At 38.8% G+C, this 60,948-nt stretch overlaps 1 protein-coding gene across 1 annotated transcript; it reads right to left on the bottom strand.

The window, feature by feature from the left end:
• Nucleotides 1-2,236: 2,236 nt before the first annotated feature.
• Nucleotides 2,237-41,762, bottom strand: LOC134658303 (guanine nucleotide-binding protein G(I)/G(S)/G(T) subunit beta-1). The gene is made up of 8 exons (XM_063513931.1): nucleotides 41,523-41,762; nucleotides 17,196-17,319; nucleotides 14,592-14,737; nucleotides 9,855-10,025; nucleotides 8,314-8,436; nucleotides 7,165-7,366; nucleotides 4,487-4,703; nucleotides 2,237-2,379 (listed from the first exon to the last, which is right to left on the bottom strand). The coding sequence occupies exons 2-8, from the start codon at nucleotides 17,250-17,252 to the stop codon at nucleotides 2,273-2,275; spliced, it is 1,023 nt and encodes a 340-aa protein (XP_063370001.1). The 5' UTR covers nucleotides 17,253-17,319; nucleotides 41,523-41,762; the 3' UTR covers nucleotides 2,237-2,272.
• Between the last annotated feature and the right edge of the window lie 19,186 nt (nucleotides 41,763-60,948).

Raw genomic sequence — 60,948 nt, 5'->3', positions numbered from 1 at the left:
CGTCAACTGAAAAGTGCGGCTACAACCCAATATCAACCTTCGTGCATTGCGACAAGGTACACTATAACGCGCCGTACAGATGTAGTGAAGAATCCTTTTCCATCGTATTTTCTCGGAAACGTTGGTATTTATCATGCTATTTCAGTCAACCTGTCCTTTTTCTACTGGGACTGACTGAAACAGCATAACACGTTCGTGCGTTTCCGTGAAAATACGATGGTAAAGGATTATTCACTACATCTGTAGGTACACGATGGCGTTCAAAGGATTAAAGAGTCAGGTATTTTAGCTTGCTTTTGGCAGTGACAGACAAATTTAGTTATTAAACATCTGTCAAATGCAGTATGTAGTATGAAATGTGACCAAACTGACATTTTTCCCATGCATTTTAAGCAAGAAAAACAAAAAATAAATGTACATCTGGTACCATAGCCATGACGGTCGTTCACCGATAAACACCAATCGAAATATAAACGTCGGCATGTCACGAAAAGACACGATCATTTCCAAGCATTAACTTTCGATTGGCGTGTTCTGTATGGGTCAATATCACGGACATTTCAACCTAATTCCATTGGACATATTAGTGTCTGTATTTTAATAATATTTCTGGTAATTTTGCAGTAGTCAGGAACCTCTGCAACCAAAACATTAAAAGTCAATAAAACCACTGATTGCGTAATTAAAGTCTAACACAAAGTCGTGCCGCGAATTTGACAAGTTATGTGGTAATAAAGGTACGTTAAGATAAAATAGGTTTGGCTGTCACTATCTATTTGATGTCAACTATACAGCACTATCTTTATCGACTGTCAAACTAACACTTTTTTCTTAGATTTATTACAAGCAATCATCGATATAGTCGGTTAAAAGTCGCAAACCTGCATTCTCCAAATATAATTGTTTTGCAACTTTAGATCCTGTTGGCTAAAGTAGTAAATCGTCTGTTAGCAAACTTCATACAGATGTAGGGCATAATCCTTTACCATCGTATTTTCACGGAAACGCACGAACGTGCGTGACATAGCAATGTCAGTCAGTCTCAGTACAAAAAGTTCTGAGATTGACTGAATTAGCATGAAACATACGAACGTATCCAAGAAAATAAGATGGCAAAATGACCACTACATCTGTGATTCCATTTAAAATATTTTAAACGAAACTAAGGATTTACAACTTTAGCCAAATATACCTAAAGTTGCAAATCTTTATTCTTTACTTTCCGAAAAACACATTTGTACATTTCAACAGCATTCTAATAAGTCTTAATTAGGTATAGGCTCATTGGACTGAGCCGAAATTAAAGATACGGCTTCGGTATCAAACTTAAACATTGTAAAAAATTTAAAATCTGCATTGGATTTGATTTCTTAATTAAATTATGTCATTAAATAACACTGCACCCATGTTAGGTGTTAGCCTTCGACATGTCCAAAAAAATTAGGAAATTACGCTGATATTGACCGCGGTCGGCTAGGGACACTCGTCACTATGGCCATAGAGAAAAAAATATATAGAGTGCTCACTCCATACATCAGTTCAGACTATTAATTTCAGTGTCTACATCTAGCATCGAGTAGCGGAACTATCAGTACTACTACTTGACAATAGATGTAGCACCGACCGGAAAGTCTTATCTCAACAGCATAAGACTTTCCGGTCGGTGCTACATCTATTGTCAAGTAGTAGTACTGATAGTTCCGCTACTCGATGCTAGATGCTAATAGTCTTTTTGGTACTAAAACTGATGTATGGAGCAGGGATGTTGCGAACATCCGCATCCGCATCCGCAACCGCGGAACTTCCGCATTATTTTCAACATCCGCATCTGCATCCGCATCCGCATAAAATCGATGCGGAGCTTATGCGGATGCGGATGTCGAACAAGTCGGCACAGGAACGTCTTAGCGGCGGCGTAAGTGCTAGGTAATTTCGTCATTACCTATAACGAAATCGTCTAGATCCAGAAAAGTCGGCCAAGTTACTGTTTATTAAATATAACGCACCTATATTCTTGCTCAAATACTAAACGTTTCGTTTTTTTTTTTAAATAAAAAATACTAAAAATGTAATATTTGACGTTTTCTAAGTACCTAATCTTGACATCCGCATCCGCGGATGTGAGCCTTTAAATATCCGCATCCGCATCCGCGGATGTCAAAAAATCTGCATCCGCAACATCCCTGGTATGGAGTGAGCACTCTGTATTTTTTTCTCTATGCTACGGCTAGGGCTGTCTATATAAAATTAGAAACGTGCTGGTGCGCAGGGTTTAGTTCCAGATGCGCAGGAACGAGTCCCAGGAGCCGGTGGCGACCGCCATCCCGTTCTCGGTCACGCCGAGGCAGGACACGCGGTTGTCGTGGCCGGCCAGGATGCCTGCAAGTTAATGTAAGTGGACATGGGTAACTCAGGAGTAGCGATGGGCGAGTCGAGTTATCTGATTCGAATAATTCGAATCAGCCTACAGATGAGTTAATTCGAATCAAGACTATGGGCAATTCGAATCAACTCGACCACTAGCTAACTCGGCGAACAACTCGCCGAGCCGAGTCAACGCTATCACACTGCTACTAAGGCCATTCAAAAATAAACCTTAATACTGTAGCCCGAAGGCTCTTTTTACAACAACTGCCGCTCGATTCGCCGTCTCAACTCGAGTTGGTACTATGACCATTCAAAAATAAACCTTAATTCCGTGACCCGAAGGTTCATTTTACAACAACTGCCGCTTGATTCGCCATTCCAAGTATCCCAACTCGAGTTCACTGCTAGTATGGCCATTCAAAAATAAACCTTAATTCCGTGCCCTGAAGGTTCTTTTTACAACAACTGCCGCGTAACTCGCCGTCTCAACTCACTTCGCGCCTGTGCCTGTAACCTTATCGCGAACCACGCGAATCGTCGAGTCGAGTCAACTCGATTTTGAATTCGAATCAGCGGCCGAATCAATTCGAATGATTCGAATTGAAAAAAAGTGGACTCGTCACATCGCTACTCAGGAGTGATAGATAAAAAAGATATAGTGCGTCAAGCAAATCTTGTCAGTAGCAATGTACTGCAAATTAAAGTAGGGTAACACCATGTAACACCCAATGAGCAGAATTGCGCTAAGAAAAGCAGCAATGTACATCGAACCATAACGTGTTTATTTTTCCGCCCTTCATACGTCAGTTCGAATGAATTATCATAACCTCAAATTTTAGTAATGTTTACCGTCAACGAGCATGATTGTACATTGTAGGCACCTTAGCTTTGCTTGAGGTCATGCATAATCTTGGTATTTAATGGTGACAGCAGAAATTTCGCTTGAAATAGAAACGATTCAGAATGTAAACAATAAGATGATGGCTGTCATTCACGATCCACATTCCACAGATAACACACAGATGACACGCGATTTTGGAATTATTCGAACACAATGTTGCTAAAGCTTTGGATTCCTCCGAAAACGGTGCCGTCATATGACGGCCGTCATATAGCGGCCGCAAAAGATGGCCGTCTTTACGGTGGCGACATGTGGAAAGTACCACGGCGTCATAACACACCGTCATCCACCAAGGTCAAAGCGGCAAATTTGAAAAATGTAGGCGCGATGGGATAACGTCCCATAGAAAATTTGAATTTCGCGCCTTTTTCTACTGACTAGATTTGCTTGACCATATATATAGTAAGTTTGAATATATAGTTTGTCAAAGGACTGTCTCATTTCAAACATAGACAGAGAGAATCATATTATCTTTGTCTCACACTAGTACTAGCACCCAGAAGAAAAGCATGAGTATAGTTTTTTTTGTTCTTATTTAGGTACTGACAATTTGGTTTGACCAACTATATAAGAATATTGTAAAAATTCAATATTTGTGTTAGTAAATAAAGAGTTAAGTTTAATTAATAAAAGTTTAAGTTATAGGTCGTGTTACAGATTTTTAAATTTTAGCTTTATGCACATGAAAACTAGCTATTTATCACCGCTCACCGCGAAACGTAAACTTGGACTAGCTTGACGACTGTCATAGGCACAACAGTAAGATGAAATCATAATAGAAGCTCGCTGTATCACACAAGCTCAGAGTACCACAGGGTTCAACTTCCGGACCTTTCCTCTTCCTCATACAAATACCAAACATTCATTAGTGTTCTCATGCAAATTTCCACTTAGAAAGTAGGTACCCGTTCAGATTAGAGATTACTACTCAATGTTCTTAACTGTAATGTAGACTACTGTTTCATTCGGGGTTTTTGGTACGGGAATGATTTTATGGTTTTAAAAAGCTCGGAGTACCACAGGGTTCAATCCTCGGGTCTTCTGTGTTCCTTAACATCGTCGTCGCCAATTAGTCTCCAAAGTAAAAAATAGAGTATTTTCTGTTTAACTCACCGGCACCGGCATGTAACACCTCTGGAGTTGCAGGCGTCCATAGGCTACGGTGACTGCTTACCATCAGGCGGCCCGTATGCTTGTTTGTTATAAAAAAAAACTCACCGGCACGCTCGCTCTTCATGGAGTCCCAAACGTTGCAGTTGAAATCGTCGTATCCGGCGAGCAGCAGGCGGCCCGACTTGGAGAAGGCGACCGACGTGATGCCGCAGATGATGTTGTCGTGCGAGTACATGGCCAGCTCCTGGTCGGCGCGGATGTCGAACATGCGGCACGTCGCGTCGTCGGAGCCCGTCGCGAACGCGAACCCGGACGGGAAGAACTGGAACAGAGATGGAGATGCTTGAAGATATGGAATGTACTGAGATGCTGTAGTCTGCGATTTCTCTAAAGCGTTTGATTGCGTTGAGCATGATACACTACACTCACAGCACTACGATCTATCGGCTGAAGCTGACGTAGCTGTATTGTCGATGCCTTTTATACCAATAAACATAGGAATTTGTTGTTAACGTAACCGGGTCAAGCGAACACGATTGTAGACGGACCTCGGAGTACCACAGGAATATTATCGGGCCCATTATCTTCCTAATGTAGAATATTGACCATGATCGAGTTGATGTCAGTCTCGTGCCCCGGGAAAGTCTGTTAAAGCTTGGGGTACCACAAGGTTCAATTATTGGACCCTTCCTATTCCTCATAAACCTTAAAGTTTGGAGTACCATATGGTTCAACTCTCGGGCACCTTAATGCAGTATACTGACCGTAACGGCGTTGATGTCGCTCTCGTGTCCCGGGAAGGTCTGCTTGCACTGGCAGTCGCGGATGTCCAACAGCAATTGTAAAGTGGGGTACCGCAAGGTTTAATTCTTGGACCCTTCCTATTCCTCATAAACCTTAAAGTTTGGAGTACCACAGGGTTCAACTCTCGGGCCCTGTCTCTTCCTGTACACAACCAACCTTAATGCAGTCACTGACAATCCAACCTCTAGACTGAGCTTAGGCCAATTCTTTCATGAAACCGATGCTGCCAAAAATACGGGGGTGCGGGGGGACGAGGTGAGCGAATCCCGTGCCGTGATTGGTCCGTTCAAAGACACGGACCAATCACGGCACGGGATTGACTCGAAGATGGAGTAACGCTACCGTATGTGTGGCAGAGGGGGTAGCGCGACTATGCTATGTCTAGAGGTTGGATTGTCTGTGAATGCAGTATACTGACCGTGACGGCGTTGATGTCGCTCTCGTGTCCCGGGAAGGTCTGCTTGCACTGGCAGTCGCGGATGTCCAACAGCAATTGTAAAGTGGGGTACCGCAAGGTTTAATTCTTGGACCCTTCCTATTCCTCATAAACCTTAAAGTTTGGAGTACCACAGGGTTCAACTCTCGGGCCCTGTCTCTTCCTGTACACAACCAACCTTAATGCAGTCACTGACAATCCAACCTCTAGACTGAGCTTAGGCCAATTCTTTCATGAAACCGATGCTGCCAAAAATACGGGGGTGCGGGGGGACGAGGTGAGCGAATCCCGTGCCGTGATTGGTCCGTTCAAAGACACGGACCAATCACGGCACGGGATTGACTCGAAGATGGAGTAACGCTACCGTATGTGTGGCAGAGGGGGTAGCGCGACTATGCTATGTCTAGAGGTTGGATTGTCTGTGAATGCAGTATACTGACCGTGACGGCGTTGATGTCGCTCTCGTGTCCCGGGAAGGTCTGCTTGCACTGGCAGTCGCGGATGTCCAACAGCAATTGTAAAGTGGGGTACCGCAAGGTTTAATTCTTGGACCCTTCCTATTCCTCATAAACCTTAAAGTTTGGAGTACCACAGGGTTCAACTCTCGGGCCCTGTCTCTTCCTGTACACAACCAACCTTAATGCAGTCACTGACAATCCAACCTCTAGACTGAGCTTAGGCCAATTCTTTCATGAAACTGATGCTGCCAAAAATACGGGGGTGCGGGGGGACGAGGTGAGCGAATCCCGTGCCGTGATTGGTCCGTTCAAAGACACGGACCAATCACGGCACGGGATTGACTCGAAGATGGAGTAACGCTACCGTATGTGTGGCAGAGGGGGTAGCGCGACTATGCTATGTCTAGAGGTTGGATTGTCTGTGAATGCAGTATACTGACCGTGACGGCGTTGATGTCGCTCTCGTGTCCCGGGAAGGTCTGCTTGCACTGGCAGTCGCGGATGTCCAACAGCAATTGTAAAGTGGGGTACCGCAAGGTTTAATTCTTGGACCCTTCCTATTCCTCATAAACCTTAAAGTTTGGAGTACCACAGGGTTCAACTCTCGGGCCCTGTCTCTTCCTGTACACAACCAACCTTAATGCAGTATACTGACCGTGACGGCGTTGATGTCGCTCTCGTGTCCCGGGAAGGTCTGCTTGCACTGGCAGTCGCGGATGTCCAACAGCAATTGTAAAGTGGGGTACCGCAAGGTTTAATTCTTGGACCCTTCCTATTCCTCATAAACCTTAAAGTTTGGAGTACCACAGGGTTCAACTCTCGGGCCCTGTCTCTTCCTGTACACAACCAACCTTAATGCAGTATACTGACCGTGACGGCGTTGATGTCGCTCTCGTGTCCCGGGAAGGTCTGCTTGCACTGGCAGTCGCGGATGTCCAACAGCAATTGTAAAGTGGGGTACCGCAAGGTTTAATTCTTGGACCCTTCCTATTCCTCATAAACCTTAAAGTTTGGAGTACCACAGGGTTCAACTCTCGGGCCCTGTCTCTTCCTATACCCAACCAACTTTAATGCAGTATACTGACCGTAACGGCGTTGATGTCGCTCTCGTGTCCCGGGAAGGTCTGCTTGCACTGGCAGTCGCGGATGTCCCACAGCTTGGCGGAGGCGTCGCAGGCGCCGGACACGAACGTGCGCTGGTCGGGCGCGAGCGACAGCGACATCACGTCGCCGGTGTGCCCGGTGAACTGTCCGCACTGCTGGCCGGTCTCGATGTCCCACAGGGCGCTGTGAAAAATAAAGTCACGTAGAAGCAACAAAGGATTGCAAAAATTACTCATGGCGTATTATTCTCCTAAGGCCCGCCATACCAAGCGCCCTGTAGCCCGGGCGTAAGAATACGGCTACGGCATCCCCTGCCTGTCGTAAAAGGCGACTAAAAGGGGTCCTTGGGGGTCGGAGACGGTCGCAGCTAGGGACTGCGACTGCAAAAAGAGGGGACCCATAAAGGGGCACAACGCTAGGACGGCACTGGCGCGTTCATTGGAGATCCCAGAGCCGTCCGAAATGCGCCGAGGAGGACAACTGGGAGGTTTTTAGTCGGTAAAAGTCCGACATAACCTCCGCGCTGTCACTGCGGTGCGGAGGTATCCATAACGGATTTTCCTCCCAAAACATTGGGAGTTTAATTTGAAATCAATATAAATAAAATATAAAGCAATGCAATGTCCTAAGGGCGCAATAAAAATTTACAGTTGAATTTGAAATTAAAAGTTTGATATAAATGAAAATTATCATATGACATCCATACGATGACGCGTAGTCTTATGAAAGACACGCCTGCAACTATCATTATTTCTAACTAGCTTTTGCCTGCGACTTCGTCTGCGTGAGATTTTTTATCCAACCTGATTTTTATCGATTTCCCGTACAAACTTCCACCCCCCCCTTTTCACCCCAAAGGAAGACTTCTGGGATAAAAACTACCCTGTGTCCTTCCCCAGGACTCGAACAATCTCTATACCAAATTTCAACTTTTTGGTTCAGCGGTTTAAGCGTGAAGAGGTAACAGACAGACAGACAGACACACTTTCGCATTTATATTAATATGGATTCTGGATACGAATAGAACGAGGACAAGTGATAGATGAGGTTTGGTTTTGCGAGACGTATTTTGCGAGTATGGTCCTGCGCCCTGTCCGAGTGAATTAAGGTAAGTTATTGTATTATGTTACCAGGTCATATCGCCCGAGCTGGTGAGGATCTGGTTGTCGTCGAGGAACCGGCAGCATGACAGGTAGCCGGAGTGGCCGGGCAGCTCGCGAGACACGCGCACGTTGCCTTCGCGGGTCTTCAGGCTGTAACAACAAATAATCATTAATATAGTTGGTCAAACCAATTTGTCAGTAAATAGGAACAAAAAAAAATACTCATCCTTTTCTTTTGGGTGCTAGTATTAGTGTAAGACAAAGATAGTATGATGCTCTCTTTCTATGTTTGAAATGAGACAGTCCTTTGACAAAGTATATGTAAAAAAAATCCTGGTCACGGCACCAAAATGAAACAGCGCTAAATCCTGACAGTGGAGTCGGAAAAGTATTTTCTTAATTTATACAAAGATTCATTGATTGTAAAGTTCAAGATAAATACGTGTTCCGAATTCGAAAATAGCGCGCCATCTATTTCAAATCAAATTAGGGGGTACCAATTTTAAGTTTAGATACAAGAAAAAGAAAAGTAGATGGACGCAGACATATTCAGTTCAAACAAAAGACCCATACGAATGACGAGTCTAACAAAAACAATCAACAAATAAGTCACGCGTCAGTGACTCAACGGCATCGGTGGTTCCAACAGGAATGTGTCGTCTTTCCTGTTCTAAGACCATATACGTAGTAAAATGTGAATACGATTTCAAATTTTAATAACAATGTGAATTCATTGGTATTGCGATTATAGTAAGGCGCATAGATGTTGGTTCAAGTCCTTGTCGGATTGATTATTTTTAACCGAATTAAAAACGGAGAAAGTTCTTTTTCCTTTATATTTTTGTTTTTGTGCATTTTCCTCGACTTCTCGAAGTCTTCACCGGTAATGCAAAACCCTTTTTTATTCTGATATTTGGCATCCTCAGGAATAAATATCAATAAATAGTTATGTATTGGCAACAAGGGACATGGATCTATGACGATGTAAATAGAGTCTGAGCCCTTATGCCTTATTAGAGCAGCAAATAGAGCGTGACACACTAGTATGAGCCCTGTCATTGTTAACTATACAGGGATTAGAGAGCAAGAACTAGTGCTAACTATGTCACCCTTAACTTAGACCTCAAAAAAATTGGCTAGCTTGAGAAAATTGGGCCCCATTTTGGATTTCTGCTTCTTTTATCCAGCTGTGTTGAAATGATAAAATGTTAAGTCAGCGCCATCTTGAATGCGTCCGCAGTAGCCAGAATGCTAAGCGCTGGTGGGCTGGCGGTAAGAGCGTGCGACTTGCAATCCGGAGGTCGTGGTTTCTAACCCCGGCTTGTACCAACGAGTTTTTCGTAACTTATGTACGAAATATAATTTCATATTTACCAGTCGCTTTTCGTTGAAGGAAAACATCGTGAGGAAACCGGACTAATCCCAATAAGGCCTAGTTGACCCTCTGGGTCGAAAGGTCAGATGGCAATCGCTTTAGACTAGTGCCTATGCCAATTCCCGGGATTACTTCCCAAGCGGACCCCAGGCTCCCATGAGCCGTGATGATGATGATGGAACAGGGTCCTCACCTGTAGATGGAGCAGATGTTGTCGAGCCCGCCGCATGCCACGTACGAGCCGGAGGGTGCGTACGCGCAGGTCATCACCCAGGACGAGCGCAGCGGGATCGCGTGCACCTTGTTTGTGGTGTGGCTGTCCCACACTATCAGCTTGCCGTCCTGGGAGGCGGACACCAGGTTCCTGTGGACAATATTCATGTTAAAAAAAACCGGCCAAGTGCGAGTCGGACTCGCGCACGGAGGGTTCCGCACCATCAACAAAAAATAGAGCAAAACAAGCAAAAAAACCGGTCACCCATCCAAGTACTGACCCCGCCCGACGTTGCTTAAGTTCGGTCAAAAATCACGTTTGTTGTATGGGAGCCCCACTTAAATCTTTATTTTATTCTGTTTTTAGAATTTGTTGTTATAGCGGCAACAGAAATACATCATCTGTGAAAATTTCAACTGTCTAGCTATCACGGTTCGTGAGATACAGCCTGGTGACAGACGGACGGACGGACGTACAGCGGAGTCTTAGTAATAGGGTTCCGTTTTTACCGTTTGGGTACGGAACCCTAAAAAGGGTGTAAAATAGGGTTGAAAGTGTTTAACAACTTTTACGTAGACGAAAGCTAGTTAATTAATAAAATACTTAACCCCTATTACCCTTTTTAATAATTTTTAAAATGAAGCAAGCCAATAACTGTAAAAGATAAAGCAAAGTGCCCCATTACCCATTACGCCTCAACGGTCGCCCTTATTACATTAAGTAATTGCAAGCTACCCCATACCTTTAGTTTAGTTTTAGGTACTGGAGTTGGTATTCTGATCGCTTGCCGAATATATTTAAATTGAAATCGTTGATTCATTCGAATCATTGATTGTGCAAGATGTGTAAAGCAAAGAGAATAGATAGTATAGAGGGGTCCTGTCATGGTAAATTTTGCAGTCACAGTAAAATTAAACGTAAACGTATAAAACTATCAAAAAAATGATTTTATTATTTTTATATATGTAATTTTGACCCGTGTTCTTTCACTATGTGAATAGTTAAATATCAAGCGGTGTCGTCAACTCCATCTAGCCGAGAATAGGCCAAAGGTGTTGGGGCCATCTACTTTTTCTTGATTTCCGAGGCACGTTTTTTCCTTAGACTTTATTCATCTTATAAGGAGTTACATATGTCTTTGCTTTAAGTTAGCCTTTATACAAAAAAATATTTAGCATATTTTTACGGACTAGAAGTCACTTTACACTGGTGTCCAAGCACTCAACTCGCTCGCACACGCGTAATCAGAATATCTACATGGTTTGATAAAATCATTTCATTCAATGTCGGGCTGTCACGAGTTTCATGCTGTGCTGGCTTGTGTTCGCATGTCTAAGTGCATTTACTGTACTTTCTCTTCGCTTGCCTTATTGTAATATTTGTAATTGAGGGAAAGGGATAGGGGCAGCTGGGCTATAACTGCGAAACGCTTCGTTCGTTCTATTTGCCTGTCTATGGCATATAAAAAAAAACCATATACGTCAGCCATCTTCAGGCGCACGAGCGTTTCGGCGGCTTGGGACCACAAATGAAAATTACCACTTTTAGTAAAGTACACTACTCAAAATTCCCGCTTCGCAAAATGTCCACTTTACAAAATGTCTTGTACGTAGAATGTCTCTATTTAATATTACCCAATCCTAGCATCACACACTTTGTAAAACGACTATTTCTTTAATTGGCTGCTTTTTTATAATGACTATTTCTTAAAATGGCTTTTTTCTAAATTACATGCTTCTTATAATCACCACTTCTGAAAAAAACCAGAAGTATTATTGATTTGACTTCGTCGATAATTATTATTCCAAAGCGTTGGGTTGTCTGTCATGAGAATCACCAGTTGGGATCACGTTTTCTTTTTATCATACAAATTTACTAGTCCCACCGGTAATGCTCAAAGCGTAGCCCTACGTACCCACTGAGGTGCCATGGGTATTATCGGTAGAATCCGGTTTGGAGCATGGGAATAATACGAGTACAATACTGTAAGGCACGAGTCCGAGTATATGTAGATACCACATGAATGAAAAAGACGCATGTATAAATCGCTAATTGCTGGCTGTTCAGGCTGTCGACGAATACTTTATCTAAGAGAAGTCACCCGCCCGCGAAGAAAAGACTCGCTGATCGCTACTTGCTGCTCGCCGACTGACCGCTGGTGGGAAAAGTGCCTAACTTGCTTGCTTGCTGCCACTTGTCCCACCGCGAGCTAGTTAGCTATGAGCTATCGGCTATAAAACGAACAAAAAAGATTAACACTCCCGTGTAAATAAAAGAGACACGGCGATATAAAAAATGTAAACATATTTTTTAGGGTTCCGTACCTCAAAAGGAACCCTTATAGGATCACTTTGTTGTCCGTCTGTCTGTCTGTCTGTCTGTCAAGACCATTTTTCTCAGAAACGCGTGGACATATAAAGCTGAGAGTTATATTGAAAACTTGAACTCATTGTCCCTATAAATATTTTTCTGATTCTGATTCTGATTCCTATAAGCTGTGAAAAAATCAAACCTAAAACCCAACGCAATCAAAAGATACAGTCGTTTAAGCTGTAAAATTCAGACATTTTGAAACACGCAAAACCTATCGGGTACTTCCCGTGGTTGCATGGCTTCTGCCAGATGTGGTTCATTCTACAACTGGGCATTTCTAAAAGTAATCTTTTAAAGAAACGGTAATTTTGGAAACAACTCAATTTAAAAAGTATACATTTTAAAATGTGGTCATTTTCAGAATTGGTGTTTTTTCAAGATGGGTATTAATAGAACTAGGTATTGTTAAAAGTAGGCATGATGATTTTGGACAATTTTACTTGTGGACAATACTAAAAGTGGTAATTTTCATTTGTGGTCCCAAGCCGCCGAAACGCGCACGAGCGCCGAGCAAACTACGAGTCGAAGTGGTCGCCATGGCCGAAATCGGTTGGAAGGATCATCATCATCATGGCATATAAAAAGTGCTAAATGGACAAAATTAAGATTTACAATGTTTGCGGTAGGCCTCCCCCTGGCTTGTTAACGATTGAACAAAACATGTTTAGCCGTTTTTACACGAAATGAGTACGTAACTACCACAACATAAGGTCTTTCAATTTTAATATATTTTAATATATTCACATAAGTTTATCGCTTAAGGAAAAAAGCATTACCATTTACTAATGATACATAACATTAGGTACAGCGACGTGCTCTGAATGTACAATCAGCATAAAATAGTAGATCAAACTACGCGTCAAAAGTCTCTGCCATTCTCTAACAGCTTAACAAAAAGGGAAATGTCTCTGTAGAACAATTCGACTATAGCAGACACTTGAACGCGAACTGTAGAGATCTAGGGATGTATTCCAGGATAGCAGATCCACTACTGATGATGCTGACTGTACCTGTACAGTCTCTAGGCGAGATAACGCCTCCATAGAGCGACTGGTCGTACAAAGAAGAGTGGAGGGAACCAGATCGCGCGGCAGATCACCTATGCGCTGGACTGGCCAAATAAGATCCGCAGTGGGTAACCGCGTATCTGACAGTGCCAGACGTCTGCCAACAGGGAGAAATGGCGGGAGATCGTGCGAAGAGCTGTGTCCGCCTCTACTACCGTTGCGGACGCCTCAACGTGACCATGACCGCTCTGTCAAGAGCGATACGACAGAGAAGAAGTACCTGTACAGTGTGTATAACTGGAGTATCTGACTGTGCCAGATGTCTGCCAACAGGGAGAGATGGCGGGAGATCGCGCGAAGAGCTGTGTCCGCATCTACTATCGATGCGGACGCCTCAACGTGACCACGACCGCTCTGTCAAGAGCGATACGACAGAGAAGAAGTACCTATACAGTGTGTATAACTGGAGTATCTGACTGTGCCAGATGTCTGCCAACAGGGAGAAATGGCGGGAGATCGCGCGAAGAGCTGTGTCCGCATCTACTATCGATGCGGACGCCTCAACGTGACCACGACCGCTCTGTCAAGAGCGATACGACAGAGAAGAAGAAGTACCTGTACAGTGTGTATAACTGGAGTTGTACACACTGTACAGGTACTTCAGTGCATGGCGCAGATACCGCTGAAGTGATGACACCCTAACCTAAACAATCCGGCGGGAAGTAGCAGAACAGGGAAAAGTGGCGTTCTTGGCGCTCTAAGAACGCCACGCTACCCACTGGGGTGGGGCTTGTACTGGCAAGGCGTAGGAGATATAGATGAGTTGGAGGGATGAAGCCCTAAAAGACCTGACAGGCCACTCATTCCCTGCCACTGCACAGAGCAGGGAAAAAGTGGCGTTTTCTCGTGTCAGAGGCCAAGTTTCTCTTTGTGTCACTAAATACATACTAGGAGTCGCTGCCCTAGTGCATAGCGTAGGCCGTAGACTGGCGTAGATACCGCTGGAGTGATGAATTCCTAGAAGATCTAGTGGGAGGTGTCGCTGGACAGGGAAAATGAGAGATGTGTCAAAGGCCAAGAGCCTCTTTCGAGTCAGTGAGCATGTGCCGGTCCAAGGAGGCTAAAAGATCATAGAAAGAAAGTCCAAAGAGATACATACCTGGAGTCGCTGCCTTGGCGCAGATATCGCTGGAGTGATGAAGCCCTAAAAGATCTAGCGGGAGGTGTCGCTGAACAGGGAAAATGAGAGAGAGTAAGCATTTGCCGGTCCAAGGAGGAGGCTAAAAGAGGAAGAGAGAAGAGGAGACCAAGAAAGAAAGTCCAAAGAGATATATACCTGGAGTCGCTGCCCCAGTGCATGGCGTAGATCTTGGCGAGGTGGCCGCGCAGCGTGCGCCGCGTGCGCATCTGGATGCGCCCGATGGGCTCGAGGTTGGCGGTAGCCTGCGACAGCGACGTGTCGCATGCCGCCTTGCGCGCGTCCTGCAACACAAAACGCAAAATTATCATCTATTACGACCCTTATTAACCTAGCAGTAAAGTCCAAGCCCTGCCAAACAATCTGCAACGTGCGCGGGCCCAATTAGTAATCTATTCATTTCTTTTATCTTGAACAAATACGGTACCCTGTTTTAAAAGCTAGGTAATTGTTCTATAACGATAGAATAATGTTTTCAATGCAGGCGTCAAACGTAGGTTATTTTGATATGGTATCAATTTGTATGCGGTTTAAACGTAAAATTAATGGTCTTTAAAAGGGGGTTATTTCTAAAAATCGAATGTACTTAACAAAGTAATGACAACGCGGTCTTATGACGCGTTCGTTTATATATCGGCTCTTTAATTATTATGATAATACCGCTGTGTAGAAAAACGACGCCATCACTCGGAACTCTATGCGGCTCTAATTTAAATAGCGTTTTTTTTAACAACTACTCGTTAAAGTTGACCTTTTAGCAGATCTGTAAAGATAAACCTAACCTTCGTATTTAACTAAATTGGCAATGATTCACTTGCTGCAAAGATTTCCTAATCTTTTCCGTTTCAAAATAATGTGTGGAAAAATATGCGTCAATAACAGCACGTGCGCAATGCCAGGCACCCACTTCGCATAAAAAAAACTTTTACGGCGATTACACGTAAGGATATATACGTTCAAGGAAAATCAGGAAAACTTTGCAGAAGGAAGCAATAAAAACGCCTCTGCTCGTACCAAATGTTTTGTTATGATGCTTCGTATTTAATCTAAGTATTCACGAAGCATTCTATAAATGACTGTGAACTCATCAGACTCATCACCAATATAGATAGATCCCTGAGTGCATACCAACTATGCGGGTAACTTATACTGGTTATTAGTAGCGGAAAGCTAGGTGAGCTTTGTGAATACTTGCCAGAGTTACGCAACAGTTTCGCAAGCAAAAATAGTTATAACTTATTTTCTCTTTATTAACTACAGGATTGTTTGTGGGATGTTGTATAAATAATCTAAGCAATATGTCATGTGATATCAAAGGGAAAAGATTTAGGTTACGGCGATATCTGAGAAGGTTATCGTTTCTCAGAGAAGGTACCAAGGTCAATGTGGATATCTACGTGACTCGTTACATGGCGTAGCTTTATATGAATATAAGGCTGTGATGGAGTGATTTTATTTGGCAAAAGTATATCATTTAGCCACCTGCAAGATCTTTTGAATTTTTATACAAATGACCCTGCAGCAACTCAATTTTTCAGTCTAGCTAGCCCATGGTTGACTGATAGACTGCATCGGTCATATCTTTCATGTATTGTGCAAAATAAATAAGATGCACAGAAAAATACAAAACTAGATAAGCGAGCGTCAAAATGATGTGCACATGGTGCAGATTATGTCCAGGCACAGAATAAATAATAGTACTAGGTACAGAAGGTTCACTCTCTACCAAAACGCGTCTATTGCTAGACACCAAAAATGGTGTGGGCCGCATGTACTTGTAGCGACGCGACTAGAGCGCGGAGTGAGCCACGCCTGGTTCAGGTCATTTTTAACAAGTCACCTGCTAAGCGACTTCTGCTGCTGACTGTACAGAAGAGTTGACAAACATATTTACAAACCAATATAAGATAAATTACACGCCTCTAAGACACTGGCAATAAGGTCGTGTATATATTTTTGGAACGTTGGCTTGTAAAGATGTTTGTGAACTGTACTGAACGATACAATCGTGGTTCTAAAATTATCACTTAGGTAACTTTGTTACAAATTAGCAACAATTCGAGTATGGACACAGGACGGTGTCAAATTAATGGTAAGGTTAGATACCTTGTTGAAAGTGAACGCCTTTTAACGTAGACTCATTGAAAACACAACAGAACAGAAAAATAGCACTTTGGTCCCTCCTATAGAAGGGAAAAAAAGGCCCTTTTTCGAATAGGTGATGTGAAAATATAAAAATATAATTTCAGTATAAAGGCCGTGCGCGTTGAAGGGTCTTCCCTGCCATCTTGTGGCCTGAATCAGAAACATAAATTGTACATTGACACTTCAAGCTAAAGTGCTGCCCTCTACAGTTTACATTATGCGTTGTAGGTTCTGCCATCGTGTGGGCTACATTGGAAGCTTAAACTTGACATTTACACTTTAAGTTGCTAAACGGGCGAAGTGTTCAAAATTAGACACGCTCTTATTCTCTTAACATTAAAGTCGCGTCAAGATCATTTTGAACATCTGGCCCGCTTGGCAACTTCTGCTGCTGACTGTACGTTGCCTAGTATGAGTAGGGCAGGGCTTATTTAGACGGCGCGCGAACTCGTATAAGATTTTAGTTACATTGCGGACCATTGAGGTTACATCAATTCAGCCGACCGATCAAACGACGCAATGTAATCAAATCGCATGCGAGTTCTCGCCCCGTCTAAAAGAGCCCTTACGAAAGTTTGAATTCGAAAAGATACTCACCCTAATGGCATTTTTGAGGGTCTCCGCCTCCTGGCGTAAACTGTCAAGTTCATTCATGGCTGTGTATCCGTTGGTTCTGCTTTCTGGACCTACTCCCGACGCCTAAACCGCGCTCTGCACCGACCTGGAACAAAAACAAACATTAATTAACCTTTTGGACGCCAATGACCGATATATCCGCACCGTAGGTTCAACGCCAAAGACCGATTAATCGGTCACAGACCACAGTGCAACATAGACATACGTGCATATGCTTAAAGTTCAATTTCAGTTTTGACACTGCGGTGACGTGGCGTCAGCGTGACAGCTTTTGTGTTTGACACGACGTCGAAAAGGTTAACAATAACAGTTTTGAATGATTCACGGTTAGTTTCACTAGACTTATATAGACCGGGGTATGAACCGTGATTACCTTTAGTATTGTTTGTACACAAACACAACTTTTACGCCCAGACGCTATCATCAGTAACCGGTGAACAAGATACGAGGGGCGTTCAAAATATTCTCGGTATTGATATCTTACGACCTCTTCTAAAATTTCTTTCGTTACTGGCCGCTAAGGTTTATTCATTGACATTAAAAAAAAGTATAATTCGAACCGAGATGGTCTTTTGTTTTTCTGCAATTGCTGAACAAACATGAACATCATGTGCGAATTGACAATGTTAACTAAATTAGAACATCGATGCGTGATAAAATTCTTGACAAAACAGGGTAAAAATCAAAAAACCATAAAAGAGGAAATGGATTGTGTTTACCGTGAGTCTGCTCCTTCTTTATCTACCATTCAAAAGTGGTCAAGCGAGTTTAAACGCGGAAGGGAGAGTATTGAAGATGACCCTAGACCTGGCCGGCCTGTAGTAGCTACTTCACAAGAAAATATTGATAAAGTGGAAAAACTTATATTGGAAGATGGTCGAGTGAAGGTAAAATCTATAGCACAAGTAACCAATCTCTCTATTGGTACCGTACATGATATTATACATGACCATCTTAATATGTCAAAAGTAAGTGCAAGATGGGTTCCGCGAATGCTGACTCGGCTTCAAAAAGACATGCGTGTAGCTTGTTGTTCCGATTTTATTGACCTGTGCGGTGAAAATCCTGATGAGGTGCTGCAAAGAATAGTTACTGGAGATGAAACCTGGGTTCATCATTATGACCCAGAGAGTAAACAAGAGTCCATGCAGTGGCACATTAAGGGTTCAGCTCATCCCAAGAAGTTCAAGGTCATCCCTTCAGCTGGCAAGGTCATGGCCACGATATTTTGGGATTGTGAAGGAGTATTACTAATCGATTATAAAGAAAAAGGTGTAAATATCACAGGACAGTACTACGCTAACATTCTACGTCAATTAAAGGATGTAATTAAAGAAAAGAGGCGAGGAAAGTTAACCAAAGGTATTCTGCTTCTGCATGACAACGCCCCCGTCCATACTGCTCATATTGCCAAGGCAGCTATTGTTGAATGTGGGTTTAAAACTGTTACTCACCCACCGTATAGTCCGGACTTAGCCCTCAGCGACTTCTTTTTGCTCCCCAATCTTAAAAAGGATCTGCGTGGAAATAAATTTTCTGACGATGAAGCATTGAAGGCGGCAGTGGAGGAGCATTTTTACACGAAAGATAAAAAATATTTTTACGAGGGATTAAAAAAAATAATTGATCGATCTTTTAAGTGTATGAACATAGGGGGGGAGTATATTGAAAAATAAAAATATCAAACTTTTCGTACTTGTTTGTTTTCATTCTCATACCGAGAATATTTTGAATACCCCTCGTACATGTAATTGCGTCGAAATATCGGGAGCTCGAAAACAAGAAGGAAGGAAGTCTAGAAGAAGGAAGGAAGGAAGTCTAGTGATTAATTAACAAGTTGCCAACAAACGAAGACGCCGGGTTCAAAAACGGTCTCAGATTGGTGGGCAACTTACTAATATTCAGAGATGCGATTTATTTGAAATACTTCTATTTAAAATGCAAATACAAAATGCAAAATACCTATTTTGTATTTTGCATTTAAATGCCTTTTAGTAAAAACCATTTTGTATTTTATTTGAAATACTTTTCGAGACGTATTTTGCATTTTTAATATTCATTTCAAAATGCAAAATACTTTGTGATTAAGTTTAGCCAACATTACCAGTCAAACAAAATGAAATGAACGAATGACGCTTGTATTGCCGAATTTGACCGATAGAGGCGCCTGCTAGCGCCTGGCGCCAGCGCCAGGAGGCCGATTTTTGAAATTCGACCGCTCGATTTCGTGTATTTCGTTCAGTAATATCTCCACTACTAGGCATGTAAATTCTACTAATAGAATCAAAAACTAGTGGTCAATACCACTAAATTCACAATTTATATCGCTCGTATTTCAAAAATCAGCATCTCGCCGTTTTCCACCGATTTTCGAGTGACGAAATCGAGCGATCGAAATTCAAAAATCGGCCCCCTGGTATTGTTTAAAAGCGTAATAAATAAAAACTGATGTTTTTTTCACTTTTTAACAATACCAGTCCAGTTGTTATTAATAAAAGAAAAGTGTAATAATAATAAAATAAGAACTAGATGCACAATCAACCGAAATAAATGGCCACACAAGTCACAAAATGGAGCCATGGCTCTCTTTTCGTTAGTCTAGTTTTTTACATTATTTTAAGTGAGTATTATTTCCTTTATTTATTTCTCTTCTTAGGTTGGTTTTTTACAATATGTATATAAAATTAAAATATAAAAACACTTACAAAAATAATAAAAAAAATATTATAAACACCTTATAAAAAACCTAACCTAGGGTGCCGCCAGCAGCGGGGCAGGGCCCAAGCTGCCGGTGGTCAGGGCCGCAGAGAGAGGAACCGACGGCGACGGACTATTATTAATACCATAACAGAATTTATTGATACGCGTACTGATAAATATGACCAAAATGTCATGCATAAGGTGCCATGCCATGATATTAGACGTTTTTGTTCGGCTCGGCATTGTGTCTCTATTTCTCATGATAAATACCTAAAATAAATAAAAATATCTGAGATTTGCTCAAAAGGTATTTTATTTTGAAAAAGTATTTTGAAAATACCTATTTTGCATTTAGCATTTGAAATACAAAACGCAAAACTATTTGGTATTTTGCATTTGAAATAGTAAATCTGAAAAGTATTTTGCATTTTGTATTTAAATGCTTTTTTAAAACCATTTTGTACATCTCTGCTAATATTTCGTCGAAATATTTCAGTGACAATCAATTTGAAAGTAGCAAGGAACCTCATACTTTTGTCTCCGTGACAAGTTACGAAATGGGTCAGAAAACTCAGGAGTTAAATGATTTGACTGTACAGTACATATAATATTTAGCCTTGTGCCAAGCGAGAAATAACGCAAGAATCGTAAAGTGTTCAACGAATTGTGTTCGTCCAAATAAATCATCCCCCGTTTGAAGAGTAAATACGTAACAAAATTATTTAGTTCGTTTACAAGCTTTTAGCGAATGAACAGTCAGACGGTCTAGCATGAGTTGCGTTCTCGCGCGCGACTCCATACTTGAAGTCGCGAAAGATGTATGGTCGCGCACGAGAGCGCAACTTATGCTAGGCCGCCTGGTCGTCTGTCCGTCGAGAACTGATGGTATTTTGTCGTGTAGTTGTCATGTCTAATTTTGAATTTAAATGTCCGTAGTTCCAAATATGTATGTCAATCAGCCAGTCAGTCAGTCGGTCTACGTCAGGTCGCCACGGAGGTTGGAAGTTGGAAGCCACGACAGTGACCATGTTTTTAGTATCCCATTGAGCTGGAAGTTGGCATGAGGCAAGGAAGGTTCTTATAACCGATGACAATGCAATATTATGATGACATCGAGCTGATCTTGATGATGATAAAGGTGGGTGATGGCTTGGCTGATGATGATGATGAAGGCCGTGAAGGTGGCCCTCTGAACTAGCCGAAAAAATAACGTATTCTCTCGAGTTTGGGTTTGTTAGGATCGTCTCGTCATCGTTGAAAGTAAAACCTTTTTTGTGAAAAATAAACTCATTAACAAGATAATTAAATTTGTAAGTACTTTATCTGTTCTCGAGATTTTATAACTATCTACCGTGTAAGTATAGTTGGTCAAACCAATTTGTCAGTCAGTAAGAACAAGGAAAACTAAACTCATCCTTTTCTGCTAGTACTTGTGGAAGACAAAGATAGTATGATTCTATCTGTCTATGTTTGAAATGAGACAGTCCTTTGACAAACTACAAGTCGTACGACAAAATGTTAAATGCATTAAGCAGCAGGATAATAGTGGCATTTACATGATTTACAGGAAAATTTCATTCTATTGTTCCACGGTAATTGGCATTGCGTCAGCAATAATCGGGGTCCAAGTAGAAAAAAGGTAAAAAACAATTTTGGACCTTAGCACTTTGTAATAAGGTTGACGATGGACAAAGGTCTGTAGCCGGACATAGGTAATACCTAGAGTTGTTTCACTAACTACACTCCTAAACAAAAGTCCTGAGATTGTTTTTCATCGTTTGCTTGAATGCATTTGCAAATAATATACAATAAAATGCAATAACTCTATAGCACACCTCAAATAATAACTGTTAGATTAAACGCGATTACCTAGAGGTCAAAGAGCAGACGGTCTTATCGCTAAGAACGTATATTTTCCAGACAACATTTAGGTAATAGAGCAGATATCTTATTCAATTTGTCGTGAACGAGTGTAACGTGTCTCTGTCTACTTCAATCAGTGTTGCAGACCGTGTAGCTTCTGCGTCACTAGGCTGACGGCCTAAAAAGGTCTTGTATATTATAGTTTTTATCAACCACCACCGTCAGCATTCCATGCAGACAAAGTCGCAGGCAGAACCAAGTTTTTCACAAACACTATAAACTTAATTGTTTCCACAAAAGCTTTGTCATCTAACGACAGTTTTCCCAGTGTGACGTTTCTCTAACTTCAATCAGTGTTGCAGACTGTGTAGCTTTTAGGTCACTAGGCCGACGGCCTAAAAAGGTCTTGTATATTAGTTTTATCAATCATCACCATCAGCATTCCATGCAGACAAAGTCGCAGGCAGAACCAAGTTTTTCACAAACACTATAAACTTAATTGTTTCCACAAAAGCTTTGTCATCTAACGACAGTTTTCCCAGTGTGACGTTTCTCTAACTTCAAGCAGTGTTGCAGACTGTGTAGCTTTTAGGTCACTAGGCCGACGGCCTAAAAAGGTCTTGTATATTAGTTTTATCAATCATCACCATCAGCATTCCATTCAGACAAAGGCGCGGGCAGAAGCTAGTCCATTATAAACTTTATTGTTTACACAAAAGCTTTGTCATCTAACGACAGCTTTCCCAGTGTGACGTGTCTCTTACTTCAACCAGTGTTGCAGACCGTGTAGCTTTTAGGTCACTAGGCCGACGGCCTAAAAAGGTCTTGTAATTCTTGTATATTATAGTTTTTAACAATCATCACCGTCAGCATTCTATGCAGACGAAGCCACGGGCAGAAGCTAGTTCTTTATAAATGTAATTGTTTCCACAAAAGCTTTGTCATCGAACGACAGTTTTCCCAGTGTGACGTGTCTGTAACTTCAATCAGCGTTGCAGACCGTTTACCTTCTGCGTCACTAGGTCGACGGCCTAAAAAGGTCTTGTGTTATAGTTTTTATCAATCATAACCATCAGCATTCCATGCAGACGAAGCCACGGGCAGAAGCTAGTCCTTTATAAACATTATAAACTTGATTGTTTTGTTTCCACAAAAGCTTTGTCATCGAACGAGTTTTCTCAGTGTGACGTGTCTCTAACTTCAATCAGTGTTACAGACCGTGGCTTCTGCGTCACTAGGCCGACGGCCTGAAAAGGTCTTGTTATGTAAATAGCTTGTTTACATTGTTTTCATTTTTGACGGGCGAAGGACATCTAAAGAAAAGTCTTCATTTGTATAACTTTTAAGCGACTCAAAGTGTCCAAGGTTCTTAAAATTATTTATTGTAAAGCCTCGGATTTTTCATCGCATGGTAAGATGAAAGAAAACTATGGAGTCGATATTACAACTAAAATTTAACTCATACTCTTTCATTTAATTAATACCGAAAGTAAATCACTACATAGTATAAAACAAAGTCGCTTCCCGCTGTCTGTCTGTATGTATGCTTAAATCTTTAAAACTACGCAACAGATTTTGATGCGGTTTTTAGGGTTCCGTAGCCAAATGGCAAAAAACGGAACCCTTATAGATTCGTCATGTCTGTCTGTCTGTCCGTCCGTATGTCACAGCCACTTTTCTCCGAAACTATAAGAACTTTACTGTTGAAACTTGGTAAGTAGATGTATTCTGTGAACTGCATTAAGATTTTGACACAAAAATAGAAAAAAAAACAATATTTTTTTGGGGTTCCCCATACTTCGAACTGAAACTCAAAAATTTTTTTACCCCCCAACCAAACCCATACGTGTGGGGATAGGGATAGGTCTTCAAAAATGATATTGAGGTTTCTAATATCATTTTTTTCTAAACTGAATAGTTTGCGTGAGAGACACTTCCAAAGTGGTACACTTCCAATGTGTGTCCCCCCCCTGTAACTTCTAAAATAAGAGAATGATAAAACTAAAAAAAAAATACGATGTACATTACCATGTAAACTTCCACCGAAAATTGGTTTGAACGAGATCTAGGAAGTAGTTTTTTTTTAATACGTCATAAATCGCCTAAATACGGAACCCTTCATGGGCGAGTCCGACTCGCACTTGGCCGCTTTTTTTTAATAGATAGAGTGATTCAAGAGGAAGGTTTATGTATAATTTGTTAACCCGTGCGAAGCCAGGAGGGGTCGCTAGTTATTGTATATGAAATGAATAAGTTTTGAAATAAATTATTTGAACTTGAAAAAAAAATAGACTGGCACTTTGGAACCCGAACTGCAACAAAATAGGCTTAATTATGTTTTTATAGTACCACTGGTTAGTTAAATATGTAAGACAATGTGGCCATGGCGTCATACAGTTCTGAAAGCATATAAAAATAGGCAAGCCGGTAGGAGTTTTATGACATTTCAAGGAAATTTGGCAGTAGACAGAATAAATACTTATGTAAATACATACACAATAACACCATTTCTCAAAACAGCTATTTATGGGTTATATTCTCGATTTTCCGAAAGGCTGAGTAAATAATAAACACGAATACTTTTATATGACTTGTATGAGCAGCTGCAAGATGCTCATATAAAAAACCGGCCAAATGATAGTCGGACTCGCGTTCCAATTTCTAAGAACGTATTTTCAATGTATTGCAATTTCTTACATTACTCAATTTTAAATAATGTTTTTTTTTATGTGGAACGAATTAAACCCGTTAGCTACGGGTCGGATCAAACCTAAGTAATTAAGTCCGACTCACGCTTGGCTGCACATTTCTAATAGGTTTTCCTGTCAATTTTTTTGACCCAGTAGCACAGTATAATAAAGAGTACTTGCCAGTAGTTTTGGCGATAAAGAGAGGGGGTTGATCGGACAGACAGACAGACGGACGAGTGATCCTATAAGGGTTCCGTTTTTTTCCTTTTGAGTTGACTCGATCATCACCGATCAGATGTCGATGTTTTTTATGGGTGAGCTGATTTTTTTTAGTGTCTCTGGTTCACTACGCATCTACGTCATACCTACCTACCTCATTATCATTGCATGTTTACGCCTAAACAAGTCTAAAGTAAACAAAACGATAAACACCGGAGCGAACATACGAGGATTACTTCGAATCGCGGTAAAACTCATTCCGAAGCAAACAGCATGGTCTATATACGTTCTCACACGATAATGACGCTAATTATAAGAGGCTTAGTCCTAGAATGCTGTGCACGTAGACTTAGACGTAGAAATACGTAAGTGTTTAATTGAGGGTGTTATTTTAACGCACGGAGCGGTTCAATAACTTGCATGTTTTGTTACAGTTAACGCATGCAGTGTTTAAACGAGTAGGTACCTTGGTAGCTCAGTTGGTAGCGATCGGACCGATGGTCGCTAGTTCGAGTCTTGCCGGAGGGAGTGATTTTTTTCTTTATAACAAAAAAATATAGTATAGGTTGCAGACTTTTTTGCTTCATAAAAAATTGTTTTAGTTACTCGAAGTTTCAGTTATTTTAGGTTTAAATAAAACCTGAATCCAAACTGAATTAGTTTGTTTAGTTTAGACACTTTGTCACAGTTTACTAATTTTTAGAAAATAATTAGTTCAATCAAGAATTTCTCATTTGATTAATGGTTATCGGAAAAAATATATGGAATCCAAATAAGGTTATGAAAATAATTCAAAGTTGACATATACTGCTAAATTGTGCTAAAAATAGCTAAATTTGACATTTACACTTATAATTAACTTCAAAAGGCGCTATTTTATCATAAACAGGTCTCGAAATAAAGCGTTTTTGCAAGGCTAATGTAACACGGAAATGTTGCTTGCATTTTATTTGCATATCAAATGATGATGCAAAAACGTAGAAAGGAGTTATGGCAGTAGGAACCGCACAGTGGTGTTTTTATAGATATACGTACGTACGTACGTACCAGCAACGTATCAGCATTGTGATACAGCGAGGAAATGCCGCCAGCATCCTTGGTACAAAGCCTCAAGGGCCTATTTTTTTAGATGTAAGCTAGTTAGTTAGTTAAACAGATGTTTAGTAAGTATATAATAACTTACCAGCATCCGTAACTAATGCGCCTAGTCTGGTGAACTCTGGTGAGCTTCAAGGATAAACTAAAAAAATGGCTTATTGAGCGGCCGTTTTATAGTGTCGAGGAATACTCGAGTTACTTGACCTCATTATATGTATAATAAACCAAATAATGACATAGTTAATTAAATTCATATTGTTAATAGAATCCATGTATCGTTCCCAAATGTATATGTGACGTTCCAGGGCAAAAGGTACCTTATGGCACTTGGCGCTTACGTCGCATAGCGCCGCAATAATAATAGCGCGCGGCGGCGGAGCGGCGTTAATAATAGCGTAAGCGCCAACGGCCATAAGGTACCTTTACTCGTGGGACGTCACATATGTATATATATTAGCCATGTAAGTCTGACCTGTAATTTACACTTATTAATAAAGTATGAGTATGACTATAACATTTTAAAACGTAATAAATATAAGAGCCTCGGTAAAGAGTACCATTTTATACCATTTTTAGATGGGACTGCACGTCCCCATTCTGAGGCGCGGAGGTGGCGCTGCGGTGGAGCCGCGGCGACGCCCGCACCCGTTCGCGCGGAGCGTTGCGCGCACTCGACGGGGTGATAATGCTCCTACGCGCAGAGCGCTTCTGCTGCTCAACAATTTGTATGCACAGGTTGCTGAGGTAGATATATTCCACGATAGCGTAGGTGTTTTCGTCAGACGTGTTAACCTGTGTCTTGGCAATTGTAGAGCAACATAAGTAGGCAATTATTTTTTAATTTGACATAAGTAATTTATGTATTCAATTATTATGATGGTATTCAATTAATTTGATGTATATTTGGCACTCGTGAATTGTTTATAGTGAATTGAATTGTTTATAGTGAATTGTTTATAATGTAATTTAAAAATATATATGACTGTATATATTTTAGTAATAAGATACAAATTATAGTTTGACATGCATGTTTGAATATAATGTACCTAATTTAGTATTATGATTTATATAGTATGTAAGTGCTTTGGTTTAGTACTGTAAACTTGCATATTTGGAAATAAATAAATTAAATTTGGAGTTGAAACTCTAGGTCCATGGGGTCCCAGCGCGCACATGTTGTTTGCAGAAATCGCGAAGCGTCTGGTTGACGTAACTGGTGACCGAAGAGCTGGCGGCTTCCTCGCACAACGTATCAGCATTGTGATACAGCGAGGAAATGCCGCCAGCATCCTTGGTACAAAGCCTCAAGGGCCTATTTTAGATGTAAGCTAGTTATTAATTTAGTTTAGTAGTACCACTGTATTGATCTTTTATGTACCTAAATTAAATGCTTTACCTATAAACAATTAAGTCTTTTTGAAAAAAATATCTTCATTACAAGTTTTTCGTATGTATAAGTAGATCCTATTGGCGTTATAAACGCTTGTCAAGTCTAACAAGCCCTTAATAATATTTTATCCTTAACCGTCATTTTCACATTTGTGTTTGTTAGAAAGGGACAGAAAATAAAAAAGATCTGCTAAGAAGCCTTTGCAACGAAGTAATCAAGCAGCCGAAAATTGAGTCTGTGACTACGTCACACCCAAATCACCCAGCAATAGTCAAAATACGTACAAGACATAGGCTTAGGTATAAATACAGTGATACATCACTTCATAGTATAAAATAAAGTCGCTTCCCGCTGTCTGTCCCTATGTATGATTAGATCTTGATTACGCAACGGATTTTGATGCGGTTTTTTTTAATAGATAGAGTAATTCAAGAAGAAGGTTTATGTATAGTTTGTTAACCCGTGCGAAGCCGGGACGGGTCGCTAGTAGAAAATAGAAACACAACGTAATACGAACGTTCAAATCATGAACGATTTCGTTTTGTGCCGAACCTATGGAGTTTGATATTTTGAGAATGGCTCTCCAGAAAGGGACAAAATAATTCCCGGGTGAATGACCCCTGATAACTTTTGTTTTTCATTCAATTTCCAGTATGTTTACGAGCTTCTTGTTCCGTGGTTACCGAGTTTTTTATAGGCCTGTAGGAATAATTTTATCATCTCCGCAATTTTCCTGTTACAAATATAAGTATTTTTATTTTAATACTCTGTAGGTAAGCCTACAGAGTATTTTACTTCTCAGTTAATTTCACGATTCGGGGTCAGCACCCTTCTTAAGTTCTTGAGGTGATATTGCTAAACAGAGGGTATATATTTTTGGGAATGTACTATGGAAAAATCATACTGATGTCAATTAACTTTTTGATCATTTATAGTGTATACCTAAATGTGTTCATGAAAGAAAAGTTTGCTAACATTTTTGTAGCGCTACGCTCGTAGCCGATCCCAGCGTTTTCCGGCTTTGTAGAGGAAAGCGCCTATGAACAGAGCTAGAGCCCGCCGAGCGGGTTCCCGGCACTGAATGTGTTAAGTCCATTGCCAGACATCTGAATTTTTGGGGCAAAATCAAACGGAAGATAGGGAGTTATCTATATCGATAAATTCGCTTATTTTTACTACAGTCACTCGAGTAAATACCTTCTAAAAATAGGTTATAGACAGTTATAGTTTGTCGTAAGCGGCACTATCACTTCAGCCTCAAGCAAGCAAGCAAACAAACCAAGTAGTCGGTCAAAAATCAACAAACTAAGTCCGGACTATTAGTACACTCTGCGACGAAAGACCGCCTTATACAACACAAAGTTCAACTGAAAAAAAAAACTGCTTGGAATCTATCTCTGCAGCTGCACATAAATATTTGATCGGCAAATTAGTGACAGACGATAGTAGGGCTAAGATTTACGTTAGTGATGAAATAGTTGTGGCCTAGGTTTAAAATGAGTGACAAGTCCGTTCCGAAACGGCCAAGACAAATACATCTACATAGATGCTTCATCTACTGTTACAAGGGATCAAAGTGATATATTTCCGTCAAGGGCGTACATTGAATCCTGAATGAAGCGATATGTATTATTTTAATCTGACAGCTGCAGTTATTTAGTTAAGTGACAACAAGATAAAAGTCAATTAGACATCGTACTGATTATTTCAAGTATCGATATCGGTTATCTGCAGAGGTTGCCAAAATGATAAATTATGACAAAATAATAATTGCAATCATACTCTATGCAGCGTGACGTCATTTTTGCGTCAACGGCATGAAAAGTACGGGCCCTGACCATAATATAAACGACTTTAATTCCAAACCTCAACAAAGGACTCGACTCGGGACTTAAAAGACTCAAACGTTATTTAAGCGCCGAGTTTTTTGAAAACGAGCCGAGTTCTTTAAATTCAGACTCAAAGTACTCGAGTTCCTACCAACACTAAGTCTGCCTACTAGGGTTGCCCTAGTAGCACGGTCGCATTTTATCGTTTATCACCATGCCTGTCACGTTCTAACAAGTATGTAAGTGCGAAAGTGACGGGCATAGTGATAGTCGATAAAAATGGAACCGTGCACTCTAAAAAAAATTTGGTTGGCCCTATCAATATCTTGATAGTCGTAATCAAGCATCTTGATTCCATACGAGCCTAACAAGAACTTAGACACATCAAATAAGGTAATTCTGATTGCTATTACTATATCTATGTAACTGAACCAATTAAGATCTTGTTCAATATTTACACGAAAAATAATTATGCTAACTAATTGATCCTAGCAAGATCAACTAAGGGCTTGATCATTATTATCATGATAAGTTACTGTACCAACTAATACAAACAAGTCAGTTTAACTAAGATGTAGGTCAATAGTAACATGAAGAATTACTGTATTAACTATTTGACCCAAATAAGTTCAACTAAGAACATGATTACATCGACTAATGCACCTTATTAGCCTGAACTAAGATATTGTTAAATTTGAATCTCAATTGTTTAATCATTTCAACTAAGATGTAAATCAATGTTAACATGAAGAATTACTGTATCAACTATTTGACCCTAATAAGTTCAACTAAGAACATGATTGCATCGACTTATGCATCTTATTAGCCAGAACTAAGAAATTGTTAAATTTGAATCTCAATTGTTTAATCAGTTCAACTATGAAGCTTGTCTAGTACAATATACCATTCTTCATCAATTGTACTAGTACAATAAAACACAACAACAAACAACAAGCTTCATAGTTGAACTGATTAAACAATTGAGATTCAAATTTAACAAAGTAAAGTTTTATGAAAAGGGGGTAAATGAATAAAACAAAAAATATATATAATAAGATGTTATTTATTCATCTAAACATTTAGAAAACTAAACGTTTTACATTTAAAAATCGAACTTTCTTTTACATACCTTACATATATATTATAATTAACATTTAAAACGGGCTACAAATATAATGACCGTTTGGCGTACAACCGTCGATTTCCCCCTTATGGGTACCCGTTGGCGGCAGGCTCGGGGACGTCTGTCGCCTACACGAGGGTCCCTGGGATGGCCAATGCGCAAAAAATGGCGCACTCTTAGAGAAGTAAAGGGAAACAGTTCCTCCGAAGTCGAGTCCGCAGTTCGGACAGCCGCTGGCGGGGTTTCGGAAGCATGGTCCCGATCGTTTCCCGTGCCTCGCCTTAAAGCCTTGAGGCCGCCAACAGGGGTTTTACTGGGTAGACCTGGGGTCTCATTAGTCCACAACAGGGATTCCCACATAACCATCCCGGCCCGTCCCCGCGCCTTTTATTCCCGTCGCCGCGATTAGCACTTGCTCCATGTTGCACATACACTATTATACATTAGGTACACAAAGCAAAGGTAACACGTTCACTGTTCCAGGCTTGCCGTGAAATAAAGGCACAAGTAAAGTTTATTTCGTTGACGCGTACTTGAATGACTAAGTAGTTGAATGTTGAACGTCGAGGCTGAGACTGACTCCCCACTCGCACGGTCACAGGCGCCGCAGGGGCGCGGGCGGGGAGGACCGCGGGTGCACCGGCGCCCCCCTACTTATCTCTTGATTGAACGGATTAACTGATTATTTAATTTAATTATGAAGAAAATCGATTTAACAAATAATTCTTAATAGAATGGAATATTAGTTTCGTAATTAATACAATAACTTGATCATAATGGGATTGAATGTTTTATCTTCGTTGTTCTAAATATTATATGTTTAGTTGATTAAAATACCAAGTCTTATGTAAATCAACAAAGAGAAAATAATCACATAAACTATTAAAATGTTCATAACTATTACCATATTTATCTGTTTTAATTAATTTGTTAAGGATTGAATCAACCTACGTTACATAATTATGCCAACAAGTTAATGATAGATGCAAAGTATACAATTGTTAGGATGAATAACATACCTACTTTATTAGTTCAATCACAGATACACTTATTGTTTTAAGTAATCAGGTTTCTTTGATTTATATAAGATCGTTATTGTTATAATTAACTTAACGTCAACTAAGAGAAAACTGCTCTTAGTTGGTCTTCATTTTTTAGAGTGTGCTGAGCCCGCTGGTCGCGGCGTAGCATTTTTTACGTTAAATTACTATGTGTGACCTTGTCCCCCTTTCTCCAGGTTAGGTTGTATCAATCTAGAAGGGTTTCCCTTCAAATGCAAATATATTCCAAATAGTTACGTTCTGGTGATTCATTTGAAGACATGTCACATTTCCCGAGAAAACAATCTAATTTGAACCTTAAATCGGGTTGCTAAGGTAAAAGTTAAATTGACATGTATAAGTATGTACTCAATAAATCATACTATGCCTGGTTACGAGTTAAAATTCTTCATAATGTATCATTTGTGGGATAAACGGACTCGACTGTACAGATGTAGTGCATAATTATTTTCCATCGTATTTTCACGGAAACTTACGAACGTGTATAGAAGGTAGCATCCTATAGAAGTGGTCTACGCGTGCCTCCGTGAGGGACAAAACACATAAATTCGACCAATCATCCATACTAATTTATGGTGGGGAATAAAGAAAAATGTGAGACTGTGACAAGGACAAACAATAATAGCGCTTTCGCTGCTACTCCTACTGAAAGATACATAAGACTATCCCGTTCTGTCAGTTATCCCCACCACTCATGCCCAATCCAGTTTAATACTAGATTCATCCGAACGTGTCTTGCTATTTCAGTCAGTCGCATTACAAAAAGTACAAACATTGACTGAACTAGCATGACACATACGAACATTTCCGAGAAATTACGATGGCAAACAATTATGCACTACGTCTGTACGGCAAACAGGGGCGGCTGGTAGCTATGTATTATTTATGTATGTATGTATGTATGTATGCCACTTTATTGCACATAAACAGGTTTACATAAAACGGACAAAAACAAAACAAAAATAAGAATGTTATGTACAAAGGCGAACTTATCCCTAAAAGGGATATGGGTGTTCACTCACAATAAAAAACAAAAACTAAACCTACACAATCAATAATAAAAATTTTATATATATAAACCGTCGCAAAGTACCTAGATGTCGGTTTCCGTCCACCCGGTCATTGAACTCTCTCATAGACTTTCGGTATTACGAATATCTTGACGACCGATAGACGCCAACTGCAGTTCATTTTACAAATGGATATAATGTTTTTATTTAAATTTTATGGAAAGATGTGCTACATTGGTTAACACACCTGTTTCTGTCCAAACAAACTCACCGCACTGCCGTCGCCCGCGACCGCGCCAAACACAAAACATATGTATAGGTAACACGAAAAACAAAATAAGCTAGTTACTTTTATCACATTCACAGAACGCAACCACGGTGTTTTTGCATATTGATCTAATTTAAAAAATATATAAGTTTTTATTTTTGACTAACATTGCTACGAAAGTTCAAGGTCGTCCATAATTTAACTCGAGTCGATTTTGTAAACTTTTTCAAATTTTCACATTCTCACGTTAAATTCATTAATTTTTAAACACCTCACAACAAACAAATGATGTGCTTTAACTGTTTAAACTCTTGTTTCATTATTTAGAATGAAAAAAAGCCAAAATTGCATTCCCGCACATACACTCGGGTGCAAAGAAATCGGACCACCCCAGCATTTTCAACATTTTTTCAATTTGTGTAAAAACTGTAACCTCGATCATGATAATTTAAATACCACGTGGTAGATAATTTTCTGCCCTATCAAATGACATCAATATTCAGGAGTGGGGATGGATATTGTGCAAAATATGGGCCTGGAAATCACCCCCCTCCAACTGCCTCATTAGCGCATGCACTAATTGACCACTTATCATTAGGTATAAAAACAGTCATTATCATTGTTTATGCATCATTCGTGATTGGTACGTCTTCCTGAACACTACTCTCATCGCCTGAACCTGGAAAAACTGGAGAAAAATGGATACTACCTCGACTGAAGCCGGCCAAGCAGTTGCCCTATTGCAGGGAGGGCTTAGTCAACGTGCAGTGGCTCGACAACTCAACCTATCGAAGTCATCGGTTCAACGTGTCTTCCAGAGATTCCGCGTAGATCAGACGTTATCCAGAAGACCCGGAACTGGCAGAACTCGCATCACTTCTGAGAGAGATGACCGTTTCATCGTTCTTACCTCGCTACGAAATCGTCGACTGAATGCCGTTCAGCTTCAGCAGAAGCTCCTAGAGACCAGGAATGTGTCTATCAGCCGATGGACAGTTAGAAGACGACTGAAGGAGAAGGAATTGACAGCTCACAGAGCTGCAAATGGCCCAAAACTCACCCCAATACATCGTGGACAACGACGCGTCTTCGCTCGCGAACATGAAGAATGGACCCTTCAGCAATGGAGTTCCGTACTTTTTTCCGACGAGTGCAGGATAACTTTGTCTGGCAATGACGGACGGGTACGAGTCTACCGAAGACCTGGGGAGCGGTTCTCTCAATGCTGCATCGAGGAACGTGTTGCTTATGGTGGGGGGTCAATCATGGTCTGGGCTGGTATTTCTTTGGAAGCGAAGACGGACATTGTGTTCATCACAGGGCCAGGTACCAGACCGAATTCAGGCGGTTTGACTGCACGTCGGTACGTGGAGGAAATCCTGGCTGATCATGTGGTCCCATTTGCGGGTTATATCGGCGATGAGTTCATACTCATGCAAGATAACGCTCGGCCGCATACAGCCCGGATCACTAAGGAGTACTTGGAGGAGGTCGGCATCAGAGTCATGGAGTGGCCAGCCCGCAGTCCTGACCTAAACCCGATCGAGCACATTTGGGACGAGCTGAAAAGAAGAATCCGGGCCAGAAATCCCGCCCCTGAATCCTTACTGGAGCTAAAGACTGCGATCGAAGAAGAATGGGCGGGCATCCCTCAAGACACTGTAAAAAAATTCATAAGATCAATGAAAAACCGAATGACTGCATGTCGTAGGGCTAGAGGAGGCAATATACGGTATTAAAATGCTGAAAATTGTTTTAATTTTTACTTGATATCTTTAGAATCGCAGTTTTCCCATTATGCATAAGTTTCACTCCAGTATGCATTTTTAGGGTGACAAAGTTCTTAGCCCTGAAAGCCTGAAAATATTGGAAGTAAACCTGTGAAAAGCACATCAATTTATAGAGGAAAAGCCAACCTTTCATTAGGTATATAATATGTCACAGTAGCACATACAGTTTTTACAGAAATTGAAAAAATGATAAAAATGCTGGGGTGGTCCGATTTCTTTGCACCCGAGTGTACTTTAAAATTGACTAAGGTCTGTTTAGAAACAGGTGACAACATCGACATCAACATGGCACGCGGGATGCGCGCGCAGATCAACCGGGCTCGGAGCGCCGCACCGATTTTGCCTCTTCCCTCATAGAAAATCTTTTGTTTCACGTGCGAGGCTATGGCGAAACTTCTCTTTCGCTCTTATTGAATTTCCTATTGATCGAATGTACTAAATCTTTTTCCATAGGAGCGCAATCCAAAGCGCTCCGCTTCGCGCGTTACCTTTGATTTCTATATGAAATTGGAGTACGCCGTGTAGGTAGTGGTGAGCTGTCTATAAACTTATAATGAATAAAGGTTATTATTTAATTGGTATTGAGTTTTTTACGATAGATCTTAAATAGTAATATATTAAATAGGTACCATAATTTAATTTTGATTATTTATGGGAGTGCACCGCACAAACGCTCCTTAAGGCGGGCCGCGCCTGACGGCAAATACTGCCGTGTAAGGGCGATCCCACAGAACAAGTTAGAATGGCGATGCGAGCAGGGTACGTGTCGCCGCCGGTTTTGAACAAACGCTCGCATGCTACTCGCCCGCGCTGACCGAAAACGAAGTACCTAAATGATGCCTATGCCTTTTTGCGCCACAATAACCTTCAGATTAAGTAGCCAGACATCAAATCTGTCTAAAGGAGGCGTATCCATTCACCAGGCACACAAGTTTTTACTACCGTTGCAAGAGTGTTAGTAAATGTGGAGAGGAAAGAGCGGCGACACCGGTTCCGATACTAACTGCGCGCGATAGCCATTCTAACCTCTTTAATAATGTTCTGTGGGCGATCCTTTTTAAACAACTCAGAATTGCCAAGCACGCGTTGTTTGCTTGGGCCGAGGTCGATTTGAATAAATTAAATTAATCTATTTTGTTCTATTACGGGAGGGATCATTATAATATTTACCTATAATAGGGATGATGACACTGAATGTTGAATTTTATAACAAAATCTAGTAAAATAGATAGCAAACGAGCAATTTATCACAATAATGTGGATATTAAAACAAATATTTCAATATTTTAATATAATATAAATTACAAATATACAGGACCTGAAAGTTTCAAAATTTAAGTTTTTTTTAACTTCCAAAAACGATAAAAGTAAGGGTACCATTCGATTCCTTACATTTCATCCAAAAAAATATTGCATAGCAACTACATATATACATAAACGCAATATTTCACCGACAAAAACGCAATTTTCTTGTTTTGTCCATACTACAAGATGGGCTCCCAGAGACCTTGACGACACGTTCCCTTATCGTTTTGTTTAGGGCGTTTCGCGAGTGAAGTGCGACTGTCGGCCTTTGACTACAATTTCTGACTTTTGTGTTACTTTAATGCAGCGGTCGGCAACCCGCGGCCCGCGGGCCGCATGCGGCCCGTGAACCTGTCATTTGCGGCCCGCGAGCCTCCCTGGCTGGACAATGTCTGATAAAGCCATTTTTGTAAGCTTCTCAAAATGGCAGTGCCATACATTTATTCAGTTTAAAGCTATGTGACACGCTCTTATGGCTCTACAAATAAGATCGTGTCAGATATATGTGCGGCCTTCGTTATGTAACATATTATTGCAGGTGACTGTACCGGTGCATCAAACACACAGACAAAAAGTCCATTGACATTACAGTAATGACGCCACGTCAGAGACGCTTACCTACCTGTACCTGAAGGGGCGCCTACACCCTTTAAAGGGAGCTAATGCGTTATGACACTTATGACAGGTGCATTCATACACACAGCATTTAATTATGAACAGTTCTTTGACTTGACTTATATCGACCGGGATATGAACCGTCATTACCTTTTTAAAGGTTCCGTCACACAGACGCGTTTTCCGGGCGGGGCGTGAGCGGAGCGCGCCGCTTTTACGTATAAAACGCTCACGCCCCGCCCGGAAAACGTGAACCTGTATTGTTTTCGAGCTCCCGATATGTACTTACTAGTGTACTTTTGTCCTTATGTACAAAATGGTCATCACGGTTCATATCCCGGTCGTTACAAGTCTGGTGAAACTAACCGTGAATCATTCAAAACTGCTAGTTCTTTGACTTGACAATACCGCCAATGAATTCTTGAATGAATGAATGAATTCTTTATATTCAAATATTTCAAATATCAAGCCCGGTCTTACGCAAGTGGTATGTTACCAGGCGGTCTAGCATGAGTTGCGTTCTCGCGCGCGACTATGGACTTAAAGTCGCGCAGGATGTATGGAGCCAGAAGAATTAAGAAATAGTTCGGGGGTTCCGTAGGTACGTGCTCAGTCATGATACTGTTTAGTTTACTTGTGCATTGTGCGTGTTTTCTATATAGATATGTGCACTTATGTCTATATGTTCTCATTAGAATAGAATAGAATAGAAACACTTTATTGACAAACTGTGTGCAGAAGATGACATTTATATAATAAGAACATTGTCCCAACAGTTACCCGACATGGGCATGCAATGTTTACTTACATCTACTTAATACCTATATTTACATACATGCAATTTATGTCTTAAACTAATTAGTTAGGTACTACCTAGAACTAATAGTTAGATTTATGATTTAAAAGCTTGTTCCTTATGCTTATATTTTTTCGTTGTTAACAATGCAGGACGCCTAATTGCCAAGCATTATTCACTGTTACGTAAACAAGGAAAAAAAACCGGTCTCGACCCATCACACAATTTTTAATAATGTTTTTTAGGGTTCCGTACCCAAGGGGTAAAAAACGGGACCCTATTACTAAGACTTCGCTGTCCGTCCGTCCGTCTGTCACCAGGCTGTATCTCATGAACCGCGATAGCTAAACAGTAGAAACTGTAGATTTCTAATAGGTTTTCTTTACATCTATAGGTAAATAACTATTTTGTGTATTTTGCTCATCCCCCCCCCCCCCCCCAAAAGTGGACGACCATAACGTAACGATGATAAATACACAAATAAATGGCAGGACTCGAACCCGGGACCTCCTGTATCGTATAGGCTGACTAGGCTAGGAGGCCGTCAAAAAAAAAACAGACAGACCTGGGTATCTGGTTTACGCTTTACCAAAACGGATTTTTAATCCACGGTTAAGGTTCCGTGAGTTCCGTCACACAGGCGCGTTTTCCGGGCGGGGCGTGAGCGTTTTATGTGTAAAAGCGGCGCGCTCCGCTAACGCCCCGCCTGTAAAACGCGCCTGCGTGACGGAACCTTAAGTTTCAGTTTTCTTCCATTAGTAGGAAATCTAGTCCGAGGTCGAAATGTCGCCGTCGAGATGTTTATCTGCGCAATTACGCTCTAAGCAGTTTAAACGACATTCGAGAAATTGTTAACCGTTAAGTAACAGCCTCCTAGCCTAGGAGGTCCTGGATTCATATCCTGGGGCCTTAACATAATGTCCTTATTGCGATTCTGTTTAGGACCTAAACTGAATCGCTAAAGGACGGAGCTATCTAACTTATATAGCCCCTGGCCCCCAGTAAGGTAAATCCATCCATAACCCAGTAACAAATATTTGTGATAAACACACAAATAAATGCCCTTGCCGGGATAAGAACCCGTGACCTTACTGCTTCCCAGTCTACGAAGCTGCCTCACTACCCACTAGGCCAGTACCACTACCACCAGTTTAGCACTGACATGAACGTCATCGTGAACGTAATTTACTTTCTATGCATCTCGCTCATACTCGCATATTAGTGCGAGCGAGATGTATAGAAAGTAAATTACGTTCTCGATAGCGTATATGTCAGTTTTGACACTGTCAGTGACTCATGGTACAGGCTCAGGAGGCCAATAACCATGAACCATAAATAAGTACCTATTGTAATATAGATCTGTCTTTAAAATATCTTTCTTACTTCAAAACACTTCTTTCTTATTGAAATCTTATGTCCCAACCACTTTGCATTCAGCAGATTTTCAACGCTTTTCACATACTTATGCAAATAAGGTTGACAAACACCGCCTTACATCAACTCAAGCAACCCAACTCCATTACAAAACACACAATTATATGGCTTATTTCTAAAAGCTTATATCCTATAATTGTGCAAACCTTAATATGAACTTACAATAGTTTTAAGACTTAAGTCTCAAGTATCTAAAATGCAGAAGACGAATAGAGAATTCTTGGATGATTGTCGCTTACAGCCTTGTCAGATGGGATTGGATTGGAAAGAAGTGTGTCATCATGTTGCATCTTTTTAGGGTTCCGTACCCAAAGGGTAAAAACGGGACCCTATTACTAAGACTCCGCTGTCCGTCCGTCCGTCCGTCCGTCTGTCACCAGGCTGTATCTCACGAACCGTGATAGCTAGACAGTTGAAATTTTCACAGATGATGTATTTCTGTTGCCGCTATAACAACAAATACACAGAATAAAATAAAGATTTAAGTGGAGCTCCCATACAACAAACGTGATTTTTGACCGAAGTTAAGCAACGTCGGGCGGGGTCAGTACTTGGATGGGTGACCGTTTTTTTGCTTGTTTTGCTCTATTTTTTGTTGATGATCCCTCCGTGCGCGAGTCCGACTCGCACTTGGCCGGTTTTTTTCAGTAATAATTGATTGAACTAATTTGTCAAAGTATGTCATAATCCCATGTGTAAAGTTGTTTACATCTATTTTCATAACTATATGGGTTTCTTTCAATAAAGTGTAGTGTAACAGAAAAAAAATTAGATACACAATGTAGATTGCATTGATGAATGCCTCGTGATTGTTAAAAAATCATGCATAACATGTTTTACTGTTGTTTCCATTTCAATACACAATTTATTGCCAATTACCAATCACTCCATTGCATGTATGAATAATACATTTTTAACACTGGTAGCGAAAGCCGTAGACTCATTACTATGGCAAGAATACACATATTAAAAATACAGAAAATCATGGCTAAGCAAATACTGGTTGTATAAAGGCCTGTGCACACAGGATGCGTGTGCGTAGTCGTGCACGTGCGCGTTGTACTATACGGATCCTTATGAGAGACAACACACTACTAGTGTGACATGTAGGTTCACGGCTCCTACATTTCAGCAGAAGTTTAGGAACATTCACTCTCCTTATATACCTAACATTTCTACATGTAAAAATCAATTGCAATAGATTACCTAGTTCACGTGTTGTATTGGAACAATATACCTAGAAGTCAAAAATTATTTGAATAGGAAGAAAGTACCAGCAGCAGAAGTTGCTAAGCGGGTGAGGTGTTCAAAATTACCTTGACACTCTTATTCTCCTAACAATAAAGTCACGTCAAGATCATTTTGGACACCTGGCCTGCTTAGCAACATCTGCTGCTGACTGTATGATGGGATGACAAGTGGGAAAAAATTAGCAGCTCCAACTAAATAAATGGGAAAAGGAGCACAAATGTCCAGGTCTTTTTTATGTACCTTTTGTTGCAGTAAATCTTTAGTACTGTATTTTTGATATGTTTATATGACTGTTTGGTTTTCTAAATAATGATGGTACTTTAACCCTTAAAACAACACAAAACATGGAAATTGGCGAGTTCAAACCTCTTTGGTATTTAATTGTAACAATTCTTAACAAAAACATGCAAAAACAGGGTCAAAGGACACAAATATGGAAATTGGCAACTTCAGATTTGTTTGGTGTTCAATAGTTGTAACAATTCTTAACAAAAACATGCAAAAATGGGGTCAAAGGTTATGTCAATTATTTCGGCTGTTGTGTGCCAAAGACACAAATAGGACAAACATAACAAATGTAACGGGATGAAGACAGATCTATACTTAAGGTCTTGTTGGGTAAGGGCCAGTTGCACCAACCACATTTTTGACAGAATGATCAACATCACTCGGCAGAGAAGTATGAAAATTGCCATACAATACAATTTAGCGAACGTTTTAACGGTGACAGGCGGTTTGGTGCAACCGACCCTAAGTGAAACATTTGGGCAAGCAACACTTGTAGGGACACTCATACTGTTTGCCCTGCCCCTAATAAACTATGTTTCACTTAACTACGATGACCTTATATCTATCAGGTTGGAGAATCCTATGATTACATGACAATTAACTTCAAATGAAAAATTAATGGGAAGTTACAACCATAATCAATTATAAGCTGTGGTACAGTGGGCCACGAAAGTGGTCTACCAGTTTTGACAAAAGTTTCTGCGAGATCTAACAATTGCTAAAGTTGACTTTTCTAACGAAGTTTAAAGTAAATCGACATTGTTGTCTCATGACATTCAAACGAACCTCAACTGTCGGGTGGTAGACCACTTTCTTGGCCCACTGTACTTATATTATTTATCTTTCCTTACTATTAGAACATGAATTATCATTACCACACATATAGTATTATTAGCATATACCAGTATTATATTGTTGATAAAATGAGTTTTAATAAAATATATAAGTTTAGTATTAATACATAATTACATTAAGTACCCAAGTTAACCACAAAATTACTCATAACTAGCATAACGTATTTCCATACTGTTTGACAAGTACATATTGGACCACACCGTACATTTTACACACCACTAAAATGTCTAAAATACGCCCAAAACGTCAATATAATCCGCCTTAACTACCACTTGCACACATATAGTGGCTGTTTAAAGTTATTTGTGAACATATTTTGCAGTAATGAGGTGATATGTATAAGAATCGATGGTCTGACTAGCAACAGGGGCTGTGCCTCTGTACTCTATAAGCATGTACCTATAGTACGCTTACATGCACGCCTAGGTTTGCACGAATACCGTGACTTCCTAGCATAATATGTACTAGAAAGCACCCTAACGCACGGCAAACGGAACTAGATTGACTCAATGATAGCGTTCGGAACAGAAATTAAATGGCTCACCCAATTGTACAGGCCGGCGGTGCCCCATAAAACTTGCCCGATAAACTTATCAACGGAGCGGCCGCAACTCAAACAAGTAAATATTTTACAAAAATAAAGCATTAACACTTATTCATCATTATTACAAGCTAACTGGTAAAATAAGACAAGAACTTTTACCCTTCCGTCAGCAATGTAACTTCGATCGTCCCTCCAGCGGTTTCAGGGCGCTTCCTATATCACCATTAAGACTGGATTCTCACTTTTTGGCACATTTTGTATCTGTACAATAACACCACACTGAATCAAGAATTAATCACAAGTTTTTAACACGGACTCTACCACCATTAGCTTTTCATACACCTTATCCCGGGCACGGTCCTCCTTACGGCCATTTGCAAATTGCGTCAAAATTCCAGGAATGTGATTGGTGGATTCCGCGCAAGTCTTGTTTCAGTCCTACACCGCTACCTGGTGGCAACGTTGTAAACTATTAATCTTGCCATACAAATTCCTGCCCTAACACAACCATATAAAGCCTTTTAAAATATTCATGGTCGCACTTACACCCTTTCTTTAGGGTGCGGTAAGGTAGTTCGAGAACCCCGTATTGTGACGTCAAACTGGGCGTGAGCGTGAAGCGCGGGCCTTTTAAAATACGGTTATACGAAACGAAATTGACAATAAAAATCTCATTAAATATTGAGTCATTTGGAAAGAACAAAATATGTTTGTACCATCTCTGAAATATAAATATTACATACCAAGATATCAAATTTGTTTTGATAAAACTGCAATATTTTGGCGATATACTTCATTGCGTTCCGTTTTACGCAACTAACAAGCATTGATATGATTGTGATCTGTTGTGTAACACTTTCTTGAACTGCTTTAAGACTTTAAGCAGACCAAATAAATTATATTTAGGAATAAAATATTATAATTCAAAAAATAATATAATAAATACTTCTACCCATTTTTATTTTCATATATTTCCGAACGAAAATTTGTTGTCAAGTAAGCAAACGTCAATCAGCAGTGCCCTTTGTTATTTGCTGTGAAACGGACGTGTTTCGAGGTCCGTTTACGCACGTTCCGTGAAGATTTATTTGGAAATAAGCAATTAAATTATTTCACGCGTGTATCAGTTATGAACTAAGTGACGGAATTAAATTATATAGACTTCCTTTAGATCCTGGTTTGTTTAGGACTTTGTTGGAGACTTCAATTGCGAGATATTCCGCAATAATAACAAGCTGAATAACCATTTATAGGTAGTTGCTATCGGTAAGTATTATACTTTAATTTTAGATATAATTTCCATAGCATCGTTTTATATATAGACTGGGTTGCCTTGAAGACTTGTAAGTCGGCGATTTTACTGTTTTCGGATGATATTTTACGATCTGTAGATTTTTGTCCTTGATAAAGCCTTTTGTCGTTCTCGTGAGCGCAGTACTTACCGCATTGCGTAAAATAGTTGCAGTATAATAAATATCCTTGTCTCGATAAAGTTTCTATCCTGTTTATCCTATAGAAATCAATACACCTTATAAAACAAAGTGCTCGGCCGCGTCTGTCTGTATGTTCGCGATAACTCAAAAAATACTTAACGGATTTTCATGTGGTTTATACCTATCAATAGAGAGATCCTTGAGGAAGGTTTACATGTACCTATACTGTATAATTTGCTACAGTATAGGGTCGCTAGTAGTACATATGTCAAAGTTTGTAATGTTTGTTTTCTTTGCTCAATCAAGCAAAAACAGTTGTACGGATTGAATGAAATTTGGTAGACCGATAGTTAGTAACCATGGATTGGGTGTAGGATCCTTTTATTCCGGAATACATACACTAATGGTGTGAAATAGGGATGGAAAGTTAGTATGTGACTTCTAAGAAAGTGGGCTATTGCTATGCCAACTAAAGTCTATTTTTTTATTCGGAAGACATGATGTTCATACTATGAAATGTCATTTCAGTCTACCGAATAAAAAAATAGACTTTAGGTATGTTGCAGGCAGTTGGTATCTTAACTGCTAAGAAAAAAATAAACAAAATCATATTCATCTATATATACTGTGTCTGTCCCATACTGTAGAAACAAAACAATGTGGTATCATGATATTCATGATAAGTACCTAATATTTTATAAAAAGAATTAAATAGCGGTTTCAAATCAGAATTTCATTTTATTTATCTCATTTCACTTAGGTATAAAGTATTTAGTTTAACCTTCACAAAATAATTTCGTATTTTTAATTTTCTCTTAATATTTAAATAATATTCTTTACGATCAAACATTTATTCAGCAAATAGGCCACAAGGGCACTTTTACACGTCAACATGGAATTTACATACAATCAAAAATAACACATCAACAATTTTAAAATACAACTAAACCGCAAATATCAATTCTAACTAAATTATTACAATTACATAGAGATGTATAAAGTCTCTAAATGTTGAATAAAAAAAAACTATAATAATAATTAAAAAAATAAACCACAAACATACAAAAACAAAAATCGATATTAAACTTTCGTGAGACATATTCTAAACTGTTTAGACGTCAACGGTTTCACTCACTTGAATTTTTAGCCGCTAGTTTAGAAGGGCCCGAAATATGTCACCAATAGCGACTAAAAATTCAAGTGAGTGAAACCGTTGTTGTCTAAACAGTTTAAAAACAAAAATCTAAAATTATTTAGAGGTGTAAATATCTCTAAGTGTCAGAACTAAAAGATTATAATATTTAGTTAGTCAAATTATACATAGAGATGTATAGGGTCTCCAAGAGTCAAAATCCTGTATACCTAATTAAATTTAACCTAAACACTACATTTTAAGGAGCTAGCGAAGCGTCTCACTGATGCTACGGGTGACCAGAGGGCTGGTTACTTCCTTGCCCAATGAATCGGCATCGCCATTCAACAAGGCAACGCCATCAGCGTTTTGGGCACCCTTCCATCTGGCGCCGAGCTAGCTCCCATTTTTTATTTGTAAATTTTAATTTTGTAGGTATTATTTCTGTTTTTATATTTGTAAAAACTTACTTAATAAATTCAGTATTAAAAAAACAAAGTAAAAAGAAAATTCCAGTAAACATAGAAAACATTTATAATTGAAGTTGTATATAAAAAATACATATTAATACATTCAAATTACTTCTGTTTCTGCTTATTTATACATGTTATTGTGTTAGTGTATAAAAATGTTTCAGTTTTTCCAACTGTTTTAAACTGTATGCAAATAAATAATTAAATATTATTAAAAACATATTAAATCATGTTGTAACATCGCAACTTGCCACAGGGCCACGTGTGTCGTTTTTTCACTATGTCCAAAGGTCAGATATAATTCTGCGTCTAATCTAACATCCACAGTCTCACAAATATAAACTTTATTGTAAGGGCATAAGACCCACTAATGGTTAGTGTTATTCACATTCCCCAAAACTCATTAATCATAGATAAATAGATAATTTTTTATCATTGTGATTTTTACTAATGATTATCAAAATTTATTACCTACATGGTTTTATAACTTGATAACACATAAAATAGTAATAATTAAAAATGTCATAGGTAACATTAAATATTATTCTTAGCTTGTTAAACCTTTGAACGCCACGCGTATCGTATGCGGCGCATCGTGAACCTTGTTGGAATGCACGAAGGTTGATATTGGGCTGTAGACGCAAGCGTTAGTTGACAACACAGAATAAGTAATAGTATTATCATACAGAACGGCCACGCACCGCCCCGCCCCGACTCGCATTACCTCGCCCCGCGACTGACCGCGACATTAATCTGGCGGACTTCTGGTTCTGGCGTCCGCGTTCTCTCAGTAAAGCGACTTACTCACACATACGCAATGACGCGTGTACAGACGTGCCGCGCACACATAAACGCCAATGATTTTTGATGTATGGCGTGTCCGCCCTGTGGTTGACAATGACATCATGCGGTCAAAGGGTTAAGGGCTGAGCTAGCGGTAAAGTGTGCGACTTTTAATCCGGGGTTGCAGGTTCTAACCCCGGCTCAAACCAATGAGTTTGACGGCCTCCTAGCCTGGTCGGTAGTGACCCTCCCTACGAAGCAGGAGGTCCCGGGTTCGAATTCCGGTAGGAGCATATATTTGTTTGTGTATTTATTTCGAACCATATAGATCCATATACATATCTACAACACAAGCCTTATTGAGCTTTTTGTGAAACTAGGTCGATTTGTATAAAAATGTCCTACGAGTATAATATTTATTTTGTATTTAGGTATTTATTTATTTACTGTTTTCTCGCGCAATCAATTTCAAGTTCATGATTTTTCAATGTCACTTACTGTTGTTATGGTGCAGAACAATGGGCTTGTAGTGTTACTGTGACATCTTTTGTAAGGTCTAGTTGACATTCTGCCGTAGAAAACATCTTATTTATTAACCTTTTCCAAGCCGTGTCAAACACAAAAGCTGTCACTCAGACGCCACGTCATTGAAGTGTCAAAACTGAAGTTGAACTTTATTTATTTATTTATTTATTTATTTATCATTTTAAATCAGGCAACAAGGCCCATATTACAAATACCTTACAGACTAACATATATATGCATTTTATATAAACTTAAAAAAAACTAAACACATTTAGGCGACAAAACGGCGTGGCTCCGTTGAATCGTCTGGGCCCCTATTCGACATGTGCAACTGTCAAATTTCGCGTCATTTGAAATTCAACTGGGCCCCTATTCGACATGTACAACTGTCAGATTTCGCGTCATTTGAAATTCAACTGTTGAAGTTCATTTGAAGTTCATCAAGTGCTGAAGTTCATTTGGTACAAACAATAATTTAACAAAAAACAACTTTGTTTTATTATTACTTTAAGGTTTATAATGGTTTGGTTTGGTTGTCACCTAACTGTGGATTGCTAATGTCAAATTTTGACAAGTAATGATTCCAAATGTAGACTTTTTTCTCTATGACCTTCGGCTCCATCTTGGAGTTTTTGACGTGCGAAAGGGTAATTTATAGCAAAGAGTAAAACTTTTTTTTTTCAGTACGTAAGTTTACATGAATTAATGACATCTTGTGAGCGATAGACCAACGAATGCGCTGTAGGCGATGCGGCGGCGAGTAGTGGAACTTACGTGACAATTTCCATCAATCAAAAAGGGACTACATTGCTGATGGTCGATAAAGGCTATTAATAATTGAATTTTAACAGCAAGAATGCCTTATTGACAAGCGATCTTTTTGTTGAACCCACACCTACACGTCAAATAATGCTTGCTCCACACATTCTCCTATAAACGCTCAAAATTGTAAAAAAATGAAACAATTTACTCATCACCTCTCTCAACTCAAGCTGCCTATTTCTAAACCACGTTAATAAACCACAAGTTGTACCTTAAGAGCCAACAGGAGCTGAGATTTAAATATTTTAGGTAAATATACCCGTCTCGCTAACGGAAGCGGCACCTAAAACTAATGCGATAAGGACAAGGTGAAAAATCCTGCGTAAAAATCTCAAATATCGAGGTCGAGTACGAAACCTCCTGTTTCCTGTTTACTTTTAACTGTTTCCTCCTCCAAAACTTAACCAATCGTAACCAAATTTGGAAATCTAAATGATTATGAAATTATCTGTGTCGGACCGTTTTGCTTTTTTGGCTAATTGATATCAGTTTTGAATACCACGCCTCTCATTGCGGCATAGTCAATTAGGCCATTTTGGCCATTTTTGAAGGGCTCTAGCGCCTTAAAAAACAAAAATATCAAAAAAAGCAAAACGGTCCGACACAGATATTGACAATATTAATCTGTGTTAAAAAAATCATTGCTCTAGCTTCAAAACCCACGGAGGAAACAGTCGAGTACGTTTGTATGGAGAAATGACCACTTCTGTTGGCTCTTAACACATTTCGTAAACCACATATTCAGAAAAGTCCGTATTTTATTACTAAGTGGAACATGAATAGCTTGTATTACTTTTTTGGCATAAAAGTAATCTAAATTAGTCAAAATATTTTGACTAAATATTGCGCTACTGCTACTTACTATATAGGTACCTACTACCTTAGTAACTTGGTAACTTTGTCAGTCACCAACTATTTTGATGCTACCTACAAAGAGCATCAAAATAGTTGGTGACTGACAGGTCAGGCTTCGGTCTTGGTAAGTAATATAGTCAAATACAGTAGGTCATAAGACCTAACATTACTACCAAGACCTAAAAGTACCTATTGTTTAATATGTATCTACTCAGAGATGATTTTTAATTAAAGGAGATTAAATACATATATGTTATTCAACTACAAATAAAAAAATTAGATCTATTTCAGTTTACACATTTTTTTTCGTTTAATTTTAATAAAACATTAAAGTTTTTAAGCATTCAACTTTATTTAATTTTCTTCACTTTATTATTTTCTGATATTTAAGTAGGTATGGTGTTTCAGTTTGGTAACAGGAAATAACAAAACCACACCTCTCCAAAAACTCTGCTGGTGATTCACATCTGTAAGTTTAAATATGAAACATGATAAAAACACTTAAATTAAAAACTTAATGTCTGGGAGACCGAGTTTTGCTCGGGAAACATATAATAACCCAAAAATGCGCGTTTTCCCAGAGATAAAACCTAGCTAGATCGATTTTGCGCCCCCGTAAACCTCCATATAGCAAATTTCATCTAAATCCGTTTAGAGCCGTTCCCGAGATCCCCGAAATATATATACATATAAATAAATAAATAAATATACAAGAATTGCTCGTTTAAAGGTATTAAAAACTTATAAATAAATTATTAGCCCTAAATCCTCGTAGTGACTGTAGTGACCTACCAAGTGCGGTAGGGTGCCCTTCTGCAGGCTGGCCGCTTGCCCCGCTGGATAAGAATGCTGATCCGCATCATCAAAAGCATACAGATATAAAGCGCTTTGACAGCTCCTCATAGAGGCAATGCGCGCTAGGCCGCACGCCATAAATCTAAGCTAAAGTCTAAAATTCGAGATCATGAACATGAAATATTGTTCGCTATAATATTAAAATCATAGGTATTAGACCTATGATTTTACTATTATAGCGAAAAGTTAGCAGGAGACGGCCGTGCCGTGGTCGTGATAGGTACAGCATGCGTGGACCAGACAAGCAAACCCTGAATTATGTCCCTACCTATTTTACTATACCTTTGTTCACCATTATGTTCACCTATGTATATTTACTCTTCCTTCCAAGATAATCATCTTTTTCAAGATGTAACCCGTATAATCGGGCTGTATAATTGCCTCAATTTTTTTTACACAAAGTTGTATGTAATCTTAATTCGATAATTAATGATGTTTTACATATTTATCATATACTATTTTGCAAATTTTTCTTGGATATTTGTACGTTATTTCGATTGACGATTACTATGACAGCGTTTTTTTTTTCTTTTTTGGCATTTACTACAGTAGCCAGTGTCATGTCGATATAAAAATGGAAAGGTTGAGTCCTCAATACAGTGACATTATAACTCAAACAAGAACCATCCAAAGGGGGGTGGGGGGAAATTTCGTTATCTGCCTCTCTATCACTCTTGCATATACGAGCGAAATTTAATGGTGGCAGATAACGAAATTGGTATCGCGGCAGGCCCTCTTTAAACAAACCGCCTTGATTCATCAATGTTATATTTATTAGGAACAAACGTTGACTGCCGACTGTTCTATATATTATACTACTCTTTGCTGCCCACTTCTAGCGCTGGCGGTACACCGCGAAAATCAGTAAAATGCTGCAAATGGTGTTAAAGGTTTGAAAATCGGTACGATTGATCTTTAGGACATTTGAAACAATTTGACCCGAAGCGCCAACAAATAAAAAAAACGAGAGGAGTTATGACGTCATGTTTTTTTGTATGAAATAAAAAAAAATGTTTAGAAACCTATCGTGTATGGTATTAAACGAAAGGGCTTTCTGAGCCAATGCTAAAAATATATCACATAGTTACATTTCAGTCATTTTGTTTAAATTATAATAAAAATAGTTTTCAAAACATACCAAGTTTGGGCTTCCCCAGATACAATACCATAATTTTTTTTTTGTAAAATATACCTCAAATTATCCCTAATATCCTCATATCTAACCCTAATAAAGCAATTTTGAAATTATTTACATTTAGGTTTTTTTTTTTAATTTTTCAATTTTACAAAGTGTAATAATAGCCCTGCCGAATTACTCAATACGAGTAATAATGTCATTCGGGTAAAATAAGAGTATTGAAACTTGCTTTTTCTACTCCCGTACTTTTATTTGTCATTTAAAGGGTCGTCGACCTTTAAACCCCTAACTTATAGTTATCAACACAAGTCTTTAGTCTATTCCCCAAAAAAATAATTGTGCATACACGCAGTATCTTTTTGGCACTTTTACGATACTTCGTGTAATCACCACTTAAAAAATATTGTATGGAATACATTGTTTCCAATCTAATTTTAATTGTCATTTCTGACAGATGAGTAAACCATATACATGTTTTGGTTAATGGTACGATTATTTTCATCTTTATAGGGCTGTATCTCCTAAACCGTGCGTCGTAGCACAAAAATAATCAAATTTTCGTTCCCCTTTGAAACTCCTAAGTAATATTTAGAAAACACAAAAAACAAAAAAAATAAAGATTTTTTTTATAGGGTTGTATCTTCTAAACCGTGCGTCGTAGCGCAAAAATATTAAAATGTTCATTCCTCTGTAAGAAACCCTAATTCATATTTAAAAAAAAACACAAAAAAGAGATTAAAAAACACAAAAAAAATACTTTATAATGCTGTATCTCCTAAACCGTGCGTCGTAGCGCAAAAATAATCAAATTTTCGTTCCCCTTTAAGGAACCCCTAAGTAAGATTTAAAAAACACAAAAAAAGAAAAGAAAAAAAAAGAAAAAGAGGTAGAAAAATATTTATAGGGCTGTATCTCCTAAACCGTGCGTCGTAGCGCAAAAATAATAAAATTTTCGTTCCCCTTAAGAATCCCACGCACTGAACAACCTATCACATTAGGACATGAAACAATCATCATCATCCATTTTTATTATTATTTCATTGCATTTCAAAGTAAGTGCTTGGTCGTAGAAAAAGTATTGTATGCAACGTTGTTTAACTGAGTCAAAAAATACTAGTGGCGTCTTTATTAACAATTTTCGGTTGTTGTTTGTTGTTATTGTTACTCACGCCACTCGCCTTTTTTGACCTCTCCCTTTTGGCCGCCGGACCTAGTCTGCAAAGACGCTCACTCACACGCCAGAGTAAATTTTAAGTAAACAACTAATAAAAAGTTTAGGGATTGCAAATAGTGATATCGATATTTACAATTTATGGTAAAAATCTTCTCAAATTGGCTTTGTTCTTAACCAACTTTAATTTATTTCGAAAATGCCAAAAATGTACATATTTTTTACACAAGACAATGTTAAAAATAAAGTTCTTTATCATTAAAAACAACCACTAAACAATATCGATTCATGACGTAATATCACCGCACTAGGCTGTACGAGAAGTCTTGAATACATGACAACGGCGTGCATGGACTGCCCGCAGTGCAGACCGACAAGGACTGTTTCCGCGCGGATTAAATAATAATAGTCTCTAGGTCAATGGCGTAAGCGCTTGTCGGTACGTAAACTTTATAAGCGTAAGGTTAGAGCCGCGCATCGTGTGTCGATAATATAAATGTACCGGAACTGCATTGGGGAAAATTACATGTGGGTTGAATTGTCAATGAGTGAAGAACAATAATATTGAAAAAGGGTGGGGATCGGAAAATGTTCGGGAAGGCATGTGTCACATTCGACATGTTCCTTAGATGAGCTTTTCAGTTCCCGTATTACATCCTCCCTACCATGTAAATGTTTCGTCAATTTCAAATATATTATAACATTCTCATAGTTAGGCGACACTGACCAGTCCGAGCGTCCTGTACCATTCTTGTGCGAAGCGGTCACTGCAGGGTATCATTCCCCACTACACTATCATCTCAAAATGAATCATTTGTTCTGCAAATAGACCACAAGGACAGATTTACTTGTCTGACTCTACTATCGACAGCTGAAGAAGCTCCCTGAACTTCAGCTCTAGTTATGCCTGTCTCTCTCTCGTTTAACGTATTCTAGTTGCGAGTTACCACCAACTGGCATTTAACAGGTGTTCAAATGCTTAAAAAAAACACATTTGCGATTTGATATATATTTTGAATATTCTCATATCGAGTTAACATTCCCATCCCTAGCTGTCTTGTATACAAGACAACGGCGACGAGGAACATGAAAAAAGTTGAAATCTGGAGCAATTTTTGTGATAGCCTTATTATAAAAGAATGGATTTATATATCTGCTTTATATGCAATTATTTTAAAAATCAAAAACCCAAAACATTATCATGACTGTAAAAAAAATACAATTGATGTTTTTTTCACATTTACCGAGCGGTTGAATTTGTGTCTTGTATACAAGACAGCGGCGCCAGAGTATCGTTCAATCGTTGTCTTGTATACATGCCAACGGCGGTCAAAGGGTTAAACAACAGTTGCATAAAATACTATTACATGTTCCTTTGGTAATATCTAAGCTTTAAGTAAGAAAAAGTTCTGATGAGTGGGGGGTGGAGAACTCGGGAAAGGGGGGACGTTAAAGGTGAGTTTTTTCGGTTAATTCTTTCTTAATTATTACATAGACAATTTTTACTACGACTTATAAAGCGACTTTCTGAAAAAAACCGTTATATATTAATTTTATGCTTTCTTTTTAAATATTTAATTGAGAGATTCATAGATCACACTATGTAAAATTGAAAAATAAAAAAAAACCTAAATGTATATAATTTCAAAATTGCTTTATTAGGGTTAGATATGAGGATATTAGGTATAAGATTAGAGGTATATTTTACAAAAAAAAATTTACCGTATTGTAGCTGGAGAAACCCAAACTTAATTGGTATGTTTTGAAAATTATTTATATTATAATTAAAAAAAAAAACTGAAATGTAATGATGTGATATATGTTTGGAATCGGCTCAGAAAGCCCTTTCGTTTAATACCAAACACGATAGGTTTTTAAACAATATTTTTTTATTCCTTACAAAAATAGATGACGTCATAACTCCTCTCGTTTTTTTTTTTATTTGTTGGTGCTTCGGGTCAAATTGTTTCAAATGTTCTACAGATCAATCGTACCGATTTTCATACCTTTAACATCATTTGCAGCATTTTACTGAATTTCTGGGTGTACCGCCAGCGCTATATAGGTATACTTGGTCAACCAGATCTTGACAGTAGAAAAAGGCGGCAATTTTGAAAAATGTAGGCGCGAAGGGATATCGTCCCTGATCGTCCCATGGAAGATTTGAATTTCGTGCCTTTTTTTACTGACAAGATTTGGTTGACCAGCTATATACATATTATACTACTCTTTGCCTACGCCTTTGTTTTAAACTTTTTTTTAACAAGTTTTCACAGACAATTAATAATTTGACATAGACACATCAAGGCGGTTTGTTTACAAAGGGGCCTATCGGGAAGTGCGAAAATCGAAACTCAGCTATTTGCCCAGTGAAAGCATATAACTGGAAACCGCCTTTGGGAACATTACCGTTCAAATTCTCGGGCCAAATTAGCACACATACACAATTACGCCTACATTTAAATAAGACGATACGTTTACAGAGCCTGTCTCTATTACACTAACGTACACAGCTAAGTGTAGATGAAATGCATATAATGTCAATAACTACCAATCAGCGACATTAATCCGCTAATAACCTTCTTGCTGTACGTACTGGCCGCTGAGAATTCGCGGTTCATATTTGATTAGAATATGACTTGGACAGGGATAGGTTTATACCATACATTGAAGAACCAGTCAAATAATTCACGTATAATAATTTAATGCAGATTAAAAGATAACTACTTAGTTAAAATGTTGTTATGAAATTAAATGACAGACTAACTCAACATAATTAAATATTCATTGTTGTATAAATGTATTCCGCTATAATAAGTATTTTGTATATTTTATTATCAATCTGTATGGCAGTGCGAAGTCACGTTCAGAGCCCGTACCATGAGTCACTGACAGTGTCAAAACTGACATATACGCTATCGAGAACGTATTTTACTTTCTATACATCTCGTTTGCACTAATATGCGAGTACGAGCGAGATGTATAGAAAGTAAATTACGTTCTCGACGGCGTTTGTCAGTGCCAAACTGATGGTAGCCGTACTGGTATAGTCTGTCCGTTTTTCTAAGATCAAGTACGCCATAGTAAATGTATGGCGAACTTGATCTTAGAAATCGGACAGGCTATACAGCCTGCAAAATTTACATGGGTAGATACACGAATCGGGTCAAAAACATTTGAACAGGCGGAGTCACAATAAATCCCCACTTTCAGTTCCAATGGAAATATTTTATATGTATATAGCCGGTCAAGCAAGTTTGTCAGTAGAAAAAGGCGCATAATTACAATTTTGTATGGGACCATAACCGTTCGCGCGCTTACATTTTCTAAATTCGCCGCTCTTTTCTACTGACGGAAATGGCTTGAGAGAGAACCTACATATATGTGACAGTAGAGGGTGGATTAAAATGATCAACATTTTGAGATAATGTGTGTATTTGTTAAATTAATTCAGTGAAAGCGTGATAGAAAAAAATGTATCTACATATAGGAGACCGGATATGATTATCTCACGGGTTATCTCATGAATAGAACATTATATATCTTGCCAGGCATCCACTCAATTTCATGTCTCTCTAATTGGACAGCTTTTTTCCATAGTTCTCTGCGAATAGCATATTGTGGGAATTTGAATGGAAAGTAGTGTAAAATGACAATACCAAATTTGATTATTAATTTGAAATAACTAGGTAGTTTTTTTATAGCTCCATCTCATGAAATAAAAAAGGAAAATACAAATCTGTAAGAAGGAATTTATTACTACATTTATAATTACAGTGGAATCCGTTTATTATGACTCCGCTTATACTGACCAATTACTATGACGCAATTACTGTGCGAAGTTTGGTTTTCATATGAAATTCTTTGTGACAAAGTCGGATAAGATAACTTCGACCTATAAATACTATTTTTATGGAATTATGTCCGGTTATACTGACAAATTCGCTGGTTTTCATGGCCGGCCCCACATCTTTCCCTGCGAGGACGTCTGTGGCGTTTAAATTGTTTTAGTTTTTACTCTCGGTGAAAGTTGATAATTGGTATAAGGTTAATAAAACTCATCTCTCACAAAATTGTTTGAGATTAATTTGGAAAAAATAAAATAAAAAGTTTATCAACTATGCTTTATATGACATCCGCTTAGTATGACATGTTTGTTACTTCCCTTCAATGTCATTATAAGCGGATTCTACTGTATATAGAAAATACCTAAACCAATCATAAGTTAATAAAATAGTCTACTTCATTTGGCATAAAACCATCCCTATTATCCTCGCAATTTAAAAAGTCGTATGTTGTTATGAAAGTCGTATGCAGTTGTTACGTTTTAGCTTAGCACGGTAGTATTGAAAAAATGTCGTCATGTTTATTCCAAATTTTACTGAAGTTATCTGTTTACTACAAGTGAAAAGTGATTCCACTGTCCTTGATATGAACTAAAACAACTTCTGCACCACTTCACGACACATGAAGACATTTTTAATTACAAAAAAACGTAGTTTTTATAAACCAATTTAGCCATCCCTCACTGACTGTCATCTCGGCCGCACTGAAGTTGCCAATCGAACACTCTGTAAGCACCGCCTACAATCGAATACTTTACGTTGGGTCATAATTGAGCGGACAGAATACTTCCATGGTTTATATGCGTTCACTGTATTTGCCTCTTTATCGCTCGAATGTGCAAGAGTGATAGAGAGGTTAGATAACAAAATTTCTAATTTCTGACTGTATTTTTCTTTAAATATTTTCAAATATAATTAAGTTGCGTTGTTTTATCACAAAGTTAAAAAGACTTAAAAGACCACTGTCTGTATCATCACCATCAGATCAGCTCGATGGTAACCATAAAAATATTGTATTGTCACCCATATTACATATTATGTACTTATGTAAATTTTCAGCTTCGTTGAACACCCGAGAAGTGGGTCAAACTAGACACGCGGTAGCGTGTCCAGCCAAGTTCAAAGAAAAAGGAACTGGCGACGCAGCAACCGTGTGTAATATTACACGAACCATTTCGAGCTACTTTTGACCCCTTCACAACTTGAAACCTACTTAACCTACACACATGAAATTTGGCACATGTATTCAAGTCCCTTAGCTTGTTCAAAATACACTATTTCATAAACATAGCTCAAACAGTTATTGATAAATTAACCTTTAAAAACCGGCATTTTTGTGACTGACTGACATATAGATCAAAAACCTAACCCACTTCCAGGTGACCTAGAAACTTGAAATTTGGCATCAAGGTAGACTATTAGGTGTATATAGAAGGAAAAATGTGAAAATTGGAAATGATTGATATTTTGATGGAAAAAAATAATAATTAATACTTATAGACCGAAAACCTAACCCACTTCTAGATCACTTAGAAACTTGATATTTGGCATCAAAGTAGACTATTAGGTGCATATAGAAGGAAAAATGTGAAAACTGGAAATTATTGATATTTCGATGGAAAAAAAATAATTAATACTTATAGACCAAAAACCTAACCCACTTCTAGATGACTTAGAAACTTGATATTTGGCATCAAGGTAGACTATTAGGTGCATATAGAGGGAAAAATCTGAAAACTGGAAATTATTGATATATCGATGGAAAAAAAAATACTTATAGACCAAAAACCTAACCCACTTCTAGATTACTTAGAAACTTGATATTTGGAATGAAAGTAGACTATAAGGCGTATACAAAAGAAAAAATGTGAAACTGAAACTTTTTGACAATTAACCGCGCGTTAGCGAGGGTCTCCTTTTCAGCTTAGGCAAACTGCTGCTGCCAAGACAAATCCTTTATAATTTCAGGATTTTCTACACAGCACAGAACTTGGCACCCATATAGATCTCAATTCTTTTGTCGGCGAGTCAACAACGACACGTATTCTCAATATTGAACTTGGCTCTCATTTCACATTTATGTTTTTGTTGGGATTTAATTTGCATGATTTGATTGGAACCACATTGGAACAGACAGACAACCAACGGGACAGATGAAACTAAGTAAAAGCTTGAAAAAAATGTGGCTTTTTCAATTTCTATTGCAACTTCAGATGAAAACGGGGTCTCTATTGTTTCCCAAATAGTTTTAAGCCATAATGTATTGTTTGCTCGAATTTTCGTTAGTCATAATTCATTTGGTTCAGAAACGCGTCACTTTTCAGGATTGCCATAAAACAAATCTATTATGACTTAAAACTTTATGGGAAACAACGGGACCCCATGAAAACGTCCTTATTGAAGCATAAGGACCCTTAATTTATGGAAAGCCACATATAACAACCAATTCGAGGCTACTAGGTGGCAAAATACGACTCAATACGAGTAGGTAGGTCAAATACACGAGAGTAAGGATTTATATTTGGCCAAATATTCTTGTGACAAAGTTATTCTTCCTCGCGTTATCTCGATTTTGCCACGGATCATGAGAACCTATTGTTCGCTTGACAATTAATCCCAAGGATTGGCGTAGGCACTAGTTTTTCCGAAAGCAACTGCCATCTGACCTTCCAACCCAGAGGGTAAACTAGGCCTTATTGGGATCTGTTAGGCTGTTAAAGTTTAAAGTTACCTACTCGTAAGTCTCGTAACACAACAAACAAAATCTAGTGCTGCGAAGAAACGGTATTTTTGTTCGGCTTTTTTGTTGCTATTTTGGCATATGGATACATGGTAGAAGAAGTAAGTATGGAATCCTCCTCCGTTTTGCGTGGTCCGACGCACCTGGCCGGGTTTTCGCGATTTTCCGTCAATGTCTGTCAATACCTTATTTCTTACGAACACCTAAAATAATAAGTTTAAAATTAATCTCAATGTCTCCAGTTTGCTGTTCATTCAAACTGACAAAATCCAAATTTCTGAGGCAATATACGACCGCTGTCTTACATAAGCCATTAAAATTCATCATGAATAACCCCACGTTGCGTTGTTATAAATTTAATTAAATAAATAATTATTGTATTTAATTTATAACAACTAATTAGGCATAGCGTCCAATTTAGAATATGACACAGGCACTAGTTCTTACGAATTTTACCTTAATTTATTAATCAAAGGACCTGAGGTAAAAGTGAGAAGAGGTTAATAAGCAGATGCACCAGCTAGTCGCCGACGCTCCGCTTCCCCCGGGATTAGCCCTTAAGCCTGCACCTAACAGACTGGCTCATAGGGGGCTATGAGCTTGCTGTTGCGTCAATTTTCATTTTTAGAAAAAAAAACTAGTCTACTAACTACTAACAACACAATAAATGCTTATTTTGCCGCATTCTTCACTATCTCTCCCTATTTCACTGCCATCTAACCCAGAGGACAAAAATATAGCTTATTGTGGCTACTGGCTACTCCGTCTTCCTCATGACTCATGATATTTTACTTCACCATAAAGTAATTGGTGTAATATCAAATGATATTTTTCACACAAGTTACAAGAAGTTCATTGCTAAGAGCCGGGGTTAGACCCACGACGATTGGTTTAAAATTTAAACTTTATATATAATTTGTTACCTAGTAATTATACTAAATCTGTTTTCTTTTTGACATTTAGTGGTATATGTATTGCTGTATGTTTATTGTCAAGTTTTTTTTAATTCTGGACAATTGTCATAAATTCGTTTTCATGATAGATCTACACCAACGCAACTGCATGTCATGTTCTTGCGGTTTATTTTTATAACGCCAAGATCGAAATTTGACTGTTAACTCCATCTTGCGTCGAGTAGGGGAATCAAAAAACTATAGAAAATAGAAATGCAGTTTACTCTATGCCATAGAATCCCCTTTTAAATGTCATAAATCCAAACATGGCGGCCATACCAATAGACAACCAAGTCTAGCGATGAAATGATTTGTTTACATGAGATTCACTGACAGGTGACACACTTTACCTATTCGACAACCCATGATTGTTCAGATTCAAATGAACTTCAACATGCGACGTCAAAAGTGGCATGTCGAATAAGGCCCCTGTTGAAGTTCATTTGAAGTTCATCAAGTGCTGAAGTTCATTTGGTACAAACAATAATTTAACAAAAAACAACTTTGTTTTATTATTACTTTAAGGTTTATAATGGTTTGGTTTGGTTGTCACCTAACTGTGGATTGCTAATGTCAAATTTTGACAAGTAATGATTCCAAATGTAGACTTTTTTCTCTATGACCTTCGGCTCCATCTTGGAGTTTTTGACGTGCGAAAGGGTAATTTATAGCTAAGAGTAAAACTTTTTTTTTTCAGTACGTAAGTTTACATGAATTAATGACATCTTGTGAGCGATAGACTAACGAATGCGCTGTAGGCGATGCGGCGGCGAGTAGTGGAACTTACGTGACAATTTCCATCAATCAAAAAGGGACTACATTGCTGATGGTCGATAAAGGCTATTAATAATTGAATTTTAACAGCAAGAATGCCTTATTGACAAGCGATCTTTTTGTTGAACCCACACCTACACGTCAAATAATGCTTGCTCCACACATTCTCCTATAAACGCTCAAAATCGTAAAAAAATGAAACAATTTACTCATCACCTCTCTCAACTCAAGCTGCCTATTTCTAAACCACGTTAATAAACCACAAGTTGTACCTTAACACATTTCGTAAACCACATATTCAGAAAAGTCCGTATTTTATTACTAAGTGGAACATGAATAGCTTGTATTACTTTTTTGGCATAAAAATAATCTAAATTAGTCAAAATATTTTGACTAAATATTGCGCTACTGCTACCTACTATATAGGTACCTACTACCTTAGTAACTTGGTAACTTTGTCAGTCACCAACTATTTTGATGCTACCTACAAAGAGCATCAAAATAGTTGGTGACTGACAGGTTAGGCTCCGGTCTTGGTAAGTAATATAGTCAAATACAGTAGGTCATAAGACCTAACATTACTACCAAGACCTAAAAGTACCTATTGTTTAATATGTATCTACTCAGAGATGATTTTTAATTAAAGGAGATTAAATACATATATGTTATTCAACTACAAATAAAAAAATTAGATCTATTTCAGTTTACACATTTTTTTCGTTTAATTTTAATAAAACATTAAAGTTTTTAAGCATTCAACTTTATTTAATTTTCTTCACTTTATTATTTTCTGATATTTAGGTAGGTATGGTGTTTCAGGTTGGTAACAGGAAATAAGAAAACCACACCTCTCCAAAAACTCTGCTGGTGATTCACATCTGTAAGTTTAAATATGAAACATGATAAAAACACTTAAATTAAAAACTTAATGTCTGGGAGACCGAGTTTTGCTCTGGAAACATATAATAACCCAAAAATGCGCGTTTTCCCAGAGATAAAACCTAGCTAGATCGATTTTGCGCCCCCGTAAACCTCCATATAGCAAATTTCATCTAAATCCGTTTAGAGCCGTTCCCGAGATCCCCGAAATATATATACATATAAATAAATAAATAAATATACAAGAATTGCTCGTTTAAAGGTATTAAAACTTATAAATAAATTATTAGCCCTAAATCCTGGTAGTGAGTGTAGTGACCTACCAAGTGCGGTAGGGTGCCCTTCTGCAGGCTGGCCGCTTGCCCCGCTGGATAAGAATGCTGATCCGCATCATCAAAAGCATACAGATATAAAGCGCTTTGACAGCTCCTCATAGAGGCAACGCGCGTTAGGCCGCACGCCATAAATCTAAGCTAAAGTCTTAAATTCGAGATCATGAACATGAAATATTGTTCGCTATAATATTAAAATCATAGGTATTAGACCTATGATTTTACTATTATAGCGAAAAGTTAGCAGGAGACGGCCGTGCCGTGGTCGTGATAGGTACAGCATGCGTGGACCAGACAAGCAAACCCTGAATTATGTCCCTACCTATTTTACTATACCTTTGTTCACCATTATGTTCACCTATGTATATTTGCTCTTCTTTCCAAGATAATCATCTTTTTCAAAATGTAACCCGTATAATCGGGCTGTATAATTGCCTCAATTTTTTTTACACAAAGTTGTATGTAATCTTAATTCGATAATTAATGATGTTTTACATATTTATCATATACTATTTTGCAAATTTTTCTTGGATATTACGTTGTTTATTTCGATTGACGATTACTATGACAGCGTTTTTTTTTCTTTTTTGGCATTTACTACAGTAGCCAGTGTCATGTCGATATAAAAACACTTTAAAAATGGAAAGGTTGAGTCCTCAATACAGTGACATTATAACTCAAACAAGAACCATCCAAAGGGGGGTGGGGGGAAATTTCGTTATCTGCCTCTCTATCACTCTTGCATATACGAGCGAAATTTAATGGTGGCAGATAACGAAATTGGTATCGCGGCAGGCCCTCTTTAAACAAACCGCCTTGATTCATCAATGTTATATTTATTAGGAACAAACGTTGACTGCCGACTGTTCTATATA

This window comes from Cydia amplana, chromosome 22, assembly GCF_948474715.1.
Source record: "Cydia amplana chromosome 22, ilCydAmpl1.1, whole genome shotgun sequence".
Taxonomy (NCBI): domain Eukaryota; kingdom Metazoa; phylum Arthropoda; class Insecta; order Lepidoptera; family Tortricidae; genus Cydia; species Cydia amplana.
This window is presented reverse-complemented; position numbering and strand designations above follow the sequence as displayed.

Bases quoted from the DNA above. Each gene is read 5' to 3' on its own strand.
- LOC134658303 (XM_063513931.1), bottom strand. From the start codon at position 17,252: ATGAATGAACTTGACAGTTTACGCCAGGAGGCGGAGACCCTCAAAAAT. The intron at 10,026-14,591 runs GTATATATCTCT...TATTGTCCACAG, and splicing joins CACTGGGGCAGCGACTCCAG to GAACCTGGTGTCCGCCTCCC. The intron at 8,437-9,854 runs GTGAGGACCCTG...TTGTTGTTACAG, and splicing joins AACATCTGCTCCATCTACAG to CCTGAAGACCCGCGAAGGCA.